We start from the raw sequence: 71463 nt of genomic DNA, 5'->3' as shown, positions 1-71463 counted from the left end.
AAATATGATATTAAGTCATAATAATGATATAATAATGAAAAATTCTGGTAAAGATTTGGAGACTTACAACTTGACTCTTTTATGTCCAATAAATAAATCAAAAATGAAACTGCCTGTCAAATCTGTCAAATGTAATCATTTGCAGTGTTTTGACTTGCAAGCTTTCATTTCTTTGAATGAGATAGAACCCACATGGCTGTGCCCTATATGTTCGAAGTCCTGTATCTTGGCTGATTTGAAAATAGACTCTTTCCTTTCGTTTATTATCAATAGTATAAACTTACCTAAAACTTGCGAGGAAGTAGAGCTTGATGCGAATGGTAAATGGAAACCATGTATATTGAACAGTGATAGTCGTGAAGGTATTTTGGGTACATCTTGTGGCCCTTTAGAAAAAACTATTCTTGAAATTGATTTGGGTAACTCAGATGATGAAGATCTCGGTGATATTGTAAAAACAGTATTACCGATAACAAGTGCAGGGAATTCCAATGGTTCAATAAGATACTAATAATTAAATTAGATAATACGATACGGCTTTTTAAATTTAGTACAAATGATTATATAACATTCAGATATTCAAGTGTTTTTTTTATCGATTGTTAATCATTTAATCAAATAATGTTTAAAATATTGTATGAAAAGCAAAGCAACGGACTTAAAGTTGCGTATTTCGTCGTCATTTGATTTTTCTATTTTTTTTCTACAAAAGCTTCAATTCTATCGAATGGTTAAAGACGTCTATATTGGATTATAGTTTTAACTAATGCATTTTTAATTTCTTGGAGTAACTATAATTTTTTTGATCAAAATCACGATTAAAGTTGCAATGGTTGCCCGACGGGCTATGGCACAAGTGATATAACATGGTAGTTGAAATTGCTCGCAGAACCAGCTGCTTAACTGAGTCTCTATCCGTGAAAATAATATAATTGCTAATGATTTAAAATTTCATATTCACAAACATTTAAGTATTGTGAATTGCGACAACGATATAATATAGTACATAAATATTCTACTACGGTCCACGAGCACTACAGAATTGTTTAATCATGAGAATTAATATTATGAAGACACCAATTCCGTAGCTCGTCGGACAATCATCATATCTTTAATCATGAATCTTATTTGTGAAGATAGATCCAGCCTAGTTCGCTCTTATACCAAAAATGAAAATTAGTTGTCATCAGTTATATTAAGTTGCATTGTATTTTTATTTAATTTTGTATTTACGTTTTTCAATATTATTAATTATCAATTGATGTGTTATTATTAATGACATTTTATAATTTAATTCTTGTGTATGGATTATATTGTATAACTGTAAAAGAAAAATAGTTTTTAATTTGACTCAATAGTATTTTATGTAGAATTAAATTCATTAGAATTTAAATAAAACTTGTATTTATCATTTGAATGCATAACTAATTGTATTTTATTTATTTGTATTCAATATTTATTTTGTAAGTAATTGAAGCAATTTTTTTTATAAGTTGGAGTTGGAAGTATTATGCCAATTTATTTTTTGGGTGGGGGTAGAATATTTCCCTCACCCAACCCTGTTTTAAATAAGATATTATAATTAAGTGGAGGTGCGGGCCCTGATTTTAAATGTCCGACCAGGCCATTTTTTTTAAATCCGCCACTGGTAGGTAACTAAATGTTTGAACACAATATAATATTATTATTATTTATAATAAAAATTATAATAGTAGGTACTTATAATTCTAGTATTATAGTATGTTATAGATATGTGGAATTTTTAGGTGTAATTTTTGTTCTATTTTCAAATAAATCTTCCGTACCAATTTCTTACCTTCTTTAACATTTTTATGTTATGTTTAAATGTAGGATAAATATTTTTTTTAAATATTTTTTCAACCTCATGTGCCATGTTCTGTGTCGGCATTCTAACGAAAGACGGTTTATGTGTGTTGTAGAAAAGTGTGAAAAAAATCCAAAAACATTTTTAAAATGTTCACATTATATGATACACATAAGGGCACATATAGGCTGTAAATATAAATGTAACATGTGTAATGATAAGTATTCGACTAACGGGAACGTTAATCGGCATAAAACACGCAACAATAATGTTTTGCCAAAATAAAATTAATAACAATTTGTTTAATTTTACTGAATCTTTGCAATTCTTCTAATGTAGTTATAAACCAATTATACATTTACTTTAATTTTGAGCGGGGTCATGAGTCAGAATAAAGGTTGACGATCGTGCGATGACTCTGTTTTCTACTGTTCTTCAAGAATATCCAAAAAGTGTATTAAATCTGATCCAATCTGCTAAACATTTATATGAGTAGTAATTCTCTTTACTCTGGTCATTATCCGACATTATACCAGGTATAACATAATTTTTAAGGATATAAACCAATGCTTGTCTACTATCAAATGTATTATACGCCACTGTACTGTATTATATCGTATAGAACCTATTAAATTGAACACGGGTTATAAAACCATTGTTAATTATGAAACACGAATAATTAAAAAAATGGCCAAAAGTTTGGAAAAAATTTAAAAAAAACACACAATATTGTTATACTGCTAAATCATAATATAGTATTACTATTGTAAATGGATTTACTCCGTAAATAAATAAATAAAATAAATTATTTTAGATCATTTTTTCGAATCATGCTACCAATTATGATGTACCATAATATTATGTCCATATACCTAGTGACTAGAAATGATTTGATATAAAATATTTTAATTACAATTCATATTTCATCGTAAATTATGTTCTTAAAATATTACATAAATCTTCTTAATACATTTCGAAATAAATTTGGATTTGAGTAACCTTATTATTTGCCAACTAGTTAGTATATCTACTAACTTTTTGTTCTGTAAATGTTAATTAGCAACAAGCCAATAAATATGATATTAAATAATAATAATGTTCGCAGTATGCAGTTATTTTAAAAATAATTGTATATTGTAACGGCGCGTCCCTGCATGATGTATTTAAGTACTTCAAGTTGTATAAATAACTAAATAAATAAATTAATTAAGAAATAAAGGGCATTTATAAATACATAAGAATAGAATTGAACTTTCAGTCTGTGAGTAGGTAATTGAATAAATAAAACAAGAAGATGATTGTTGATAATGTAGTAAACCTGCGTTTCTACGAATATATTAAGTACTTTTCCGCGGTAGGACAACAACAACAAGGAGATTAACTTTCAACTATTCGATTCCAAGAATCGCGTACATGTACGTACCTAGAGTTTTACGACGTAATTAAAACTTCGACATCAAATATCTGCAAAACAAACCTATAATAATTTAAGTGCCAATAAAGAAGAGTGCCAATCGTACATTCGGGTTGTTTTGCAATAACAACGTCCAGCTCCGGTTCCCTTTCAGATATCCACCTCCTGGGCTCTACCGTGTACATTTTTTTATACATATAGATTTTATATAAATATAAGATAGAGTCTATAGCAAATTAGTATTTAGTACAGAGTCTGCACCACGCAGTCACTAACTTCTCGGGCAGATGCTTTTCGCTCTGTCCTCAAATTTATCTAATTTCTTTATAAATGTTTAATTATTATTATTTTGTCTTAACAATAAAGTACTATAAATAACTTATACAACTTGTCTCTCTCCAACCTTCTCTCCTACATTAACCATCAACGTCGACGAACTCAAAATATAAGCGAGCAGTGAGGGATCACTACACGTCTTTTGGTGTCAGGTGTGGGGTCACCTGAAGGAAGAATTCTAGTATCCAACCTAGAATCGAGTACATCAGCGGACCTCGAGTTCAACCACGTTGCTGACAATAGGAGGACCGAGCCAAGACATCAACTACATTCAACATTTGCAACTGCAATCAACAGTTCAACTACATTCAACATTTGCAACTGCAATCAACAGTTCAACTACATTCAACATTTGCAACTGCAATCAACAGTTCAACTACATTCAACATTTTCAACTACAATCAACAGTTCAACTACATTCAACATTTTTAACTACAATCAACAGTTCAACTGCATTCAACATTTCAACTTCACTCAACTAGCCAAGCAGAGCATCAGCGACGAGTCAGCAGAGCCGTCAGCACGCAACCATTTAGGACCGGACAAAAGAGCAATGAATTTCGCACTGTAAGTTGTTATTTAAGCAATTATATAGTATATGTCTGAGAGTCCAAATAGGTGTTGGTCAGTAGTTAGATATAACCCGCAAACTTTACACACGACAATTATGAGCGTAACATTAGGAATTGACTCCGCCTTGCGCGGCATACCTAACTTTAGCGGGGGCACTGAGGCAGATTTAGCCTCATACATAATCGAATGTGACTATGTAATGAACAATATTCACGAAAATCTTAAAACGGTAGTTTTTAACAATATAGTAGCTAAATTAAAGGGGACCGCTTTCCAGTCTGCCCGATACCGAAATTTTGCAGACTGGGCCGAACTTAAAGCCCACCTTCGAGCTGTTTTTGGAACACCGCATTCCATTAGTTATTTACAATCGCAAATGAGCAATATTAAACAACGTTCCGACGAAGACATACGTAGCTTCGCCGGGCGTACGGAAAAATGTTTTCATGAATTAGTAGGAGCACTAACTGTAGGACTAGAGCCAGCATCAGCCACAGCAGTAGCTGCATCTTATAAAACGGGAGCGCTTACCGCATTTGTTAACGGGACGCGACCCGAAATCAGAGCATTATTAAAAGCACGCGACGTATCCTCTTTCGAAAAAGCCGTTTCTATAGCAACCGAAGAAGAACAGGATTTACAACACATTAATCGCCGTTTTAACACTAACAAAAATTACGGGAAAAATAACGCGAATAAAAAGAATATTAAATGCAATAAATGCAGTAAGATGGGCCACTATGCAAACGAGTGCCGTAGTAATACAGGTACTTCATACAGCACGAATTTTAGAAATCCCATTAACAGTCGCGACGATAAAACCAGTATAGTAAAACACGAGTATCAAGGGCAGGTCAGGTTCTGCGCGTACTGTAAGAAAACAAATCATAATATAAAAGATTGTAGGAAACGTATTTACAACGAAAGTAAAAAAACCACTAGTAAGGAAACCGAAAGTCCTAGCACTAGCCGTACCGTAAACGAAATCAACCAAAATCATGTAAGAATTGTAGCCAATTTCGAAGAAGAACATATAATGTGTGGATCAGATAATTTCCAACCTCATAATATTAAATTATTAGTCGACTCCGGCGCGGAGATGAATCTCATTAAAATAACCGCACTAGAAGGACAAGTTGTCATAAACGAATCCGAGAAACGTACGATAAAAGGCATTAACGAAATTCCAATATTTACCGTAGGCACTATGGTAACCACTATGCAAATTAACAACGTCGATGTGCTCATCAAATTCGACGTCGTTTTTGGCGATTTTCCAATAAACGAGTCGGGCATCATCGGTCGTAACTTTTTAAAACAAAACAAGGTTATCATGGACTATAGCCAAAATCTATTAACAATACCAGAAGAAACTGGTTTTAAAGAAATTATATTACCGCCGCGTAGCAATTGCGTACTTCTCATAAAAAACGACGAAAACATAGGTCACGAGAATATAACTATAAAAAAACAAGACGTGAACGAAAACGTAATAATCGCGAACAGTATCAGTCCGGTTAACAAAAATAGCATTATTAGTAATATAATAAATATTTCAGAAGAACCTTTCGTGATAGACGAGCTTACCACACAACATATCGAGTGGGAGCCATATAATGAAACAGTATTTACAGCATCTTTTATAGATGACAAACAAACCGATCGTATAACACAAATCAAACGCGAAATTAAAACCGACGATTTGAATAAAGAAGAACGGGAAAATATTTTAGCACTCTGTTGTAATTACGCGGACCTGTTTTATTTACCGGGTGACTATCTTAGCGCCACGGAAATCGTGACTCACACAATAAACACACCGCGTTGCACAAAACCCATTAACATACGCCCGTATCGTTTACCTTGGGCATACCAAGAAGAAATCGAAAAACAAATTAAAGAAATGAAACATAACAATATTATACGTGATTCTAAATCACCTTTCAATTTTCCACTCGTGGTAGTGAAAAAGAAAAATTTAGATCCGACAGGGAAACCCAAACTGCGAGTGTGCGTAGATTTCAGAAAACTTAACGAAGTAACCGAGAATGAAGCTTATGGCCTCCCAAACTTACTAGAGATATTAGAATCCCTAGGATCATCCAAATACTTCAGTACTTTGGATTTGGCGGCAGGTTATCATCAGCTGCATATAGACCCGGCCGATACACATAAAACTGCTTTTTCTACAAAATCCGGTCACTACGAATTTTTACGCATGCCTTTCGGGCTGAGCTCAGCTCCAGCCACTTTAACGCGCGCAATGAAATCTGTACTCATGGGACTTGAAGAAATGTGCACTGCATACCTAGATGATATTGTAGTACACGGATCTAGTCTCATGGACCACCAGAAAAAATTAGAACAAGTATTCAATAGGCTGCGCGTACACAAACTTAAATTACAACCTAACAAATGTTCTTTCTTACGAAAAGAAGTATTGTATTTAGGGCACGTAATAAACGAAACCGGAGTTTCCCCGGACCCGAACAAATTGAAATGCATTCGGGAATATCCTAAACCGAAAAATGCAAAGGATATTAAGTCATTTTTAGGACTATTAAATTACTATAGACGTTTCGTCGATAATTTTGCAAAAATAGCAAAGTCATTAACTTATTTACTTAAAAAAGACGTACCATTCGTTTGGACCGATAATTGCGAACATAGTTTTGAAGAACTCAAAAAAGCTTTAATGAACCCACCGTTACTAGTCTATCCCGACTGGGAAGCGGGAAAGTTCAATTTAATGACAGACGCAAGTCAGTATGCAATAGGAGCCGTTTTATCTCAGGGGGAAGTCCCTAAAGACCAACCTATCGCGTACTCCAGTAGAACATTAAATAAAGCGGAGTGTAACTATAGCGTTATTCAGAAGGAATTATTAGCCATCGTCTGGGCCGTGAAATATTTCAGACCATATTTATACGGTCGTCATTTCAACATTATAACCGACCATCGACCTTTAACATATTTATTCGGCATTAAAGACGCGTCATCACAGTTAATGCGCTGGCGATTACAACTGGCCGATTACGATTATGACATTACGTACCGGGCCGGCCCCGAGCACTCGAACGCCGACTGTTTATCACGAATTCGAATGATACAAACCGGTCCGGCCAACGCAATTAACGGGTTCAATGAATTCGAAGCCGCGGAAAGCAAACCCATCTTCAATTCAAAAATTATCGAAATCGACAATGATATAATCAAGGCCGTAGAGACAGAGAACGTTATAATACTAGTTTCGGAAGACAAAGTCATAATTAACCCGGCAGTGCGTGAAGTAATAAAAAACATTGACGTAGGTCAAATACAGTTTTCCGATGAAAACAAGTTTTGTACTATCCAAAGAGACCCGAATTTATTAATAATTTATGGTTTTAAGCCTACGTATACAACACCACTCGAAGCCGAGGTCATTTACCAAGCCATAAACAATTTAAAAACGTTTTGCATAACAAATAAAATTAACTCGTTTTCTACGAATAAATTAGACGCGTCCACCTCACTCACCAGTTACTTACGTATTCGAACAATGTTTCGGCATATTTTTAAAGCAACCGACATTGTAGTAAAAATTTATACGGGTCAGCAATTAACCGAAGACGAAAAGAAATTAATAATTTACGAGCACCATAACTCACCGTTAGGGGGACATGCAGGTGTATCGCGCACAGTAAAAAGATTAAAACTTTATTATAATTGGCGCCACATGAAAAAAGACGTCAAACATTATATTAAACATTGCGAATTATGTCAAAAAAAAAATAAATTGTAGGATACATTAAGCCATACAATTATATTCATTTTATTTTGGAGACGGGTTATTATTATATTATTATTTTTTTTTATTAGTATTATTATTATTATTATAATATATTTAAGATTTTATTATCAAATTATTTTATGAGGATTACGGGATTTTATTAATTATAATACTATTTTATTATCATTCTATTTATTTTACACTCGTAATCATATTACTATTATTAGTAGTTTCCTGAACAGTAGAACGGGTATATTGAATACTATTAAGTTAAACTTTTATTATAAAACTATATTTAACTAATAAGCTGAAACGATTTTCAGACTTATGCTTCTGATAATACCATTCACGTCGGGGACTTTTCGATACACCGACGAACCACTAACACGACACTCTGGCCTATACTACGAGAACCGGGGACCTTTGAAACTTATTACGTCTCAATGGGATCTTACTGCATACATTAATCTTACTAAATATAACGAAGAATTCGAATACATAAACGAAGTAATAGATAAAACGAACGAATTGTGTGTTGCATACATGCACGACCCAGTTACCAATAACTTTAATTGTAACAACTTACTTAAAACAGCCACCGCTATAGTTGATAATTTACACAATAAAAAGACACAAGTCTTAGATTCTATTGGTCACATAATTACTAAACGTAATGCTTTAACTAAACTCGTTACAAAAGCAGCTAAATTAATATACGGAATATGCAATTTAGAATGCATACAAAAATTTAATTTTAATATAGCAAAAAGCCAAAGCACTTCGCAATCTAAACTAATAAAAGAACAAATTAAAGTAGTACAACTACAGAATAATATAGTGTCACACAACATTATATCTTCGGTACCTTTAACATTAATGGTGAACGAAACGACAAACAGTACAAGGGAACAACAAATAAAAAATTATTTGACAAAACATTTTATACACGTTAATTTATTAATTACAAAACAGATAGAAGAAACAAACACACTATTAGAGGTGATACAACAAGCTAAAATGGGAATTATTCATCCAAGTTTAATATCTCCAAAAGAGTTATTAGAACACGTTAAAGACGTTAAAGTATCATTACCTGGGGGCACCGATTTACCAACTGATTTAGACATACAAAATATTTACGAATTGATAAAGCTCTCAGACATTACTATATACTATGCAAATGACAACTTAGTGTTTATAATTTCTTTACCTTTAATTTATCAAAATGATTTTAGTTTGTATAATTTAATACCTGTGCCAGTGTGCACCGGAAACGATTGTTTTTATATAAAACCTAGTAATAAGTATCTAGCTATAAGTAAAACGAAAGAACACTATGCTCTTTATGACGAATTGTATTACACACATTGTAAACACGCTAGAGACTTCCTTTTGTGTCCTGAGGGTAATCCGTTACATCCACGTGCTAGTAGACCAGCATGCGAAGTACAATTACTCCAAGATCCTATAAAAGTTCCAACAAACTGCGAAATCATGCACGTACAAATGGGTACATCCATCTTTCACAAAAAACGATTCAAAAACGAGTGGATCTACGTCACTAACTACGATTTAGTATTCATCACCTGCGACGAAGATAAAGAATCCACCAGCCATACACTAAAAGGTGTAGGTATCTTAAAACTAAACGAAACTTGTAAAGGGTACGCCGCTAGAGACGTACTCTTACCAGGAAAAGTCGATTACAAATCAGAATATATGGATTTCAACCCAAAATCAGCTTTGGAACCCATAAGGGATATGCCGTTCACCGACAACGACAACTTAATGGAAAACTACCATGTTAAAACAAATAATATGGAGGACCTACATAAAGTGTCAGGTTCGAACAAACAATTAGAAAAACAACAAAAAGTCGACAATAAAATCAACGAGCTACAAGACACGCAGGAACGTAACGATTATATACTATATGTAATAACAAGTAGTATTTTTATGGCAGTAATCATATTAATAATAAATATGGTTAAAACAAAAACAGTAACAAATCACACGGAAGTAGCACAGTCACAGGAAGAAACAGAGGAACTTAATGCAAACCCAGTGATGTCATTAAGAGGAGTCGACATGGTCGAGTTTCCACTCGCGCCAAGAAACAGCCCTACCGGCTACCCAACACTGCGAACATTCTTGAATTAGTGGAAGTCGGGGACTTCCATCTTCGAGGGGAGGAATGTAGTAAACCTGCGTTTCTACGAATATATTAAGTACTTTTCCGCGGTAGGACAACAACAACAAGGAGATTAACTTTCAACTATTCGATTCCAAGAATCGCGTACATGTACGTACCTAGAGTTTTACGACGTAATTAAAACTTCGACATCAAATATCTGCAAAACAAACCTATAATAATTTAAGTGCCAATAAAGAAGAGTGCCAATCGTACATTCGGGTTGTTTTGCAATAACAACGTCCAGCTCCGGTTCCCTTTCAGATATCCACCTCCTGGGCTCTACCGTGTACATTTTTTTATACATATAGATTTTATATAAATATAAGATAGAGTCTATAGCAAATTAGGATTTAGTACAGAGTCTGCACCACGCAGTCACTAACTTCTCGGGCAGATGCTTTTCGCTCTGTCCTCAAATTTATCTAATTTCTTTATAAATGTTTAATTATTATTATTTTGTCTTAACAATAAAGTACTATAAATAACTTATACAACTTGTCTCTCTCCAACCTTCTCTCCTACATTAACCATCAACGTCGACGAACTCAAAATATAAGCGAGCAGTGAGGGATCACTACAATAATAATCTAAAATATTTAAATAAAGTGACAGTTGACTATAATTACGAGAGTTGTGTAAAAGTGCATGCTGTAGTAAACCATGTTTACTCGTATAGTTGACGTTTCCTGGTATTAGGTATTTTTACATATTATTTTGTCCTTTGGCCTTTTTGATTAGGAAACGCGTATTCATGGATACTGGGAAAAACGTAATATAAAATATTACATTAATTATAAATGTTTTTGTAACTAGTGCTTATTCATGAATATTCGGCGTAAACAACTCCTATGCATGTATTTTAGTGAGCCTATCCGGTGGCTTTGTCGGGGTCACGCCACGGATAAGAGGTCATGTGTATATAAGGGTACTAAATTAGTACATAGATTTAGAATTACTTTTTACTAGCTTACTGCACGTAGTTCTCAGGTACCGAGCGTAAACTCTGCCTACAAATTTTAAGTGCAAATGTATTTTACTTTGTGACTATTTTATTTTACTTTATTTTATTAAACTTACTGTTTAACTTATAATACAATCGTGAATTTATTTACTATTTCCAAACATACCTTTGTGACTCTACCAACTTATCAACAACAGGACATCGAAGCACGTCATTAAATAATTAAAGTGTACAAGTGTAGCACGAGAGTACTACAATGCCCACGGGTCTATTAAGTGTTTATAATAATTATTGTTCACCCAATGATAGAGGTCTAGGCCTAGGCGTCTAGCTAACTAAAGTAAAACAAGCTTACGATATACGCGCTCTGGTGGCGTACTCCTCAACTCGCCGATTATATAGTTTTATACTTAGAAATTTATTTTGAAAAAAGTAAGTTATATAAAACATCTTGGAGCTTATATTGACGATCAACTCAAATGGAATATGCATATTAATTATATAAACAATGTTTTATGTCTTTTGTATCCTGTGGAATATCTTATCACCTAATTTGAGAATCTTAACATACATTAGCTTGGTACAGTCTACTATTACTTATGGTCTACACTTTTTGGGAAGTTCTTACGTGTCACATCTAATTTCTACTATAATTAATTCTCTATTAAAATTTATATTTTTCAAGCCAACGCTACACCACTCTAGTCATAATATATACAAAGATTATAATCTTCATAGTTTAGATTCTTTATATTTTAAAAATGTTTGCCTTTTTATGTTTAATTACAGCAATATTATTGATTCACAACTTTATAATGCAGTATTGTATATCTTAGAGTCTGTATGTCTGTACATGTGCCATGTTCTGTGTCGGCATTCTAACGAAAAACGGTTTATGTGTGTTGTAGAAAAGTGTGAAAAAAATCCAAAAACATTTTTAAAATGTTCACATTATATGATACACATAAGGGCACATATAGGCTGTAAATATAAATGTAACATGTGTAATGATAAGTATTCGACTAACGGGAACGTTAATCGGCATAAAACACGCAACAATAATGTTTTGCCAAAATAAAATTAATAACAATTTGTTTAATTTTACTGAATCTTTGCAATTCTTCTAATGTAGTTATAAACCAATTATACATTTACTTTAATTTTGAGCGGGGTCATGAGTCAGAATAAAGGTTGACGATCGTGCGATGACTCTGTTTTCTACTGTTCTTCAAGAATATCCAAAAAGTGTATTAAATCTGATCCAATCTGCTAAACATTTATATGAGTAGTAATTCTCTTTACTCTGGTCATTATCCGACATTATACCAGGTATAACATAATTTTTAAGGATATAAACCAATGCTTGTCTACTATCAAATGTATTTTACGCCACTGTACTGTATTATACCGTATAGAACCTATTAAATTGAACACGGGTTATAAAACCATTGTTAATTATGAAACACGAATAATTAAAAAAATGGCCAAAAGTTTGGAAAAAATTTAAAAAAAACACACAATATTGTTATACTGCTAAATCATAATATAGTATTACTATTGTAAATGGATTTACTCCGTAAATAAATAAATAAAATAAATTATTTTAGATCATTTTTTCGAATCATGCTACCAATTATGATGTACCATAATATTATGTCCATATACCTAGTGACTAGAAATGATTTGATATAAAATATTTTAATTACAATTCATATTTCATCGTAAATTATGTTCTTAAAATATTACATAAATCTTCTTAATACATTTCGAAATAAATTTGGATTTGAGTAACCTTATTATTTGCCAACTAGTTAGTATATCTACTAACTTTTTGTTCTGTAAATGTTAATTAGCAACAAGCCAATAAATATGATATTAAATCATAATAATGATATAATAATGAAAAATTCTGGTAAAGATTTGGAGACTTACAACTTGACTCTTTTATGTCCAATAAATAAATCAAAAATGAAACTGCCTGTCAAATCTGTCAAATGTAATCATTTGCAGTGTTTTGACTTGCAAGCTTTCATTTCTTTGAATGAGATAGAACCCACATGGCTGTGCCCTATATGTTCGAAGTCCTGTATCTTGGCTGATTTGAAAATAGACTCTTTCCTTTCGTTTATTATCAATAGTATAAACTTACCTAAAACTTGCGAGGAAGTAGAGCTTGATGCGAATGGTAAATGGAAACCATGTATATTGAACAGTGATAGTCGTGAAGGTATTTTGGGTACATCTTGTGGCCCTTTAGAAAAAACTATTCTTGAAATTGATTTGGGTAACTCAGATGATGAAGATCTCGGTGATATTGTAAAAACAGTATTACCGATAACAAGTGCAGGGAATTCCAATGGTTCAATAAGATACTAATAATTAAATTAGATAATACGATACGGCTTTTTAAATTTAGTACAAATGATTATATAACATTCAGATATTCAAGTGTTTTTTTTATCGATTGTTAATCATTTAATCAAATAATGTTTAAAATATTGTATGAAAAGCAAAGCAACGGACTTAAAGTTGCGTATTTCGTCGTCATTTGATTTTTCTATTTTTTTTCTACAAAAGCTTCAATTCTATCGAATGGTTAAAGACGTCTATATTGGATTATAGTTTTAACTAATGCATTTTTAATTTCTTGGAGTAACTATAATTTTTTTGATCAAAATCACGATTAAAGTTGCAATGGTTGCCCGACGGGCTATGGCACAAGTGATATAACATGGTAGTTGAAATTGCTCGCAGAACCAGCTGCTTAACTGAGTCTCTATCCGTGAAAATAATATAATTGCTAATGATTTAAAATTTCATATTCACAAACATTTAAGTATTGTGAATTGCGACAACGATATAATATAGTACATAAATATTCTACTACGGTCCACGAGCACTACAGAATTGTTTAATCATGAGAATTAATATTATGAAGACACCAATTCCGTAGCTCGTCGGACAATCATCATATCTTTAATCATGAATCTTATTTGTGAAGATAGATCCAGCCTAGTTCGCTCTTATACCAAAAATGAAAATTAGTTGTCATCAGTTATATTAAGTTGCATTGTATTTTTATTTAATTTTGTATTTACGTTTTTCAATATTATTAATTATCAATTGATGTGTTATTATTAATGACATTTTATAATTTAATTCTTGTGTATGGATTATATTGTATAACTGTAAAAGAAAAATAGTTTTTAATTTGACTCAATAGTATTTTATGTAGAATTAAATTCATTAGAATTTAAATAAAACTTGTATTTATCATTTGAATGCATAACTAATTGTATTTTATTTATTTTTATTCAATATTTATTTTGTAAGTAATTGAAGCAATTTTTTTTATAAGTTGGAGTTGGAAGTATTATGCCAATTTATTTTTTGGGTGGGGGTAGAATATTTCCCTCACCCAACCCTGTTTTAAATAAGATATTATAATTAAGTGGAGGTGCGGGCCCTGATTTTAAATGTCCGACCAGGCCATTTTTTTTAAATCCGCCACTGGTAGGTAACTAAATGTTTGAACACAATATAATATTATTATTATTTATAATAAAAATTATAATAGTAGGTACTTATAATTCTAGTATTATAGTATGTTATAGATATGTGGAATTTTTAGGTGTAATTTTTGTTCTATTTTCAAATAAATCTTCCGTACCAATTTCTTACCTTCTTTAACATTTTTATGTTATGTTTAAATGTAGGATAAATATTTTTTTTAAATATTTTTTCAACCTCATGTGCCATGTTCTGTGTCGGCATTCTAACGAAAGACGGTTTATGTGTGTTGTAGAAAAGTGTGAAAAAAATCCAAAAACATTTTTAAAATGTTCACATTATATGATACACATAAGGGCACATATAGGCTGTAAATATAAATGTAACATGTGTAATGATAAGTATTCGACTAACGGGAACGTTAATCGGCATTAAACACGCAACAATAATGTTTTGCCAAAATAAAATTAATAACAATTTGTTTAATTTTACTGAATCTTTGCAATTCTTCTAATGTAGTTATAAACCAATTATACATTTACTTTAATTTTGAGCGGGGTCATGAGTCAGAATAAAGGTTGACGATCGTGCGATGACTCTGTTTTCTACTGTTCTTCAAGAATATCCAAAAAGTGTATTAAATCTGATCCAATCTGCTAAACATTTATATGAGTAGTAATTCTCTTTACTCTGGTCATTATCCGACATTATACCAGGTATAACATAATTTTTAAGGATATAAACCAATGCTTGTCTACTATCAAATGTATTTTACGCCACTGTACTGTATTATACCGTATAGAACCTATTAAATTGAACACGGGTTATAAAACCATTGTTAATTATGAAACACGAATAATTAAAAAAATGGCCAAAAGTTTGGAAAAAATTTAAAAAAAACACACAATATTGTTATACTGCTAAATCATAATATAGTATTACTATTGTAAATGGATTTACTCCGTAAATAAATAAATAAAATAAATTATTTTAGATCATTTTTTCGAATCATGCTACCAATTATGATGTACCATAATATTATGTCCATATACCTAGTGACTAGAAATGATTTGATATAAAATATTTTAATTACAATTCATATTTCATCGTAAATTATGTTCTTAAAATATTACATAAATCTTCTTAATACATTTCGAAATAAATTTGGATTTGAGTAACCTTATTATTTGCCAACTAGTTAGTATATCTACTAACTTTTTGTTCTGTAAATGTTAATTAGCAACAAGCCAATAAATATGATATTAAATCATAATAATGATATAATAATGAAAAATTCTGGTAAAGATTTGGAGACTTACAACTTGACTCTTTTATGTCCAATAAATAAATCAAAAATGAAACTGCCTGTCAAATCTGTCAAATGTAATCATTTGCAGTGTTTTGACTTGCAAGCTTTCATTTCTTTGAATGAGATAGAACCCACATGGCTGTGCCCTATATGTTCGAAGTCCTGTATCTTGGCTGATTTGAAAATAGACTCTTTCCTTTCGTTTATTATCAATAGTATAAACTTACCTAAAACTTGCGAGGAAGTAGAGCTTGATGCGAATGGCAAATGGAAACCATGTATATTGAACAGTGATAGTCGTGAAGGTATTTTGGGTACATCTTGTGGCCCTTTAGAAAAAACTATTCTTGAAATTGATTTGGGTAACTCAGATGATGAAGATCTCGGTGATATTGTAAAAACAGTATTACCGATAACAAGTGCAGGGAATTCCAATGGTTCAATAAGATACTAATAATTAAATTAGATAATACGATACGGCTTTTTAAATTTAGTACAAATGATTATATAACATTCAGATATTCAAGTGTTTTTTTTATCGATTGTTAATCATTTAATCAAATAATGTTTAAAATATTGTATGAAAAGCAAAGCAACGGACTTAAAGTTGCGTATTTCGTCGTCATTTGATTTTTCTATTTTTTTTCTACAAAAGCTTCAATTCTATCGAATGGTTAAAGACGGTTATATTGGATTATAGTTTTAACTAATGCATTTTTAATTTCTTGGAGTAACTATAATTTTTTTGATCAAAATCACGATTAAAGTTGCAATGGTTGCCCGACGGGCTATGGCATAAGTGATATAACATGGTAGTTGAAATTGCTCGCAGAACCAGCTGCTTAACTGAGTCTCTATCCGTGAAAATAATATAATTGCTAATGATTTAAAATTTCATATTCACAAACATTTAAGTATTGTGAATTGCGACAACGATATAATATAGTACATAAATATTCTACTACGGTCCACGAGCACTACAGAATTGTTTAATCATGAGAATTAATATTATGAAGACACCAATTCCGTAGCTCGTCGGACAATCATCATATCTTTAATCATGAATCTTATTTGTGAAGATAGATCCAGCCTAGTTCGCTCTCATACCAAAAATGAAAATTAGTTGTCATCAGTTATATTAAGTTGCATTGTATTTTTTGTTTTAATTATTTGTTTTGGAATATTTTAAAAAATTTTATTTTAAAAACTATTAATTTTGGTCTCCATAGAAATAAGAAAAGCATGTGCTAATTGTCACAACCTACAACGAAGTATAATAGATATAATTGTGTAATTTTAAATTCAATATTGGGGAATATATTTATTTCCAGATATTATAATAACAATTTTATTATTTTTGAAGAAGAGCTTAATTATTTAGAATCAGAAAAGGTTGAAAAATTAGAAAATACGATACAAAAACTAAATACAAAATTAAAAAATTGTCAAAAACTTGTTTCAAAAAGCAAAAAGACAGAAGTACCATAAGCACATTATGTGACCTCTCTAATGTAATAATTTAAGTTTTTATGTCTATTGATGGTCTTCGATCAGCAATCCATACGGATATGTGTAATATTCTCATTAGTCCTTCAAATAATGCCAACAGCGAAAAAGATGCTTCTGAATTTGTGGCTCTATCAAAATACATAAAAACTTCAATTATTACACTAGATAGGTAGGTCATTTAATGAATCAGAAGAAATAGATAATATTGATGATTATTCTAGTTCAATGAATATTGTGTATATTTTAATGAACGATGAAACTGCAAATAGTGTGGCTTATGTAACAGGTTGGGTTTGCAGTCAATTGGATCATAAACCATGTATTGAAAAATTGGCCACAAAAAATAATAAAATACTAATAAATAATTTTATCTTGACAATGCACACATTGGTATAAAATAATATGAAAGCTGTAGTTTATTTTATTCTCTTGCCAAAACATTGGAGTTTACTAAACATGTTTCGGCACTATTTCATGCAAACATTGAAAACCTGATTCTAAAAAAAAAAATGTACCTAATTTAAAAAATGATCTTGAACTTGTATATAATCCATGTTAGTAAAAGGTACTTGCTAAGTTATGCAAAGACTGCAATACACAACTTTTAGATAAATTTTTAAAATTTAGTATTTATTGCTATGTGAAGAAATACAATGATTCATTTAAACTATATAAATGTTCAAAAAATAAAAAGTTTAAAAGGTTGGTAGTTCATGTTTGAGTAGAATGTTTTTTTTTAAATATTAATTATTAATTATTATTATTAGATATTATTATTTGTTATAAGCACTTATGTTATAATTTCACATTTTAATTTGTGTTGTATAATTATTATGAAAAAGTAAAATATATAAGTAATATAATGTTTTGAATTACAATTAATTGATAGATTTGATAGACAATAGTATTAATCGATGTTACAAATTAAATTGTTTTCATGAAAATTTAAAGGAGTAAAATAGGCAACTACTATAACAATCTCGTGGGGCAATGATAAGAAATAATTCGCTAGTTTTTAATAGTTTTTATTTGCCAGTGTCCTGTATTATCGACTATGTCGTACATAGCATGACAATTTATTGACATATGTTCCAATTTGTCATGGTATATAGTATTTGATTGTGATTATTATGTTGTGTTTTCTCATCACATTTTGTAGGAGAAAAATACTTAAAATGTCAACGTTGAAGGTGGTTTATTCCTCTTTCTGGTTAGCAAAATGTCTTAATTCAGCATTGCAAGGTAGCCGGTAGATACTTGATAGGTAGTTCTGAAAGTTTTCCATTCCGAGCACTGCAGCCTTGGCCCCAAAATTGGGTCTGCGCTCTGCTAATAACTAATAAGTAATAAGTATTAACAACAATTACTCATTTAAGACTGTATTTTGGGACGCATAACCGCATTATTAATTATTATTATTGGGTTTGCTTCGTTTGAGAGAATTATGTGACTACTTCGCACATATGAGTGCGGGTTGGTGGTCGCTCTCTAAATTTTATTCATAATCTTTTTTTAGTCCAATCCAAATTTAGTTAGCAATTTTTACAATAATATTCAATGAAACTTGATTAAAATATGAAATGTATTATAAGCTCAATGCTCAAATCTCTATTCTTTTTGGTTTGTATGTATTGAGAGCTGTTCGGTGTTCACTACACCCGCATTTATTGTCTCCGTCTTACAAGTGTACAACAATTAACAATAAATGTATGCTGAATAGTTCCCGTTTAGCTTCGTTAGTTAAAAATTTAAAGTGAATCGACTTAGGTGATATTAAACTTAATAGTAAGAACATTATCTTTGTTCTTATATTGGTTTCTTACGATGATTCAATTTTCTAGAAACTTTTAGCACCCATATAAAAAAGGGTGATTTTAAAATTCTCATAGATAATTTGCTTAAAAACTGAATTATTGTAAAAAAAACCCAACCTTACGAACACACATAATATTCTTACCATTATGTTTCATAATAAGTTGATTCACTCTTATTTTTAAACTAACAAAGCTAAACGTGAATTGCTGAGTGTAAATTTTCGGTATTGTCAATGTTGCGCACTTGTAAGAAAAAACGCTAACGACAAAATACGTGAGTATGGTGTCCACTTAAGAGTATAAATTATAAACTGTTATAACTTATAGGTAAAAGCTTCAAGCATAGTATTGCATTTAATAAATTGTTAGTTGAACTTTTTTTTAAAAATTTTTTTAAGATAATACATATATATGTATTGGCGTATAGGCGTACCTATTTAGTCATTTGAAACTAAAAAGGTGGTATAGAGTCACACTAAAACGTCGATTCCGATAAATATAATTTTTTTGTGGTCCTCGTAGATAAATAAACAATTATAAAAAAAAATGTGGCTTGGGGGGCGGGGGGTTAACATATGATCAGCACCCTCACATCAACCCAACAAGTTACGACGTAGATATAGAACTGTCAAATGTGGACAGGGTAGTACATTTTTCCGGCCTGAATTTTTCTCCCAAGCCGTCCCTGGGTAGTTGTATAAAAAACATTGAATATATACAGAAATGAGACAAAGACCATGTATGGTAATTTATACAATATACATTTATGTCATAAAACTACAAATCTTTAAAATGTGCAGTTTTATTTGATATTTTAAACGCACCGATTAATCTAGATAAGTGAAAAGAATTCTGTAAAAGAATTTGAATAGGTTTTCAAGCCGATTTGAGCTTCTTTTCCACATATTTGATTTAATATCCCTCAATTATAAAAACAATTATATTAAAAAGTAGGAACTAAAAAGTTGTTGCACTTAAATTGGTTAACTCGCTTTGACGTAATTTTTTAGTTTTCTCAGTGGAATGCTTTGCCCGTCAAACGGTATATTATCAACATATTTCTGTATAGTGTAGTATAGAACTATAGAAGTCTGTAGTATAGACCAGACGCTAATCAATACTGTACTTGATAAATGGGGGAGAGGTAAACCGTGTTTTATTTTGTTTATTGTTTCTGCGCTACGATCGATAAAACACTGCTGCACGTTTCGGCCGCTGACACCGCCGCGCTGTTATCGATGAAGTCGTCCAATCCCGAACCAGCACACCGAGACAGCGACGCCGTTTAGAACGAAATCAATACGCCGCCCGTCGTTGTTTTTTGGTCCGTATTTCAACAAAGACTCGCTGTGTCGCCTCTTCGATTGGGTACTTCATCTTTGTTGTTCAGTCGCTTTCACGATTTGCCTCGTCTGCCCTACTTCATAGACGAATTCACAAGCAACTACGATTGACTACAACATATCACATCTCTCGCAGTAATTGTTTTTGAAGGTATGCAGTTATTATTAGTGTTATTATTTCTATCATTATACGTGCATGGAGCGTAGAATAATGATAGAAATATTCGATTAAGATTATGATCGTGCTGTCACACGATTACGCAGTGCGGTAGCGTCTTGTTTTCTACCTAGTCTCGGCCGACCCATCTGGGTGCGTCACCGTCAAAATGGCGGTCGCTCCGCCGCAGTTTGCCGATCGCGCAGGCTATCACCTCCTATGATACTCCCGTTACCTGAGATAATAAAACAATGGACTTCAGCTTAACCGTATAAAGAATAATGTGACTTAGGTAGGTTTATAAATTGATAATTCACCTCAGTTTGCTGCTGTTCCTGTCATAGAATTTTATTAAACCCGACCACTTGCATTTAGTATCGGTATGTCATCCATTCATTTATAATGTATACAAGTTAGTATTACTTGCGCATGCTTTTGTCGATTACGCTGTGTACTCACTAGTATTTACCTATACTACTACTACGACAACATTCCTAATTCCTATCAAAGCTCCTGCATTACAACGTCAATTAAATACTACTGCTTAGGAAATCCAAAAATGCAGCCATGTGAAACTTGTCTTGGTGAGATCAATTATGTCGGCGCTCGTATGTTATGTTTTTTGTGTATATTTTGTACATGTAGCCATTTTTCTTTGATAACAGATAATAGACAATTTGATAACGCAGTAGGTTACGCACTTACTAATCATAGATCATAGAGAAATTAATAGGACATTATCGGTTGAACTCAAATTTCTTCCTTGAAAATCTTGATTATCTGATTATCTTCATATATATTATATTCATACTAAACAAAAATGTAAGCAAACGGTCTTAATGTCTTATATGGTTGGACCGCAAAACTAGTACGAGACAATTGCGGCAGCTACTATTATACGTTCGTATCGTAAAATGTTTAAATGTTGGTGAAATCAGAATTTGGCGTTTCAAAGTTATAGCCAGTGTTGTAAAAAATACTTTTTAAAAGTATTGAAGTACTCAATACTCTTAAAATAAAGTATTTAAAATACCACCCAAATACGAAAGTAAGAAAAAATACAATTACAAAGTTTTTGAAATGATCTTCAAATACAAAAGAAAAATTCTTTTTACTTTTTAGTTCTGAAATAATTTTTTTAAATCAAAAATTTGTTTATTGCATTTTAAAACATGACTCGTTTAATAATCTAAATTCTGATCAGTCATGTTATTATTTGCACCACAACAGTGAACTTATTATTCAAAGCTATTTGTATTTAGATATTTCATCATACAGTCATCGATCGTCTTCGACGATAAATGATAATGATAATTATTGATAACAATTTTCTTGGTAAATAGGTAGTAGGTACTAATAATTAGTAATAATATTTTTGTATAGTTAAATAATTATAAAGTATAAACTATAAAGTATAATAGCCGTTAAGTAGAAGCTTTTTTACATAATATATATTTTGTTATTGACCTAAGCTAATAGTGATATCGAATACAGATCTGAAAAGTATCTTTTCGATCTGAAATAAACATTTAATCGACAAAAACTGATACCAAATTGTCCGTAAGGCATAAATGATAGATATATAATATTATATTGTTGTAATATTAAAGCAAAATCATGACGGCATGGTATTCTAATTTATCAAGAATAATTTTAAGTAGAAACAAATTAAGAAAAAAAAAGTATTTAAAATACCATTCAAATGTTTTAAAATAAAAAGTATTCAATAAGGAAAAATTATTTAAATACTTAACATCACTGGTTATAGCTAATCAAAGTTTTCAGTTTATATTAGGTAGGTATTATACCTCATAAATACTCGATATGCTACATTTTTCATCAGGTGAACTGTTGAGAAAAAAGTAATATCTGTGTTATCCTTGCCACTCGCTCAATGCGCTGTACTTGGACAAAAAATCGAAAATATCGCTCGATTTGTTAAGTAAAACAACCTTGGGTAGGCCTCGGAATTGTACAATGTTATGAAAAAGTAATTATCTTCAAGTAGATGACAGGCTAATGAATGATTATATAAAAAAATTAAAATCAAGTGGCGTTGCACGCAAGCACATAAACGTAAAATCAAAAACTTTGAAAAGCTATAACTTCTAAAATAGTTTCCGATAAAAAAAATGTACACTATCGTTTTGAGTATAATAAACAAGTCGTTTGAAAAAAATTTGTGAGGCAGTTGGTAAAGTGCATTTTAGCCCGATATACAAATATTGTATTGTGGAAAATAAACTTATACACTTTTTATTGTATACTTCAGTAGATCAACATCATTAACTAACACAATATAATGAATTTAAGGCGTCCTATCCATTTCTTTATCATCTATGCCCGTAATACAATAGTCTATTAGTTAGTCTATCAATTAGTTTATTTGTCATTGTTACAACACTTATGATATCAATCTATATTCTACATACATTTTATTCCATTTTACAAAATACAAATATAACTATTCTATTCATACTTAATAATATTATAATCAATTTAATAATCCTTATGATATGAACAAAACATATTTTATTAATATTATGTTATATTAAATAGATACATTTATCATGCAATTTTCAACATTATTCATATTAGTTATACTAGGCACAACAAAAAGACCTGACGTATGAAATAACTACTGTTCTAATCAATATTTAAACATTTTTTTTTTGTATTTATAGATGCTTGCGCTACAAGTACTATATACATTTATTATTTTAGATTCTGAGCGGACTCTGAACGCTTTGTTTATCATCATAGAAACGAATGAAAAATAATAATATTATAATATTAATTCAACTTACAGGATATAATAAATAATAACAGTATAAAATATGCAGACTGACAATCGTCTCCGCTCAGAATCGTTTTTTGATATTTTATCATTGAATTCAAGTTTAATACACTCCATTATACATTACATTACATTATACATATACATTAACCCACTTTTAACCTACTGTACATCAGAGCAACAGCAACTTTTTTATATTTTAATTCTAAAAATAAAAAAATGTCAAAATTGCCAATTTGTAAATCTATATTTTATACAGATGTTGATGGTAAAAATGTAGATTTAAGTCAACTATTTTACTTTTTACAACTTTAAAATATAAATTTTTCGGTTTTAGAGTAAATTAATTTGAAGTTTGAACTGTATTAACTTTTTTTGAATATACTCTTTTTAGGGAACTCTCAAACACAAGATATTTTTATCTATAATTATTCAATTTTCATAATTGTTGTCGTGCTTTTTATAGTATCAATTTTTTATTTTTTTAAAAAACATAACTAAATTAATATAAAATGATGTGATTAGAGTCATATTTAAAATGTTATTTTCACAATTTAACATTATTTTATTGGCTAGGTATATTTTTAGATTCTGAGTGAAACGATGAATGTATTGATTTTACAATGATGTGTGTTTTTTTTTTTATTTTTTTTTTTAATTTTTTATTTTTGTGTCTGTGTACACGATAAGTAGTCGAAATAATGCTTCGATTTTCGACTTCAGTATCTTGTTCGATGGGAAAGTGAATATCGTTGGTGCATTGGGGAGGTCAAAATTTCCCAGTAGTTTTCAAAAGCGATGTGAAAAACAAAAGAAAAATTAAGGAAAAACGGGAATTTTTACGCAAATTCGATTTTTAACAAAATCGATTTTGGTTATTGGTGTAACTCTAAAACAAATGACCGTAGATGCATGAAATTTTCACTGGTTGTTTATATTTGCATTTTCTATACACAATACAATTTTGAAAATATTTTGACTCTTTTTGAGCTGTTTACGGCCATTGTCAGTTTTCAATTTTTTTAGTTTTTTTTTCTATAAATATCAATAAAATTTTATCTGTTGAGTAAAAAAGCTTGAAAATTTAATAGAAGGCTCCTAGGTTATTGTTTCAAATGCAGATGAAAAAAATTAAAAATCCTTAGTCACAGTTTTTAATTATAAGCATTTAAAGTTCAAATTTTGACAAAATACGGAAAAATCACGAAAAATAGCAAATTATTTTGATGAGAATTCATAAAAATTTTTCTTTTTAAATCTAAGATTTTAAAATCTAATACAAGATTCCTCATAAGTTTGTCTAACTTTATCAAAAAAAAAATTTCTACAAGAAAGTCAAATTAAATTTTTATGAGCGTTTTAAATTCATATTTTTACAACATTAGATATTCACTCGATTTCTCATGTACCGATTTCCTTATTTTCTTGTAATTCAAAAACGAATAACTGTAGATACATGAAAATTTCACTGAATGTTTATATTAGCATTTCCTATACACCATACAATTTTGAAAATATTTTGACACTTTTTGAGCTGTTTACGGGCATTTTCAGTTTTCAATTTTTTTAGTTTTTTTTTCTATAAATATCAATAAAGTTTTATCTGTTGGGCCAAAAAGTGTAAAAATTTAATACAAGACTCCTGATATATTTTTACAATAGCAGTTGAAAAATATTGAAAATACATAGGCACAGTTTTTTTTTATAAGCATTTAAAGTTCAAATTTTGACAACATTTATCGAATTTATAATTTATTAATTATTTTGTAGTTAAAAATTAATAAATTTTTAACTTTTATGGCTAAGGATTGAAAATTTAAAACAAGGCTCCACGTAAATAGGTTATATATAAATTACTTTATTCACAATAATATCATTAAATATACTTGGTAAAATCATAGGCTGACTGACCGTTTTCGCTCAGAATCGTTTTTCTTATACAATGATATTATATCATTGAATTCAAATTTAACACCATCCATTACAGTGACCCACTTGTAACCTCCCGTACAGCAGAGCGACATCCACTTATCCACCTTTTTAAATATACATTTTACTTTAACTTGTATAATACACATATAACTGATATAAGTCTTGTTTTCATAAATTATCTATTAATAGACTTTTTTTTAAATTGCACTAAAATATTTCACATTAGTAGTTTGAGTTAACTGTAGCAAGTTAATAATCATAATTGTATACATATATAATGTAGGGCCTAACCTATGTGTATATATATAGTATATTGTATTTTTTAAATGTTTACTAATTGTACAACTTTTATTTCACTTATATAATTTAATTAAAAACAACTTGATTCAAAATTGAAAATCCCACATATGACCCCATTTTATATTTATAATATTATATAAACCACTTAATTTCAAATTATTCAATAGTGAAAGACTGGATAGTTAAATATTTTTAGTTTAAATTTTTATATTATGTTGTATTTTAAGATAATTTTCACAATATAATTATAACTATTGTTAAAAAAAATAAGGTAATGTGTAAGCAAACCACTTCCCTATTTCATTATACCATGACTAAAATCACCTCATTTTATATTACTATTATTATGAACCACTATAAAAGGCAATTATCTAACAGGTGATCTACTAATTTAATAGAAATGATCCACCACATGATTTAGATACCTATAATATGTACATAGTATGTATTATGTATAAATATTTCATTATTAATTATTAAGATATATTTTTTTAGGATTATAAAATCAAATTCTTAAAAAAATATACAAAATAAGCAAGTAAGTGGATGTTACTATGCAGTTGAGTAGGTTACAAGTGGGTCAATATATAATGGATTATATTAAACTTTAATTCTATGATATAATATGAAAATTGTATAAAAAAAACTATTCTGAGAGGAGACAGTTTGTAAGTCTGGAAGTCTTTGTCGAAGCAATCCTGGTAGAAATGTTGTATACAGGATAAAAAAAAATAATAATAAATAAACACCATTTTTTAAACCACTAGCTTCCTCGCTCCGCTCAGAATCTAATACACAGTTAATCGCCATTGACCAGTGTAACTATATTACAATTCTATTTCTATTATTATCGAAATTAAGCATACCCTTATAACCAACAATTAAATTGTTAATCAGGTATGTTTAAAATTCTTGGTAGTTTAATATAACATCTTAATTTTATTACCAGTTATATTATATATTAAATACAATTCTTTATTATTAATGCTAATAATCAAAAACTCTTTTTATTAATTTTATAAAATTAATCTTCTTTGGTTAGGAGTCATAACTTTGAACTTTTCGATTACATTATTTATGTCCACTGAGTTAGGAAATTCCTACACAACAAATACAAATAAGAGGGATTCTAAGCTATCTTCAGACATAGTGGACCTTAAATTAGACTAGTTACGGGTATCACTACAAACATTGATAATACTTGATTGAAACTGTTAAATACATTTTGTTGGTTTGAAACAGTCAACCAATATAACCATTTATAGACAGTATGTTAACATGTTCCGGTTGGAATATTTTCAGCTCCTGTTAATAATTTTACTTCTGTTAGTTCAGTTACATTTATTTTGAAATATCTGCTAACTTAGTATAATCATATTTAATCAGTTTTAACTTGATTAGATTACCTGTAATTACAGCACCTATAATGTCTAATGTTTTTGTTAAAAATCTTTTATTAATTTCTCCAACTAAATCATCTAGCAATAAGAAAAATACATTGGTCTTCATTTCATCATAAATTGTTTCTATAAAATACTAATTGGTTTTTTCTATTATTAAACATGATGACCGCGGCAGCTCTGGCTATTGGTCTGACAGTAACATGTTATAACATAATATTAGGGTATTTTAAATACATACATAAATAATTACATTTACTGAAAATGAATAAGGTTTAAATTTCATTGTACAAATTAAATTTTTTTTTAAATATAAATAAGTTTACAATTGGAGTAAGATTTGGCCTGAGAATTTTGTGAAGATGTGTAGAGCAGAGGGTTTCCTCTTAATATTTTTGATGATTTCTACATTCGGTTAGGATGTGCTTAATAAAGTTAGTTAGACACCACAGGTAGAGAAGTTGGGTGGATAGTCTCTAGTCATTAGAAGACAATGGATTATTGAGGTTTATAGTTTTAGAAAAGCATAAATCTAAAAGTTAAAAAAAAAACAGATTAATTGACCCACTTATATTTGAATCCCCCTGTATATATTAATTATATTATATATATCCCTAACTTAGATGGCTTCGTCACTTAGAAAATTTTACGCAGAATAGAAAAAAAATATTTCTTAAATTTGTAATAATTATCCATAAATAAATTATTATCGCTGTAACTTAATATCTTGAGCTATAGCTTTTAAAAAAATTTCTATTTTGTCTTACCTTACCTAACCTGGTAATTTTGAAGATATTTTCCCATGTTATTTCATGTTTGATTTCATTTTTTCAGCGTTCATCACATTTTCATTTAGCAAATTACTATAATTGTCGCAAATTAATTTCGACCATAAATTTGGATCAATTAAATCCTAACTGGTTGTAAAATTTTCAAAATGTTTTTATGACAATGCCTTCTGTTGTATATGGCTCTTGCATGTTTTTTTCTTGTATAAAAAACTTTTATATGCAACTTTAATGTTGCCTTCATTGAATTTTAAAATTTTCATTTTTTGAAAAATTTGATCTGTTTAAAACCTATAACTATTTAAAATCACTTTCTTGACGTACTCTGTCAGACCTACTGCTCTATACTATATACTAAACCAGATGTCACCATATGGTGTTATACACAGTGTAGTAAAAATAATAATGCGGTTTATAAGATAATATTTTATTTTATTGTATCACCCTCTATCATCTATAATCTGTATGTTTATCTATATATTATATGTATTATCTACTGACAATACCGTAGGTAAAAACAAAAATTATTGATTTTTTGTCTAGCCCTGTGCCTATACTATACAATTGAAATATATAGTAAACTTTATCATAATTTTATTTACAATTGTCCACACCAAACTAACCTATATTAGATATAATATGTGAATAGTTGATTTTATTTAAAATGTTCCAGACTGTACAATGTATATTTCAACAGTTTTATAAACTTTTTTTGCCTCGAGACTTGGAGACTTTTTTTTGTGTTTCCCCAGGTATTTAAATATTTGTTATCGACATTCATCAACATCCGTAGATACATAACAAATTGTTCGTTTCATATTTTCGTGCTATTTGTTATATTCACAACTAAGATATAATGGACTTAAATATCATTTCACTCTGATAAACACAAATTGTCAAGTTTTTTTAGCTAAATATGTAAAAACAAGTGTATTACACACTATCTTGTAAACAATTTTGAAAAAGTATTAAGATACTAATAATAGTATTCGGTTAAACAATTTAAAAAATACTATTATAAAAATGTATTTTGTGAATATTCAGTGTTTTTTTTTTAATTATAGGTAGGTATACTATATAATATATATCAATATCAGTATACCTATCATGCAGTGTTGGGTAAATTACTTTTAAAAAGTAATGGAATTACGTTACTCGTTACTTCACATATTTTTATTTAAATTACATTTGCGTTACCTAAAATTATTTTTATCACGTTACGTTACTTTTTCATAAATAAAGTAGTGCGTGGTAGTGCGTTACAAATAACGTTACTTTTTTTTTATCTCTGATAACAGTTATCATTTTTTTTGAACCATATTCAATTCATAATATGATATATTTTACAATATATTTTAGACCTACTACCTATATAGTGATACACTGATACCTAGTATACAACATTCAAAATAATATGTAAATGTACAATCATCATTCATCTCACCTATTAATTATTATTTATTGTATGGTTATAGTAAAGTAGTTACCTACTACCTAGTTAAATTTAATTGTATACATTTAAACTCAATACTAAATACAACAATAAGGCAAGTTATTTTCTAATAAACAAGTGAAACTAAATGATACAGTGTAATAATGCTATAAATCATAATACCCAATTTTATTAATACAAAAATACAATTTCATTTATTTTTAATTTTAAAAGTTTTTCGAAGTTTTGGTCACTTATTTTACCACGTTTTTTTGTACTAATATCACCAGCAACACTAAATAGGCGCTCTATCGAAGCACTTGATGGCAATGCGGTATTATATTTTAAGAATATATTTTTTATGGTTGGCATGGTATTTAAAATTAGCAAGTATCCAATGAATGGTGTTGTCAAATATCGATCAATTTCTGTGTTGGGCTGTTCTACTTCTACATCATCACCATCGAAAAGAAAATCATCTTCGGTTGCAGGTTGCACATTGTCATTGACAATACCTTTTATTAAAGTTAATAGTTTAATAACATTTATCTTAAATATCAAATTTTAATTAATCACCTGTAATTGACTGTAGCTGCTCTACTTCAGCCTTAAAGAATATACTATTAAATTTAAATTTTGGATGGGAGACCGATGATAATATAATTGGTATTTCTTTAGTCATACTTGTGAATCGTTAATTGATACTGTCTAAACAAGCTTTTGCTAAGCTTTTGCATTTACCTGCCAATGATAATTCTGTTAGTTTCCTTTTCAGCCAACTGATAGTTGGTATTAGATAGCCCATAGCCATATATTTATCTCCTTGGAGAATATCCAATGCCCTCGATAAAGGCTCCATAATCTAAATATAAAAAATAAATAATAATTAATATAAAATGTTAAAAAAAAATGTATTTTTATTTAAGACTTCAATATTTATTTTGCAATAATCCATCATGAAAGCTAGATCATTTTTATCAAATCCTGGTATACCAGATTCATCACATACACGTTGAACCTTAGCTTCAGATTTTTGTAACTCATCACTCAAACATTTGACGGCATTGTATGTTGAATTCCATCGAGTTGTATTTGGTACATTTATATACATATTTAATGCGTCATCAATAGTATCTGCAACTACAGATGTCCTGCTTTGCTTGTTTCACAAGCCTTGCATTTTTGCAAACGATGATCTCATTTGCTTTTTATAAATGACATCAGATAATGCTTTTTCACTGTCTCTTGTTGCAACTAAGTTCAAAGTATGACTTGCAAAGTGATGATGTGGTGGAAACGAATATTCAGGATATTGTTCAAGACCATTAGCTAAAATTTCGTCTATTTCTATCATATCTATTTCATCGTCATTGTCATCTTCACCATCTTCATCATCGTTAGAGTTATTAACTCTTGATCCAGTATTTCTTGTTTCTGACGTCTGTGTGTGAACACTTATTTATAAAAAAAAAATTAGAATTAATAACAAGGTAAACATAGATGTTTATTTACATTCTTTAAATAAAAAAAAAATTAATATAAGTTGATTAAGTTGATATTATAATTATTATTTTTAATTTTGTTATTCCATTTTCAATTTATATATATATTATTATATTCAATTTACAAATCCCTTACCTAAAAGCTTTTATAAAGTTGGAACCATTATCTGTGACAACTCTAGATATTTTATTAATTATTCCATATTCACAAAATATAGAATGTAATACTTTTGCCAAAACATCAAAAGTATGTCGACCCTTTAGCCTCCGACAAGCAAGAGCTGCAGACTTTCGTTCACTAGTTATTGGGTCAAACCAATGAACTCCTATGTAGCTCCTAATAAAAAAGACTGTCAGTTAGCAATTATAAACAAACCATTTCAAAAAAATGACTATATATTTGTACATTTAATATATTTTATATTATTCTTATTTTGTACCACCGACCCTGTATATGAGCATAATTCATATTAATAAGTGTTTGGTAAGTATAATAAAATAAATAAATAATAATTGACATTTTATCTCATAAATAAAATCTTACTTTTTGTAGACAGACCAACAATCAGCAGTGGCACAAACATATTTAAGTTCAATAGACATCAGTTGCTCTTTAAGTTCTATTTTTAACTCCTGTGAAATATTAGATATTCTACTCATCAACGTTTTTCTTGTTAGACATTTCCTTTTAGGAAAACCCATGTTCATTAAGTATTTAAATTTTTCTTCTTCGACAATCGAAAATGTGTGATTACCCAGGACTACAAACTCAGTGATCATAGAATCTAACTTTTCTGAAAATAAAATAAACTATAGATGTATCTTTTTTTCTACATATTATATAATATATTAATAATTTATTTCTCATACAAAATTAGCCATCTATTTTGAAAATAGTAACTGCTATCAAATTATGTAAGTTATATAATTTGATAGTAGTTTAATATAATATAATATGTACATTTTTTATTTAATTTAATGCCTTTTAGTAAATATTAATACTTACAATAGTGGATTATAAAACTTTAATAATAAGTATAAATGTATAATATGAATTCAAATTCAAAAAAATAAATACATTTATACAGCTAATATGCTGTTGTACCTACCTATAAAATAAAAAAAAAATTCAGTTTGAGATTTTAATTTACCTTGGCTAACATATTGTGGTCGAGAAAATGATTCAGATAATGTTAGTTGCTTTTTAGTTTTGCAACTGTCATCAGTCTCATCTTGTTTGCGCTTATCAAAAGTTTTTTCATTTTTTAGTTGCTCTTCAAGTTCTTTAAGTTTTGAACCATGCTTTATCTATATAATTTAGAAGAGAAAATATTAATTATATTATTAGAAAATTATAATCTAGGTTAGGTCGGTATGCATTAAAAAACTGTGTACACTTTTTAGTAATCTTTTTGTCAAATGGTCTAACATAGCCAAAAAACAAGTACCTACTTAAAATTCAAAAATATCGGTCCATTTTTTTTTTAGATTAATTAAATAAAAACGTATAAATTAACTTAGCAACTGATTTTTTATGAAGAAACCAAAATATTTAAACAAATTTGAGGAAATTAGTATCAAAAAAATTAAAACCTGTAGGTAACAAAACATTGGCTGTCAGCATAAAAATAATAAAATAATAATATACTTATGTAATAATTATATTTTATTTCATGTAATTGAGTAATTTGCATTGCTTGAATAGGTATCTCAATAACAATTTTTTTAAATGAACTCATGCTATATTAAAATAAGTAGGTAGGTACTACTGTACTAGCCACTAGGTAGTAGTTAGATAAAACAATATTCAGTATTTTACGACCCCTTGGTATACCTCTTTATTCTTTAATAATTATGAATTCTACTTACTGTTATGTGTTTTTTCAAATTTGAACTACTTCTTATGGCAGTGGAATATGTTTTGGATTTGATACATAATTTGCATTTCACGAAAAAGTTTTTACTATCCGTAGATGTAATTTCAAAATATTTATTATATGTTGGCCACGGTAGTTCAGTGGTATTTGCCACACTTGCTGATACTTCAGTCTTAATCATTTCACTCATTGTTTTAATTTAGAGTTTATATAATTAAACTCAAACTAATATTTTATTATAACTATTACACTAGACACTAAAAAATTATTTTATAAACTATGTCGTAAGTAATAAGGTATCTAGTCAACTGTTGAACTGTTACTATTATCTATGAACTTTTGGGTTGTGCGAGGTCCGACGACAATAATTCGGCGTATACTGTGAGATGCGAGTAGTTAATTGTTAAATAACAAAATCAGTCCTTAACGACTAGAACTAATAAGTAATGGTAATACCCAGTGGCGGCTCGAAGGAGGTATATTTGAATCATGTGATTCATAGAAATATTAATGGGTGGGTGGGTGAGTGTCCTGTGGGTAGTTTGAAGAATTTTTAAAAGTTGGTAATTCAATTAGAAATATAATGTTCAGCTCTATATGGACTACATGTGTATCAGCGTAAGTCGTACAGTAACAGCCAACATTAGGTTAAGCCCGGTACCCGCATGTGTAAAGAATGGAATATAAATATTATATTTAATAATTCGAAGAAATTATCGAGGAAAGATAACTATTAACGTTAGTTAATAGTATGTGTAGAGTTTTGGAAAGATTTGTAGCAATTAGTTATAGAACGAAAGAACACTACGAGATTTGTCTGTCATACTGACGAATTTTATACTTTATTAACAAAAATAAAAGTGAAAGACGAGACTACGCTCAACAATGGGTGAAGAACAACTTGAAAGTCTTATTCTTTTAAGTTGTGAAAAGGATATAGATATTAATATTGAAGACGCTATAAATAGATTTGGTTGTTCTTCAGATTTACTAAAATCACACCTTATATTCAAATAAAATTAATAAATAGTAATATCACAATATAAGTTATTTACTTTTATTTTAAAAGAATTCCAATTTAATGTAATTATTTCAATAAAAAAATATTCAAATTTACTAAGTTGGAGCAGGTTAACTTTTTTTCTCATGAGGATAATGATTCATGGTTATATTAATAATGTATCCACATTAATTAGTTTTTTTATATTCACTCAATTTTCACAATTGACTTTAAACCGTTAAAATAAGTAAGAAATAAGAAATTATCTTGAAATTTTCAATAACTACAGGTTAGTGCATACAAAGTACAAACTGGTATCACATGAATTTTTTTTAAAATTAATATCATTAAATTAAATTTTTAGTTTAGATTATTGTTGAAAATATTACATTTAATACTTAATATTTAGAATATAATGTATTATTATATAATATTTTCTAAATGTAATGCATATATTGATATGTAATATAAGTAAAATTATTAATTGGTTCAGGGGTGATACAGGGTTATATAATATTTACTGTGTATACCAATTAAATATCTATCACTGACATAACTTATCCACTAAAAAACTATGAATTCACCTTTTGGAGAGCAGTGAAAAATTTTTTAGGGTGGTTGTTGTAAAAATATTAAATGTGAGTCAAGAAAAAAAAAGTTCAAGCCGCCACTGGTAATAACTATGGTATTCGTAAATGGTATTAATATAATATGTATAATATTTAAACTATATTATGTCTATATAGTATATAGTATTAATTGGAAATGGTGACTGCAATCTGGTAAGGTATTAACATCGAGGTATATCAGTTTTAAATTCGTACCTATAGCCATATAGGTTGATAGCCGATAGGTGGTTTATTCATAAGTCGTAAATCATAATTCGTTTTAATTAAATTTTATTTTTAAGCCGAACTCTTTTCTTTCTGATAATGAAAGTAATAGCATTAATTCCTGGAATGTTTAATAATATTGTTAACTATTATCAGAATCCAAAGTAAATAAAATTGATTTTTAATTTTTCTGGAATATCTTATTAGCTTATTTTTGTACTAGGTACATTCAAAACTATTATTTTAATAAGTAACGTGAAAAATAACGCATTAGTGCGTTACTTCATAGAAATTACTTTAAAAAAGTAATAGCGTTACAATTGCGTTACTGTAAGTAAAATGTAATAAAATTACTGCTGCGTTACTGAAAAAGTAATTGCGCTACAGTAATTTGTAATTTGCGTTACGTTACTACCCAACACTGCTATCATGTTACTTTAATAATTTCACAAATACTATAACATATCTGATGATTTAGCACATGTTAACATATTTAAATATTTAATTGACATATTTTTTTAACTAATATTGAAATAATTAAATAAAACATGGTGATAACTATTAATATGGAATTACTTACAAATTATTATTTTGTGACTGCTCGATCATGTTTGTCATGTTCTCGAGAGTCATGTGGCCGCCTCGAACATTTTCACGGTCGCCAACCACGGACCGAGACCCGAAAGTCGGAGTGCCGTGGATTTTTTTTTTATTATTTAAGAAACGTGAATACATTTGACACAGTAATAGGACAGGTGACCGACGGTGAAATAATAACACCTCAATTTGGGGAAAGATATATATATATGAGTTTATTTGAGTAAATTTGTATTAAGTTGGTGCCGAGAAAGCCGAAGGCATAAAACTCGGTCAGAGTAAAGCTATAAAGATAATAATAACACAAGTACAATAATAATAATATAATAATAATAATAATAATATAATAATAATACCCTAAATAAGTACCGGCCACGGTGAGAATAGTAATAATAATGTACCCAAAACGTTACCAGTAGATTAGTGTGGGTCCCGTGCCGCCCCTCGGCGCATCAGCGAAACGCGTGCTACTCGCTCATGGTACCGGGAGCTCAGACGGGAAAAAAGGTAGTGATGGCTTTTGCTGGTGTCGATCAGTTCTTTGCGACCTTTGGTGGCACGGGACACGACAGGTGAGGGAGGGGGGCACATATGTACAGATAACGTGAGTGGCCGGTACTCTGGGCCGTGGGTACTAGGAGGGGAGCGTGTGTGCGACTGCCGGAACGGTGGTGTAGTACGGCGGAGACTGAGGCGCGGGGGATAGTATTCCTTATCTATCTCGTCGCATTTCGCGCTCTCCGGTACCTGCTAGTACAATTATAAACGATGGTAGTATCGTTTGCGTTGGACGTCACAATTTTTTTTTTTAAATTTTAAACACTGTTATTTACTATAGGTTAGGTTAACCTAATTTTGATTTTAGTAGTTCCTTTAATAGATACTATTTTATACATTTTTGATATGATTTTTAGAATTATCTGATTTTCAATTTGTGAAAATATTTAGACTCACTAAACTGATAGTTAACAAGTAATATTAACACCATACACGATTGAACCCAGTAGGAAATCTTCAATCACGATGGACATTAAAGTTATGTCATAAATTCCACATAACACTATATTCGTTTTTATCATGTATTCTTGTTAGGTTTTGACAACATTACGGTTTTTCAATAGTGGGTCATATCAATTAAACATTTGCAATAATAGATCTTCTTCTGTTAATATATGCATTGCAAAATTTCAAATGCAATAAATTATCTTAATATTGTGAAACAAATACATAAGCTTCCCAGATGGCTTTAAAAAATTTAATATACCACAAAGAGGGTAGGTACTTACTTATCTATCTACATAGTAATATATTATACTACTATTATTTAAAAATTGTTTATCTATTTTATGCTTGATTAGATTTGTAGGGAAAAAAAGGGGGATACTAGGTTTATAGGTACAATTGTTTGTACCCATGTGGAAATAGTTCTTCCTCGCTCAGAAAGGATGTACCCTGAACATATTAATGTTAACTATGAGGGCTATCCACTATCATACTATTCACACCCAATTAGTAAGTGATCATATATGAAAACCTATTAATATTTTATAGCATTGAATTTTAACATTAAGTTGGGCACATTAAGGTGTAAGTTCTATCCTTGTTTTCTATATAAACATTAAAACTATGTTTGTGATTCTAATGCAATTTACGTGGCGCCCGCATGTGTTGTCTCCTGGTCTCCGTTTTACAAGTGCAGAATATAGCAAATTATACGTTTAGCTCCGTTAGTATAAAAATTAGAGTGAATTGACTCTTATAACATTTAAAGGTAAGATTATTATCTATGCAATCCCATGGGCTAAACATTTTCTATGTTACACATTTGGAAGATGGAGATAACACATGCAGATACCATGTCATCTTAATGTCAACTATAAATATCCTTGTAGCACTAACGTTTCTTTTATATGGTGCCAAAGTAGTTTCAACATAAATGTAAAATGGACTTACAACTTACTATTTATTAGGCAAAATAACTATTATATATATAATAAATATATAATTTCTAACCCTTATCACAGATAACATGGTTTGGTTTTATTACATTCAATTATTAATAATATGCAAATTAAAATTGTATAACTGATTTTAAATAATTGAATCATCTTATTATAAGTAATTCTGGGTAACTACTTAAACCTTCAATTTTAACACAACTTAGTAACCTGTTCCTGAAACTCCTGCTGCGTTCTTCAACAATAGTACTCGTTCAATAACCGAGAGAAATAATGGGATATCAAAAATTAAATTTAAGCATTTTACTACTGTAGACATTACAACATGTTATACATGCAACAATTTTTTTTTCATTATTTAAGATTAAGACACTTAAATTTATTTTATACTTAGCTGCAATACTTTCAGCTATCAAAGCCAAGGCATTAGTCTATTTTTCTTTGGCCACTGTCTGTCTTTCCAAAAGCAATATTTTATTGGTTTTTAATAATTAGCTTTCAATTTTGTTATTTCTGAACTAATTGAAGATAAGGAACGCAATGCTTTAACAGTATGATAGAGTAAAGAGTATTTTTTTTCCAAAGATCTTTTAAGAATTACTCCTAATAAAAGTTATATTTTAGATAATTTATATTTAATAAGTAAATTATGAATAGAACACTAAATAATATAGGTTAGGTTCCAGTTGGCATATTGAGATAACTTTGATTAAAATCTGAAGTAGGAGATTTGATATACTGACATTTTTCGTTATTTTTTAAGCATTTTACTGGTGTAACAACAGAATTCACTAAGCAAGAAAAATGGAATAATGTATACATTTGAATCAAAGAAATAGAAAATATGTATGTTTTTAATTATATACTACAATATCTTTTTTAGCTCTGTGGGACCAGTACTCCTTTATCTTCAATATAATAAAATTGTGTATACAATTTAGCCTAGAATTTTTACTTGAATTATTCAATTATATACGTACCTTGTCTCTAGAGAATGTGTAGTAAGACTAAAACTATCATAAGATAATTAACTTAATTTTAATATATTATATATTTAATATAATCTTTTGCAGTTTTATAAAAAATAGTTAGTAAAATAGTAGGTTAAACAATTATTGTAAACTAACTGGTATTTTTATGATCTTTTCTAAAGTTTTGGAGCTAGAGGTGGTGCTCTAGGAATAGTATATTTATACTACTAGTAAGGTATAGTAATTTGTTGTTCCATATGAAAATCCTTTCTTTGATATGTTTTGATTTAATTTTTATTACTTTTATGTGATAAAAAAATAAATAATTGCCTACTTGAAACAATTTAGTAAAATTATCTCTTTATCATTTTTAGATTAGAAGAGTATCCCAAAATGGATCATTCTCCAGAGGAGCCCTATAGATGTCCAGCTCCAAGACATAAGTGCGCAATGAATGGAAATTATGAATTCTATATTTATGATTCAGTACTTTTAGATCCAACCAGCATACAATTTAAAACTCTACCATTTCAGCGTATTATAAATCAAGTTGTTCCACCGATGTGTATTGATTTCATACCAATTATAATGATTGCGGGACCAGATAACGGTAAACACCTATTATAAACAAGGTTAATAGTAAATATTTTAAATATCATTAATACATTTATTTTCTATTTATAGTACGCAATCATGTTGGTGTGGAATTTTATTTGTCATTATCAGATATTCAACACATTTGGCCGCCAAACAGAAAACAGGTTAGCCTATTGCAGATCCGTATTGGAGAAAAACTATCAGGGATGAACGAGTTGTCAGAAGAATTACCACAACCAATATTAATGTATATCAATTCTAAACAAATACCTATGAACGATATAAAAAGCCCTTTAAATGTTAATGCTATTGATTATTTACACTTAAATACTGTTAAAGCTAATAAGATCACAATTTCTTGGCCACCGTGTAAAAGATCATTTTATATGGTAGTAAACTTGGTGGATATAATTAGTGTTGTTGAAATGGTGGAAAACATAAAAATGGACGAAGATCGATTTTTATCAGCATTAGAAACAAAAAAAAAAGTCCAGGAATTTTTGAAAAATTCTGGTAAAGATTTGGAGACTTTCAACTTTTCTCTTTTATGTCCAATAAATAAATCAAAAATGAAACTGCCTGTCAGATCTGTCAAATGTAATCATTTCCAGTGTTTTGACTTGCAAGCTTTCATTTCTTTGAATGAGATAGAACCCACATGGCTGTGCCCTATATGTTCGAAGTCCTGTATCTTGGCTGATTTGAAAATAGACTCATTCCTTTTGTTTATTATCAATAGTATAAACTTACCTAAAACTTGCGAGGAAATAGAACTTGATGCGAATGGTAAATGGAAACCATGTATATTGAACAGTGATAGTCGTGAAGGTATTTTGGGTACATCTTGTGGCTCTTTAGAAAAAAGTATTCTCGAAATTGATTTGGGTAACTCAGATGATGAAGATCTCGGTGATATTGTAAAAACAGTATTACCGATAACAAGTGCAGGGAATTCCAATGGTTCAATAAGATACTAATGATTAAATTAGATAATACGATACGGCTTTTTAAATTTAGTACAAATGATTATATAACATTCAGATATTCAAGTGTTTTTTTTATCTTATAATATTAAATAGATGTTCTAATAAATTAAGAACTATTTTATGATTGTTAATTAATTAATCAAATAATGTTTAAAATATTGTATGAAAAGCAAAGCAACGGACTTAAAGTTGCGTATTTCGTCGTCATTTGATTTTTCTATTTTTTTTCTACTAAAGCTTCAATTCTATCGAATGGTTAAAGACGTCTATATTGGATTATAGTTTTAACTAATGCATTTTTAATTTCTTGGAGTAACTATAATTTTTTTGATCAAAATCACGATTAAAGTTGCAATGGTTGCCTGACGGGCTATGGCATAAGTGATATAACATGGTAGTTGAAATTGCTCGCAGAACCAGCTGCTTAACTGAGTCTCTTTCCATGAAAATAATATAATTGCTAGTGATTTAAAATTTCATATTCACAAACATTTAAGTATTGTGAATTGCGACAGCGATATAATATAGTACATAAATATTCTACTACGGTCTACGAGCACTACAGAGTTGTTAAATCATGAGAATTAATATTATGAAGACACCAATTCCGTAGCTCGTCGGACAATCATCATATCTTTAATCATGAATCTTATTTGTTAAGATAGATCCAGTCTAGTTAGCTCTTATACCAAAAATAAAAATTAGTTGTTATCAGTTATATTAAGTTACATTGTATTTTTATTTAATTTTGTATTTACGTTTTTCAATATTATTAATTTTCAATTGATGTGTTATTATTAATGACATTTTATAATTTAATTCTTGTGTATGGATGATATTGTATAACTGTATAAGAAAAATAGTTTTTAATTTGACTCAATAGTAATTTTATGTAGAATCAAATTCATTAGAATTTAAATAAAACTTGTATTTATCATTTGAATGCATAACTAATTGTATTTTATTTATTTGTATTCAATATTTATTTTGTTTTTAAGTAATTGAAGCAATTTTTTTATAAGTTGGAAGTATTATGCCAATTTATTTTTTGGGTGGGGGTAGAATATTTCCCTCGCCCAACCCTGTTTTAAAACATTTTAAATAAGATATTATAATTAAGTGGAGGTGCGAGCCCTGATTTTAAATGTCCGACCAGGCCATTTTTTTTAAATCTGCCACTGGTAGGTAACTAAATATTTTTCACTGCTACAACTACAAGCCTGATAACTACAGGAAGGCTCTTCATCTTCATTGTTAATGGTAGAAGATTCTTGGTTTCTTTGTGCGCTTTTCACTGATTTTGACACTTCCATGTCTTGATTATTTATATGTTCATAAATAAATAGTAACTTTTTCGCTATTGAATTTGTTATGTGATTTCTCCATTTAGTATGGATGAGTGAATAAGAGCTAAAAGAACGCTCTGTAGCTGCTGAGGATGCAGGCAAGACAAGAATAGCAGATGCTACTTTTGAAAGACTTGTGTTTGAACAAACACCATTTCCTCAGATACGTGCTTCTATATTATCAATATTGTACCATAAAATATCATTGGCCTATAATCCTTCATGTGAACAAGTTCAATTATTATCTGTGAAATAAAATGAAAAATAACTATACAAAAAAACAATACAAAAGTATTAAATTTATAAACAAAGTTAATTATTAAGAAGATAATCAAAACTGTTTTAAATAATTTAGGTTACAAATCATTAATATTTTAATAGGAACGCATTGATAGTTTAAGGCTCGGGCACGGATTGTTGCGGTGGTCAGCGATCGTCGCGTCACCATGTGTTTGTTTCATAAGCGGTCTAGTCCAAAAACATGATATTTGCCAGTCACGATAGCCACCTGTGGTTGTAGTCATATAGTTACAAAACAACGATATTTTTCAGTGTTTTTTTCATTATATTATTATTTATTCAATATGTCAAGTTCTGACGAAGAGCAACTTCTTCTTCTACTTGCCCGTCAAAATAAAAAAAAGACGATGTTGGGTGCATGAAATAAATACGAATAGAAAAGCATTTGGCGAATACCATCGTCTTTGTATTGAACTTCAATCACATGAAGATCGTTTTTTTCAATATATTCGCATGTCACGAGAGTGTTTCGAGGAATTACATGACCTAGTAAAAGTAAATATTTCAAAATTACCAATAAACTGGAGAGAACCAATCGATTCAAGAGAAAGATTAGCTATTTGTTTGATGTAAATTTCCCAAAATAACATATAATAAAAATTAAACTAATAATAAATATAAATACATTTATTATAAGATAGATAAAAATAAAAAAAACTGATTATACCTTATACATTTATTAAAATTGAAAAATATTGTTTAATATCTTAGTTATTTTTAGTTTATTAATGTTTTTAAAGTAAAAAAAAGTTTAAATAAAACATATTAGTTTTAACATTAGAAACTAAAATTTCTTAATTAATACAGTAGATTCTCGTTATGTCGGGTTGTGTTTTAAAAAAAAAATCGACCAAATACAATTTTTTTAGAAATTTCATGGTTTTTACGGGATAAGCGATAAAAAGTCAATCGATTTTTTTATAATTATTCAAAGTAGCAGACCACGGAGAGGAGAAAATTTCCCGTCAATTGAAACAATTTTCAGCTCAATCTGGCGAATATCGAACATTTTATAAGCAACGGCGTACGCGTATATACGATTCTACGATGTATTCGCCTAGTTGAGAATAACCACGAGTTATTTCGAAATTCGATTTTCCTAACTCTTTCAAAAATGATTTAATCGGTCTAATTTTTTTTTATCGTTTTCACCGGGACTCTCTTAGGCTGTTGCACTATCTGGATTGTGTTTTAAAAAAAAAATCGACCAAACACAATTTTTTTAGAAATGTATGGTTTTTACGGGATAAGCGATAAAAAGTCAATTGATTTTTTTATAATTATTCAAAGTAGCAGACCACGGAGAGGAGAAAATTTCCCGTCAACTGAAACAATTTTCAGCTCAATCTGGCGAATATCGAACATTTTATAAGCAACGGCGTACGCGTATATACGATTCTACGATGTATTCGCCTAATTGAGAATTAATTAAGAAAGAACTAATTATCCCGTAAAAACCATAAATTTCTAAAAAAATTTTGTTTGGTCGATTTTTTTTTTAAAACACAATCCAGATAGTGCAACAGCCTAAGGGAGTCCCGGTGAAAACGATAAAAAAAAAATTAGACCGATTAAACCATTTTTGAAAGAGCTTAACTTTATCATGAACAGTTTGTATGTGTCTCTTAAGGGTATCTTTCCTGTTGAATACCCTGTCGCATTTTTCACATACGTGAATGGGGAGCATATGGGAAGCAATGTGCCTCGACAACCAACATTTGAACAAAAAAATGCTTCCGCACATATGGCAAGTAAAAACATCGTCTCTGGGCGTCTCTTGTTCGGGGCAGTGTTCTTCACTGAAGTCTGAATTTGTCATCAGGCAACCGGCAGCTTGTTCATTCACTTGATTTACTTGAAAATGTCCAATCCCTTTATATTCACATGAATGACACATAGGTACAGTCTTTGTTATTTTTTCCGAAATAATGTGGGCCGTAATATACCGTTATTTCTTCTCCTACTTTGATTTTTTTATTGGCGTTTACTATTGCACTGGTACTTCCTAATGAAAGTATATCTGTATTTGCTTCGCAGTCGTGATTTATGAATGCAGCAGGCCCAAGCAACAGTTTTGTTTCGCCTGTACGTAAGGATTTCACGACTGAATATTGTCTTATGCCATCAGAAAAAAAATCTTCAGTGACGGGTGCCATGGAACCGTATAACTCCGTTATAAGGTTGTTCGTGTAAATGGTTTCTTAGCCACCATTTTGATTCCAAAATCTTCGTCGGTTGGGTATCTATAAGATTTCTGATATTCAAACCGCGAACAAGCTCCAAGAGATTCTATATATTTCTGTCTTTGGAATTTTAATAGATTCCTGTCACTCATGGAGCAAATGCCCACTGGCATAACGCCTGATTTATGTGTTCCAAAGCCGAGAATTGGATCCAAAGTTTCTCGTAAGCAAATGTCATCTACAGTGCAGAGAATTTTCGCTATTTGGTTAACTGGTGCCATTTTAATAAAATGAAATTATATTATACTTATTGTAAATTATTAAAAAAATTAAATTAATTAACTATTTAAAAAAAAAACCTGTGTTATGAATTATAATAATGATAAAGTATTTTTGTCAACAATGACTTGTTACTATGGTTCAAAATTAATGGTTACTAAAATTCAAAATAAACAATAATAATTATTATGTAACAGGGACGTCATTTCAGTTTTTTTTTTGGGTGTGCCATTTTGAAATTTCACCAGGCTATATAAAAATAGAGCGGATCTATAAGGGGGGGGGGGGGTTAGGTTCGATATTCGCCAGATTGAGCTGAAAATTGTTTCAGTTGACGGGGAATTTTCTCCTCTCCGTGGTCTGCTACTTTGAATAATTATGAAAAAATCGATTGACTTTTTATCGCTTATCCCGTAAGAACTAATTATCCCGTAAAAACCATGAAATTTCTAAAAAAATTGTATTTAGTCAATTTTTTTAGTTCAAAGACAATCCAGATGTTGTAACAGCCTAAGAGAGTCCCGGTGAAATTTTTTATTTCCTAAAACGTACTTAAAAAATTAAAATTCACAATAGTTGTTACCTTAACCACTGTAAGTGAACATTAGCAGTATTTTGTAACACTTTAAGATCGATTCGACCGTTTATTAGGCTTGGAACACCAAAAAACTAATTTCTGCCACCGCATTTAATAATATGAATATTCTATCTTCTATAAATATTTTTTCAGAATATTCAGGTCATATACCCAAATATTCATATAATAATCATTGGATGATTATTGCAAATTGCTTAATTCATATTTGAAGAATATTCTTACTAACAATTTTATAGTTATTCTTTGAGTATTCATTGACTAACTAAGATGCTCATAAAATATTATTAGAATATTCATAGCAAACATATGTATTAATCGTAGATTATTCATAATATGTGCTCTTTATACATCCTTACATTCAGCATTATTATAACCAAAACTTGCAAAATAAGCTGACCATATATTTACATCTAGTGATATTCTATGGATATTCTATCTTCTATTAATCTTTTTCAAGAATTCCATATCTCTAAATGTGTTATACCATTATTATAATTATGAGTACTATATTCATAAATCATAATCAATGTTTATATGTTAATGTTAATGTTAATACCTACATAATATAATATAGGTACTATAAATACATCCATCTATATATAGATATGATATTATTATGGTATCTATCTTTAAGATCAAATAAATTTTTTCAACTTTGGTATTTATAATTAATAATATATAAAACATCATAAATTAATAACAAAACTTTTTATTTATAAATCTGAAGTGTTAAAATTATAATGGAATTTCTGCTGCTTGTTTGCACCTTTCGTATGCTTTGATAAGCCAAATACTTGCCACCAGCTCAATTTGTTTAACAGAAGTATTAGCATTGTTGGCGGATGAATGGATAGCCTCTAATAAACATAATAATTTATAATTTTATCAACTAGTTAACCTTTTAAGCCTATTTTATTACCATTGCAAATTTATCATATTATATACAAAGCATGTTAATATTCAAGTATCTATAATAAGAGATGAGTATAAGTAGGTAGTACTTAATAATTATAAGTATAGTCGCAATCAGTTGGCGCCAATCACCTAATTTATCTATGACATATGTCATAGTAGAATTTTTAGATGAGGGAGGGGGAGGCTACTGCAGAGTACTGCAGGATTTACATTAAAACATATAAAAATAAATTTTTAAGTTTTATTAATTAATTTAATTAATGCTTTAATTGCACCTGGTTGATAAATTAAAAAAGGGGGTTATGGGGGCCCTTTGATGTACGATGGAATAATATATTTTTAACACTTTGGTGCTACTGATTGCAACCAACTTACGAACAATATTCTTTTGCATAATTTGCATAATATTTTAACTCACAAATAATAGGTAACAGGAAATAGCCTGTTTTGGATAAAATACTTATTAAATATATTCTAAATAAAATTTGAATAATTTGTTTTCTTTTGACATAATAAGCGGTGTTATTTTTTTTTACAATTTTAACAATAACAATAATTTTACTGTAATTATTTATTGTTTTGTGAAATACTTAAGTCTGGGAATAGGGTTGTATATTGAAAAACAAATTATGAATAAAAAATAATTTAAAATGCTCACTAGTAAGTAATGATGCCAGAATAGTATTGTTCAAAGCAGTTTTGTTATTCTTGTGCCCCGTGTAACTGAAAGATTTAGCATAATCATTGGTTATTATTTATTAACTTTCTTAATATCCGTCTGACTGACTCTTTAAAATTAGATCCACCAAGCAAGGCCAACATTTTCACCTAAATTTCAAACAAATTTTTATACACAATTATTTAGATTAATGTTATAATTGCCTATAATAACTTACCATTTTATAATATAATGTTTTATTGTTTATCAAAGTTTCTTTAAAGTTTGTTAGTGATAACTCATTTGATATCGGAAGCATTACACATACATTTTCAAATTCATCATTAGTAGCTGATGATACTGCAATAGATGAAGTTTGTTTATCTTGCTTCTCTTGAATGTTGTTTACTACCATCATTATTGTATGAAGGTAGTCGCCTTGTTCTTTACATCTGGCGTTTAAAGTAATAAGTTGTCTTAAGATCTGTGTTTCAACTTCTATAATAATAATCATAATAATATATTTAGGTATGTGGGAGTGTAAATTACCTAATAAGAACATTTAAAACTGAACCAATGCAACCAGCAGGCTGACACCAATGTTTCATGTTTAAAAAATTATACATTTGCTTATTATTTAACATACAATTATTTTAGTATTTTTAAAAGTGGGTACAGCATTTTTTTACTACGTAAATACCTAATAGGTAGGTTAGCTGGAATATTTAATAGAAATATCTGATTAGAATTATAACTAAGCTAATTATAATGTAAATTATTAACATTTAAAAAAATATTGTACAACAATTTTTCAAATTCTTTGAACTACCTGAAGAAATGTGAGTTTTCTGTTTGTTTTGTGGAACTGACACTAAACTCCCAAAATCTATATCATTCAGATTAATTTCTTGCATGGTCACTGCAGTTTGATTATTAACTGTGTCTTCTAAATCAAGAATAATTTAAAATTACATTTTACTTATAATGTATGAAGTAGAGAAATTCATTAAAAACCATATAATTGTCTAATGTTGATAAACATGTACAGTAAAATTTAAAATATATATATCTAGATAAATATTTAAGATTAAAGCAAAGAACACAAGATCTTGTGAAATAATAAATTAAACAAATACTATTATTTAATTCAATGTAAATGTAGTGTTTAGGATTTGAACAATTTGTAAAAATTCAAAATAAAATCATTGGTTAGTGGGGAACACTAAAGGGGACTATAGTCAACAAAAATTTAGGAGCATTCAGGAGTTTTCACCAAAGTCTAACCAAACTGTTTTAAGGCCCCCACAAGGACTAATATCTAAACATATATTATATTTTTCTTTCACACACCTACTTGTTTATTAACAGTTAATGGGATGTAAAAACAAATTCCTCCTAAGAAAAAAAATACTACCTACACATATTATGCTTGCTTAGTAAAAAGAAATTTCAATTCATATCCTGAAATGTTAAAAAAAAATGTATTTAAATTTTAAAGTTATTTTATTTTTATATATTTCATTTAAAAGACAAATAAAAACGAATTTATATTGAATATTGCGATAAAAAATGTCTTGTTAAGCGTCCTCCCCCCTAGACTTCGGAGACTTAAATTAGAGACACCTCATAATCTTGCCTTAAATAAGAAGGACGGCTCTGTCTAACCACTGAATGAAATTAAGTCAAATTACATTAATTAGTATTTTAAATAACAAATATTAATATTCTTTGGGACTAGATCCACACTTTGCATTACACTTTGTATATTTAAGGGGTACCTAATATAATTTAAAAGTATGTTGTATACAAAATAAGTTTTATGTTCAAAAATGTTTAAATAACCGTACCTGGAAAATTGTAGTTTTGGTTTTTGTTACCACTAACAGATGGCAAATTGTCTGATCCATTACTAACCCCAATGTCATTGTTATCAATAACTGTAAATGATTCATCTAAGGATTATAATTTATATTAATACACTGATTAGATGATTATTTATCATTTTAGTTATATTGCTTCACTCAAGTCAAATATGAACTGTCTTTAACAATTAAAATCACTAATGATATATTATGTGAAATTAAAAATTAAACCATTGCAGAGAAATTTATATAATTAATATATAGGTACATTTTTTAATTATTGAAGCTAATGTAAACCTTACTTGGTATTATTACCAATAAAAATATTCTTATTATACCTGAAGAGACATTGTTTTGATTATTAGATATTATACATCTAAAACCATCACTGAGATCAATATTTTGGTTATCTTCGTCATTGATAACTGCAAACAACAAAAACAATTATTTAAGATAGATAGAAGAACTTAATTTAAAAGCTAAACAATTGATTGCCTAACATGTATCATATTCAAATCATGCATGATATAATTAAAAAAAAAACAACATACCAAAAATGTTTTGATTTTCATTAGATACCATGTTTAAATCATCATTTAGACTACATTCTATATTATGTGAAACATCTACACTGGATTCTGTTTCTTTAAAATCATTTTCTAAAAAAAAAAAAAAAATTGTATTTTAATATAGTATAAAGGTATCTTAGGAAAAATAAATGAATTAATAAAGTATATCTTACTTTTGAATTTTGGGAATGGTGGCAGATCTGATAGTTTTTCATCACTACTTGGTCCACTGCTACAATCAATTTGTTTATTCTTTTTTTTGCGTTTAGTTGATGTTTTTTTAGCAGTTAGTTGTTCACTTTCTGATGAACTTTGGGCTAGGGTCTCATTAGCAAATTTAGAAGCATCCTTATACACAGTAAACATTTTGTTGCATATGACTTTTATGGGATATAATTTCCAATCTTTTTCTGGATTTGCACGGTTTTTTATGGCCGATTGCAATTTAATTGAACCAAATTTTAAAGGCCAGAAACATGCTTCAAAGTTCTTAATCCAATTACTTGGAATTACTTCAATTATATTTTTTTCATTTTTAAATTTAACAACATACCAGCCGGCAGACATCTTTTAATGATTAGTAACTGTAACTTAATAATATAAATTGTATTTACTGAATATATATATATGGTTAATTAATTATGTACAGAAATGTTAGCTCAATCTATATATAATATATTATTCTTCACTCTTCAGTATGAAGTAGTGGCATTACTACAAACCCTTTAGCATGAGGTAAACGAATTAATTTATGAAGAATGTTTGGCAATGGCCAATATGAAAAACATTCACTTAAACCATCAACAAGATGAATGCCAATTAATGAAGAATTCAAAGGTTTTGTGTACAAGTTATTTACATTGTTATATTTTCGACCTATAACAACAACTTGATCCAGTTTCTTACAGTAAGCAAAATTTGAAATTTCGATTATCGAATTACAATCTAATTTACAACAAGAATTCTGTAAATTGATACTTAATTTAAAATTGGAAAACATAACTTCTTTAAATTGAGGATCAGTAGTACCATCTATTAAAATTCCATCACTGTGTTATTTTTTGAATTCAAAACTACCTTTTTTTATTTTATGTTCTAGTAATGTGTGTAAAGTACTTTCTTCTGATAAACGTCGAACTATTTGAGATAAAACATTATTATGTGTTCTTAAAAGTTTTTTAATTTTTTGAAGGTAATTTTCAGAAGAAAAGTTACTAAATAAATTTAAGTTTCCATATTTTCTAGCATCGTCAGTAAGATGTAAAAGGTTGTGAAAATTATGGGATAATATTTGAGGACCATAAATTAATTTAGATGATAGAACAAAATGATTTAATAGCTCTTCAGCGTAATCGGTCATTGTTTTCATTAATAAATCTGACAATAAAATACGTATAGCTACATGAAGAGTTAAAAAATGTTCATACTTATTTTTATCTAAATTATTTTCTAAAACAATAACTCCAGTATATAAAAGAAATTGTCTTAATTCTGTAGATAAGGCAAATGCCGAATAATAATAACATCGTAGACCACCTGGTTCACATAACAAATTAACACTCAGTTTCCTCCATCTTTCAAATTACCGTGATAAAATATGATCACACACCACCCACCCACCTGCCATATCGTGTCCAGTCCATACTATCTTAGTTCATGATAACACCTAATGTATAATAAAACCATAGATATTTAAGAATGGATAGGTCATTTGTGCTTATCATACGGGAATGAACATGGAAATATTTTGAGGTTATGTGTTAAGATATATATATAATTTATGATAAGACCTCTGCCAGAATAAGATTCAATGATAAAAACAGTCTTTCTCTCTTCCCCATTCCGGCATACTTCTCTCTATTTTATTAATGTAGCCATGGCCTAAGCATCATTTAATATATATGAATAAAACACGCTTCACACGGTTATCAAATAGGGATAAATTTGATAATAAAGCCGATAAAAAAAATATACAAATTACATACATGAATATTTTATTAATTTTTAATAGTAATCATATCGGAGCACAGGATCATTTATGAAGGGCCAATTGTTTATTCTATTGTGTTAGGGCCACCGCACACTAGAAAAGCAAAACTGCTTGAAGCCATTTGTGTAATCTTATTCCAAGTTGACTTGGTCATAATAAAACAGCATATGTAGCACACCAAAAAAGCAAAAAAGTAAAATCATATTTAGTCACCAACATGTCTTCCGACGAAGAGGACGTTGTTGTGTCTATTTTGTGGTCTTTGTTGTTGGAAACTGAACACCGTGAAAAACCAAAAAAAATGTGGATTCATCTTTTAAATGAAAAACGTACAAAAAGTAACTTAATTCAATCTTTTTTATGTGAACTTCGTAATGACGAGCTGAAATTTAAAAAAATTACGCGTGTAAGTTCCGAAACCTTTGATTATATTTTGAAAATAATAACCGAAGAAATTCAAAAACCTGATACCAACTTCAGAATGAGTATTAAACCAGATGAAAAATTATTAGTCACTCTATGGTAAGTAAAATTAAATTAAATAAAGTTTAATTAATTATAAAATAAATTTGATTAAATATAAACAAGTTGCCGCTTTTGATTTATTAGGTATGCATTTATAATACGTACTCATCAAATATTATAGGTAGATACCAACCTATAACAAAAATTAATTTTCAAGTGTTCTATGCATAATAGTTTCTTATTTTAAAATATGTGTGTAGGAAATAAAGAAATACACTTTTAAAATTGATCTTGAGGACATTTTTACTATAAAACATAACTTATTTATTATATTAACATTAGTTTTTAATCACGTACTTAATTAAATACTTTAATTGTGTTCGTTATTTGAAAAAAATAACAAAGATACTAGATAATATGATGGTCATGAAGTTAGCCCCCCCACTTTGGCGGATTCACTTCAAACCAGTGGCAATATTTAGCAAATTAATTGCAAATAATTGGAAATTGGTTTTTAGGATTTGCAAATTTAGTGCACGCTCGCAAACTAAAAAAATGATTTGGGGGGGCTAACTTCATGCAGCCCCCTCACTTTGTCCGATCCGTTCCAAACCAACGCCAATATTTAGCAAATTAATTGCAAATAATTGCAAATTGGTTTTTAGAATTTGCAAATCAAAATTGGAATTTTGGCGAATTTTTTTACAAATTTGGTCAGCCTCCCCACTTCGTCCGATCCGTTCCAAACCAACGCCAATATTTAGCAAATTAATTGCAAATTGGTTTTTAGAATTTGCAAATCAAAATTGGAATTTTGGTGAATTTTTTAAAAAATCGATAAAAGTCGCATTTTTTTTATAAGTACGAATATCGAACAGATTTTTTTTTAAATTTAATGCAATTTAGATTTTTTGTAAAAAATATAAATAGAATACATATCTGTTTGATGGAAAATTTATAATTTAAAAAATCTAGTCTAAAAAAATGTATCTGTTGGATAAAAATCAATAAAAATCTGTATTTCAAGGAAAATTAATAAAAAAAAAATCGATTTTTGATAAAAAAATTCGTACTTATAAAAAAAATGCGACTTTTATCGATTTTTTAAAAAATTCACCAAAATTCCAATTTTGATTTGCAAATTCTAAAAACCAATTTGCAATTAATTTGCTAAATATTGGCGTTGGTTTGGAACGGATCGGACGAAGTGGGGAGGCTGACCAAATTTGTAAAAAAATTCGCCAAAATTCCAATTTTGATTTGCAAATTCTAAAAACCAATTTGCAATTATTTGCAATTAATTTGCTAAATATTGGCGTTGGTTTGGAACGGATCGGACAAAGTGAGGGGGCTGCATGAAGTAAGCCCCCCCCAAATCATTTTTTTAGTTTGCGAGCGTGCACTAAATTTGCAAATCCTAAAAACCAATTTCCAATTATTTGCAATTAATTTGCTAAATATTGCCACTGGTTTGAAGTGAATCCGCCAAAGTGGGGGGGCTAACTTCATGACCATGATAATATGTAGTTTAATACGTGGTTGAAGTGTTGAAGTAGGTAGGAGATTTTATTTTTAAAAGTAACTTAGATGTGTTATTGGTATGATGTTGAACTTTCTGAAGAAGAAAACTCTGGACTTTCAGAATAGTGAAACTGTGTAGTATGGCGGTCGGTTTCGGTTTCATTATTCAAAGATGGTTGAGACTGATAAAGTGTATGTTGTTGGATCGGTACTTGGTTTGAATACGATGGCATAAAGTTATTTGAGTAAATAATTGATGACGCAGACGAGGTTTCTTGTTCATCGAGTAATTTGTCTAGTGAACTCAAAATCGTATTTTTAAATCTCCGCTGATTTTTATCGTTCAGTTTTTTAAAATCTGGTATGACACTTTTTAAAAATAAAAGTTCTGGAGAATCTTCAACTTTTTGAATGGTTTTTGATTTTAAATAATTAATCATTGGTTCTGCTACCATTTCACTTGCCATAACTTTTTTTATTTTTTTCGGTTTTTTAAATATCTGCGAAGAGTTTGAGCTCTGTATTGTTTCTTCACACATAATAGAAGTTGGAGTTAATTCGCTTGACACGTCATAAGGCTCTTCCACAGTATTTAGAATTTCAGATTCTTCTAAGTTTAAATCTGATGTTTCGTTTAAATCATCTTCAATGAGATTACTAACCATGCTTTTATGTTGCATCATATAGTCTGTCAGAAACGCCATATTGTCGTATAAGTACCATTTCCTTTTTTTTGATGCACCCGATCCTGATGGAATTTTTTTCTGTTCACGTAACTGTCTGGAAAATGAATTACGTAAAGTAGTCCATTTTGTTTTACATTCTGAAACTAAAATATAAATACATTTTGAAGGCTTCAATATAATAATAATATATAATACTTTATGGTAACGGAGCATAATATAGGTATTATTCATTTTTTTTTGTTTTTTTTTTTTAAAAAATGTCGATACATTTTTTTTGGCTGCGTTAAAATATTTGAAAATTGAGCCCCTGCTCAAGTATCAACTTCATAATATTAAATTACAATGTTTAAAAATTAATTTAAGGTGTAAGCCTGCGAATCATTAAATGTATTTTTAATGTATTAAATCAACTGTCTAATATACAATATATATATTGTATATTAGAATATATAATATTCTTATATTATAATATATTTAACTCTACTTCATACTTAATTTTTTTTTTAAACTGTTATTACAGCTATCTGGCGACTGGTGAACGTTTTCAACGTCTTCACTACCATTTCCGTTTGGGAGCTACAACTATTGGAATAATTGTCGATTCTGTATGTTCAGCGATATGGAAATTACTATCACCTATCTACTTACCATCGCCAAAGAAAGATGATTGGATTAAAATAGCAAACGATTTTTATGAAATATGGAACTTTCCAAACTGCATTGGTGCAATTGATGGTAAACATATTTCTATTATATGCCCTCCGGGGGCTGGATCGGAGTATTACAATTACAAGGGGTTTCATTCAATTGTACTGCAAGCAGTAGTTGATGCTCACGCTAAGTTTATTGTGATAGATGTTGGAGATTATGGTCGGTCTAGTGATAGTGGGATTTTCAAAGAATCTCAATTTGGTAAACAATTATTTCAAAATAAATTAGATTTGCCAGCACCCAAAAAAATTAATCAAAATATTAATGAAGATTTCCCCTTTGTATTTGTTGGCGATGAGGCTTACCCACTATTACCTAATTTGATGAGACCTTTCCCTCGTAGAAATTTAACAAACGAAAAACGTATATACAATTATCGACAATCCTGTGCGAGAAGAATAGTTGAATGTGCATTTGGAATTATGGTAAAAAGGTTTAATGTATTAGAAAATAAAATGCTAGTCGGCCCTGAAAAAGCTACAAAAATAACTCAGGCAGTTTGTGTACTTCACAATTTAATTATGACTAGAGAAGCTAACTTTGCTGAAGTTCATAATCAAATTGAAAATAGTAATGATCAAATGGGGATTAGAAACACTACAAACATTGTTAATCATAATAGATGTTCTACAGCAGCTATTGAACTACGAAAAAAATTTATGGACTACTTCAATTCAGAAAATGGCTCAGTCCCTTGGCAAGACTAATATTTAGTATAAAAATATAGATATAAAGTGTATTAATAATTAATTATATTATAATAATTGTATAATATAATAAAATAAAATATATTATAATATTTTAATATTATTATTAATTTTTATTTTTTTAAGTATTTTATTTTATGTGTTGTAATAATGAAAAAATACAAGATTGTAATACATTTTATAGTATAATATTTATACCTAGTTAAAAAAAATTATTTTACATACCTGGAGCTTTTAATAAACTAGATATTTCTGTCCATAATTTGTCCTGAATATCTCTATTACTATGTTGTTTATCTTTATAGTTATAAATGGACGATCTTTGTTGGACTAGTGTTATTAATGTTTCCAGATCAAAAGTTTCAGCTGCCATATTGTAGCCTTTCAGATGTCTTTTCTGGTGTCTAAAGTTAAAATAAAATAAGAATTATATAAATTTTTATTTTTTCACAAATATGCGTTATGTATACGAGTGCTACAAAATATGGTTAGAGGTGTAGTTTTTAAATTTTGTACAGAGTACAGAAATAATCTTTATAAATAAATGTTGACTTTTTAGTTTGTTAAAAAAAAAAATATTTAATAAATACATTCTAAAATTAAAATAATGTTTTTTATTTACATCAGTCAAATATTATTTTAAGTTATTTTAATGTACAGTGAAACCTCTATATAGTGGACAGCCACGGGAATTTAAAATTGTCCATTATAGAGAGTTGTCCACTATTGAGAAAACCTCTACTTAGTGGACATTTGCAAAAAATTACTAAATGTCCACTATAGGGAGACACTATAGGAAATTGCAGGTTATATGTACACTGTATATGAACATATACATTGGAATATTAATTTATTATTTATTATGTATAATATTATATTATAAATATGTATATGTATATTGTATGTAGTATAAAAATGCTTATAAAAATGTTTAATGATTATGTAAAATTAAAAAAATCTGTAATTTTTTTTTGTGTAAATTTTTTCTGCTCTTCACAATGAATTTGTAAATTGGCTACCATTGATAATGCGATTTCATCTTCTTTATTTTTAAAATATGTTTTTAAATTATTTATTGTTTTCCAAACTTCTTCAAACGTTGGATTGTATATCGAATCGTCTTCATCTTCTTCTTCTTGTTCTTCGAGTTGTTCGGTTTCTTTTTCACTAAAATTGTCTAGATTACAATTGATTATATCTGTCTGATATGATTAATGTATTGTCTTCTGTAAGGATATTATTATCTATAGAAACATAGTCCTCAATTTCGATAATACTCGGTACAAGTTCTGAGAATAAGTCCAAATTCGCAACATTGTCATTTTCCATTACATATTCTGCTGTATCGATCGAAAAAAATCCCGACTTTTTAAAACAATTTTTGACTGTCTCTGGTTTTATATTTTTTAATGCGGATTTTATCCAAAAAATTGCATCTAAAACGTTTATAGATTTGTTTTCTACATTCTGATCAACTCTAGATAAAATATGACGAAATAATCGTTGGCGATAATGAACTTTAAAATTTTTAATAATTCCTTGATCTAGTGGTTGGCAAATCGAAGTCGTATTTGGAGGTAGGAATATTAGTTTTATATTTTTTAAGTTTAATGTATCAGGATGTGAGCTAGCATTATCTAGAAATAAAATAATTTTTCTATTTCCCATCTCCATTTTTCTGTTAAAACACATTAGCCAATCTGTCATTAAATTTCGATTCATCCATGCCTTACGGTTAGCTTTCCAATTAACACCTAACGTTGATACATTTACACTTTTGAAACAACGTGGTTTTAGTGATTTTCCTATTATTAACGGAGTTTCAAATTCCCAGATCATATTTACACATAGTAAAACCGTTAATCGATCTTTAGCTATTTTACCTCCACGACAAATTTTGTTTTTTAAACACAATGTTTTATCAGGAAGTGCTCGAAAAAATAAACCTGTTTCATCACAATTGAATATATTTTTTGGTTCATAATCTGAAATTAATGTTTTCAATTTTTCTAACCACTTTTCTACGACACTTGTATCAACAGAGTTACCTTCACCACATATATTTTTAAAAGAAATGTTATGACGTTCTCGGAATTTTTGAAGCCAACCATTTGAAGCTTTAAAATTTTCTAGACCTACCTCATTTGCAACTTCTCGTGCTTTCTCTTGGAGCAATGGTCCAGAAACAGGTAAATTATATGAACGGGCTCTACAGAACCATTCAAATGTAACTTTATCTACAAGTGCTCCATCCGATGTCTTCGAAAATTTTCTCCTCATATCTTCATTGCCGTTCTCAGCGTAATATTTTTTCAAATTACACCCATCTTGTAAAATGTTATTCACCTGTATTTTTCATTAAATGATTTTTAGATAAATTAAAACAAAATATGTATGTGCTTAAATTAAATATTTAAATTTACCTGTGACTTGCTTATGCAAAATCGTTCGGCTAAAACACGTACACTTAGATTTTCTGTTTCCTTGGTTTTAATAATATTTAATTTTTCTTTTATTATTATTCATTTTAACGCAGGTACGTGTTCACACAATGTGCTGCACACAACTAACGACCGAACACATAACCGAACCATTAGTAATTTTTGGAATAGGAAAACCATTAAGATAAGATAAAATATGAACGAATATAACAGATAAATATAGTATTTTTATTAAACGTTTTCGAAATGTACATGTATTGTGTCCATTTATGAGAGGTAATTTTTAATTTGGTACCAGTTTATTATGTCCACGTCCACTATTAGGAGTGTCCACTACTAAGAGGTTATAACTCCTATTATACGCATACATTTTTGCCGGGGAATTTAGAAGTGTCCACTATTGGGAAGGGTCCACTATTGAGAGGTGTCCATTAATAGAGGTTTCACTGTATAACTAAATATGTAGATATTTAGATACTACTAAATCTCTAATTATTTTGATAGTTGAAATTAATTTGAATACTATTCAAATCATCGTCAATTGTAATTGAAAATATTATAATATTATATATATTTTATTTTAAAATTATTTTCTGTATATATAAATAAATAATAATATAAATAATAAAAACAAATAATAATATATTCATAATTACCTCGATAAAATAGTACGTATTATTATATATTTTATCGTAACCGGTACAGGATATGATCATGCAACGACGCGACGGGCAGTAGCTCTTCACTAATAAAATAATTAAAATAATAATCGAAAACACATAAAACTTTTTGTTTTGACTAGCCAAAATAGCGCATGTTCTATCTGGTCGAAACATGACTATAAATGACTAAATAGGCAAAAATGCTTTATTTTGACTATGACCAGTGGTTAAAGTGAGGGGGGACGGAGGGGGACGGAGTCCCCCTTCTTATTTACGGTAAGATTATGCGTCCCCTTTAATTTAAGTCTCCAAAGTCCGGGGGGACGCTACCAAATTTTAGTAATGTATAAAATAGCTCACTCATCCACACACACACATCGATTATTCACCGAATTTAAACGTATTTTATTTCGCGTCAATAATCTCCATGTTTCTAATGATAGGGGCGCGTGCAATATGTGATTATTAAATAATAAATTATAGTGACTAATATAGTGTATAGTGGTGTCTAATTATAGATACACGGTCGCTCGTGTAGATAGCCTGATAACACGTACTCGGGCTATACGTAGAAACATACGAACGCCAGAACGTGGGAATACCGTTTAGCGAGACACACAATAGTCAATAATATAACATAAATGATAAATCATAATATTCATAATACTATTGATATTTATTATTTAATGCTCTATTATTGATATGATATTGAGAATGGTTGTCATAGTGTGATTAACGATTTTAATGAGTAATGACCAATAAATAATTTTATTAGTTAATACTTACCATCAGTTGACAGTTGGTAAGTTTTCATTTTTTTGATTTTGGTGTTACCTATAGTGTACTTTTTACAAGTTATTACGATATAATATAGTAGGTAAGTTAATAAGTTTTAATAATTTATATTTTTATTGAAGATCTTTATAATTAAAATAAATATATTCCAAACCACATTTATATTCTAAATTAATTTCATTGGTAAGTTTGTTAATTGTTATTGAGTTACCTAGTTTTTAATTTATACAGAATTGTATCATGGCTGGCCTACTAAAATACAAATTTACCAAGATCAAAAAGACTGATGGTAGTGAGAATGTTGCACAAATTATTCAAAGTCCATGTACAGAAAATACGGTCTCTTCTGTCAAAAAATATGTCGCTGAAATACCAATAATACCAGACTCTAAATCAGAGTTTCCTGAATGCTGGGATTTTAAGCAGGTAGATATAAGTTATTTGATATGAATAGGGTAGAGGACTTATAGTAGTTTTAGCTCTAAAAAGTCACCAATTTATTTATTTATTTTGTATATTTAAGTGTAATACATTTAAGTATACAAAATAAATTAATAAATCTAATTAATTATGAATAAAACTTACTAATTGAATGTATGAACAATGAACTACTTACTTTATACAATATTGTTTAGGTTTTATAAATTTCAAAATTGTTGTTACTTTTACAAGTTATATATAATTATTTTATATTTAGTATTTAGCACCTAACACTAAATTAAAATTAATATATTTTTTAAAATTGTTAAGTAGGTATATAAAATATTTATTTTACAAATTCCTTTTATTATGTACAATTTAATATAGCAAATGATGAGTATTTGATAAAATATGGTATCAAGATATAAACATAATATAAAAATATCTAAACCTCTATCAGGATATTTAACATACCTTTTTTTTGCAATTAAAATTTTAAAATTTTAAGATATTAACTAAGTTTTGATATTAATTATTAGTATAGGTAATGTACCTATAGCCATTGATAAAATATAGGTACTATATATACTATAGCATATGAATACATTTAAATAAATATTATTATCAAACTGTTAGAATGTCTGTTCTATTTTTTTAGATTACTTATTTTACTTAAGAATATCCTTGGATTTATTTTAAAAATAAACATATTGGATGTAAGATCTGTAGAGATGTAAATCAAAATTTATTAAATCAAAAAGGATCACATGTGGCATCTGAATGGTCTAATGGAGAAGTTTATTCATCAGGTTCAATAAATTCAATCCCAACATCTATATTAAAACTTGGATATTATCAGGGAAAAGAACTGCAGATGAACAATGTTGTCCAAAAAGAAAAAAGAAAGATGAAGAAGAATCTTATACATCTTTATGGTTATGTTTAGATAAATAGTTACACATACTGGCTATACTTGTACTTATAACATTTACATAGCTTATGTCACTTATAATACCTATGCGATATGATAATATTATAATTTAAATAAATTATTTATTATTTGTTTTTTTAATTAAATGTTTAAAAATAAAATGTAAACCCATATTTTTTTTTTTTAACATTTCAGGCAATGAATTGCAATTTATATTTTACATTACTTAGCAGGCATTATATATTTTAAATCATTTCTTTAGGAGAAAATTTGATTTTATATACTATTAACATAAACTTTTTGTGAAAAAATTACAAGGGTGTGTGAAAGAAACAAATTATACCTAGTGAGTAGTGGGTTTCTTAAAAAAGTTTGGTTAGATATAGACTTTGGAAGAACTCGGGAACGCTCCTCAATTTTTAGTGACTTTAGTCCCCCCTCAACATTTTTTCCACTTTAACCACTGACTATGACTATTGTGTATGCGCGCTCCTATTACATTACACATGTTCTATTATTCATTAGTCATAATAAAGTTGTTTTAGTCTGCTTTAAGCAGTTTTGCTTTATTAGTGTGCGGTGGCCCTTAGTGGTGCCGTCACACATCCTGCCCCCTAGCACATGGCGCCCCTGATTTCCACTCAAAGCCGTCGCCCCATCATAATCTTGAGCACATAATAATTCTAAATTTATTTTAATGCCATTTAACAAATAATCACGAAAATAAAATTAATACAATACTCATTATTAGGTAGTATAATATGGTAAAAAGTTTTCCTGTTTCTATGGTTTTTTTTCCTATCAATTGTGGTCTATAAAAAATTAATAAATAAAATTCTCAACTGCATTATTTAAACGGTGTCACGTGTTGAAAAATATTTTTGGTTTCTTGACCCTGGTTAATTTAATTACACGGCTTTTGCGTGACCTGTTTGTTAACACCACTAAGGATTAAAGTTAAAAAAATTTAGAAGTTCCCATAATTAATGGAGTCAATTGAAATATACAATATCAAGAAGTACATCGAATTTGAAAAATTAAAGTTTATAACGAAGTAAGTTTTTTAATTTGAGTTGCAACATGTATTTGATTTTAAAATGGTTTATACAAATCGAGTATAAAACGGTAAAGGATTGAACGGATTGTTACAAGTTACAACACAAGAGTGTATGTTGTTATTTTAACGTTAATAAAAAAAAAAACTACTGGATCCAAATAATGGTAAAAATCAATTTCATACCTTGAGGTATAAAAAGTTAATAAACGATATGATTCACTGTTAAAATCGATTCACTGTTAAAATACTTGTCGCGCCTTGGCAGGTATGGTGACCCAAACGTGGACGTCATTCCTGTGTCCGATCTGGCGTTTACCCAAAAGCTGTGGACGGGCAGTTTCGGCCACGTAGTGTTGGCCCGGCATTGTGCTACCGGCGAGTTGAAAACTGTGAAGGCGGTAAGTGCCAGAGTGGTGTCTACTTGGCCGAGGAACGTGAACGCCGACCGGAATGCTATGGCGGCGATGGGAACGTTCCCGTTCACGGTCCGGTTAGAGTGCTGGGCAGCAGATACCGAATGGTTATACCTGATTATGCCTATGGTGTCCGTCGGCACCCTGTTCGAGCTAGTGTCTGAACACGGCAGGCTCAACGAGAACGTAGTGCGATTTTTCTCCGCTCAGGTTGGGTTAGGTTTACATATTATAATCAATAAATCATAACATTATTACCGATGTTACGTTGGTCCCAGGCGCTGTAATCCGTTCCTTATGAGGTACAAATTAACATTTTTTTTTTTTTAATCCATTTATTTAATTACTTTTGAAAGTCAAGGATCAACACAAAATCATATAAATTCATAACGTTACTAACCTAATATATTGTGTATCACTATTGATTGAAAGTATAATAGTTTATACCTCGTTAGAAAAAAATCGTAACATGAAAAACGCCACTGAATTTTAAACGATCGTTGAAATAAAAAATTCACGTACGGGTAGATCGTGCTCGGCGTCGAGTTCCTACACGCTACTGGGCTAGTGCATCGAAATCTCAAGCCTGAAAACGTGCTGGTCAATGTCAATGGTTACGTACGACTGTCAGGGTTTGGTGATAGCAAGCTGATCGGGCGGGCCAGTCGCACCTACTCGCTGTGTGGCACTCCCGACTACATGCCACCCGAGATGGTTGGGTTCCGTGGCTACGGTCTGGCAGTGGACTACTGGAGCCTGGGCATAATGCTTTACGAGATGGCAGCCGCGCATCCACCGTTTATAGGACCAGACGTTGGAGTGTTGTTCGGGCGAATCTTGCGTGGCGAGTACCGGATGGACAATACGTTCAGCCCATCCCTTAGGAACCTGATCCAGAACTTGGTCCAAGTAAGCGAAATATCAATAATGATTATTATGTACCTATTGATGTCACCGCAATAATATCCACGCTTTATATAATATCTTATTATGACGACTTGTTCATCTTTTGGTAGGCACCATTAGGATAATATTGAGTAGGAGGATGTCTCACCAGCGATTATCGGTAGGTACAAAAACGATAGATCCACTATAATTGCTTTTACAGTTTAATAAATATCAAACACTTACCTGGCTTTAAATTACGACAATTTAAGTTGCCATTATTTTGAAAGGAAGCTCATGTCTATTATTTTCTTAATATTAGTTAAACATTAAAATGTTAAACTAAATGAAAAAAATAAAATACAAGCATTAAACAAAATACAAGATGATTTACATAACGGAAGACCAATATGAATCACCCTAAAAAATGTCGGCTAAGACGTAATACCCCGTAAGTCAAAAACATTCATTTTTCAGGAGACACATTTTTGTGTTTATAAAATCAATGTTTGTAGTTAGTTTAGCCTATGTTTGAAATAATTTGTTTAGACAATGTTTTCCATTAGTCTATAATAAAGTTTTAATCATAATTCGTTTTTAAAATGTTTTTTTTAGACTTACGAGATATTGCATTAAGTATATTGAAAATGGATATTGACATACGAGCTATTATTACTTTATTGTTTTCTAGCTGACTGATGTAATTACATTGTTAAATAAAAATTGTTGGATCAGGGGTTTTTATTTATTGAATCTTTTAATACTTCAGCCTTTTGAATTTATTATTAAACCATAATTAATAATTATAGGTAACAATCAAGGTATTAAAAAGTAAACGTTATTTTAAAACAGAACTAAATTTGTATTTGTAGTTACATTCAGACTTTGAATTATAATTATAATATAACACCATACATTATTTTAAAACAGAACTAAAAATGTATAGTAACAATCAAAATATTAAAAAGTAAACATTATTTTAAAACAGAACTAAAATTTTATAGTTACAATTAAACTACTAAAAAGTAAACATTATTTTAAAACAGAACTTATTTAGTATAGTAACATTCAGACCTTGAATTATAATAAATTACTATCAATAAAAATACAAAAAAATAAAAATAAATAAGTAGAAAAAAAAGCTTTAAAGCCTTGGTTTTATATTTCATAACATTAAAAAATAGACATTATAATATTATTAATTTATTACAATAGTGTAGTTAAGTTAGTTTTAATATTTAATCATATTTAATATGATTATAAAACTCATGACAATCATTAGGTATTACTTTTTTCAGTTGCTGTAAATGTTCCCACTTACTTTTGGGAATTTTCAATTCTTCTGCATGAAGCTGACCATAAATAATAGGAGATGTTATTTTACACATTTTTTTTCTTTTCTTTTGAGCCAGTCTGAGATCAGAGTACTCATCATCAAAATTAATTTTAAAATCAATAGTGCCATTTGAATTGCATCGAAGTGACTTTATATTTGTAACAGTTGGATCTCCAGCTGATTTTCCAGGTCTTAATGAGTCATATCTATTTAAATCAATTTGATATTGTTTAAAAAATGATGTATCACACCATTTTACATTATAAGGAAAAGGTTTTTTCCTAGCACTCTGTGTAATTTTTAAATAAACCGAAGGTAAATAAATATCTGCATTCTTCAACTTGCGTTCAATATTGGAATGAACTGAGTCACACTCCATTTGGGTGTGCCCTTTGGTCAAATATTTTTGTTCAATAACAACTTTATTGTTTATGGCAAACTCTAACAGTGAATTTGACAGTACATTATTCCTATTTTGGTAGCAGCAGCCATCACTCCAGAGTATTATATTTAGATTTGGATTTTTGTTATGGCATTCTGTTAATTGATCTATAATACAACTCACAAATGATGAAGCTGAAAAGTCACTTTGGGTCTCATCCCACCAATAGCAAGTGGACTCATGTGTTGCCAAATTATATGTAGTAAAATTATGCACACATAGTTTACTTTTATAATATAGAGCACTTGCTTTAAGATATGGGCAGACTTTAACCGCTTGCAGGTCCATTGTAAACACCAGTATTTCATTAAGTAAAGCTTTTTCTTTGTCCAGACATTTTTCTTCTCTACTTTGATTTTTATCTTCAATGTGGTCTTTCCATTCTTTTTCACTAATATTATTGGTTTGATAAGCACAACAAGTGTCACACTGGTCTTTTTTGGGGCTGAATAGAGATATATTATTTTTTTCAACAATGTCATAAAAGGTGTTTATTGAAACAATATTATTCTCTTTTCCTTCATTATTACACATCTCAATATACATGTTATATAACTGGGATTTTGATTGTATGTATGGCTCAAGGTAAAGTTTAGAAGTTGATGTTCTACAATAATGAGAGGGCATTTTTGGAATTTGTTCAAGAAATTTATTTACAAATTTTCTATTTTTTTTATGTGGACTATCCCTTAAACATCTAACTTTTGGTGTATTTGGACTTAGCTCACATTGTTCTCTTGTTATGCACCAATTATGAACTTGTGACTCACCTAATGCTAGGGTGTTTAAAAACATTGTTTTACAAACATTCAAGAGTTCTCCATTAACTTTTAAAAAATAGGAAAAAGAACTATTTCTTCGTGACACTGTTGAATCAACTTTTCGCTGTTTAACACTAGTCTTTTTTACTAAGGAAGTAACATAAATCTTTTTTTCTGACCAGCTAAGATTGGACCAAAAATCAGTGAATACCCTCAACCTGTCATCCTCCAGTATTTCATTACACTTTCGTTTAATAGACCTTTGACAAGATATTTTGGTACATGTAGGGAGCATAGTTTTAGCTTGTCTATTTGTGTTGTGAGAGATTACCTTTTCTTTAGACCGTGTATAGCCTAAATATGATTGTCCTTTCATACGTAGTATTTGATTTGAATTTCTTTTCCATTTGCTTAGATTTTTTTTCTTATTTCTAATTCTTTTTTCATTTATATCACCATTGAGTATGTCTATTGAACCATTATTGTCACTCTCAGAATGTAAAAAATCATTGTGTTGATCCATAACATCAGTAGTACTCTGTATAATATTACTTGAACAATTATACAAATTTTCCGTTTCTTCAGTATAAAGTAAGTTAATATTATTAGGGTCAACTGTAAAAATTACAAAATAATTATATTAATTGAATAATGCAATTTAAATGTTTTACAATTGCAAACTAACTTTCATTAGGCAAATTATCATCTATATTGTTACAGTTTATAGTATTCATACTAATAGCTTGGACTGTTTCTGTTTATTTATTATCCAGTTGGTTTATATTAGGGTCAACTGTGAAATTACAAAATAAATTACATTAATTATTGAATAATGTAATTTAAATATTATAAAGTATTATAGGTATTACTGCAAAACTTACTTTCATTAGGCAAATTATCATCAATATTGATAGAATTCGTACTAATATTATTATTATCTTGGACTATTTCATCCCACTCTGTAAAAAGAAGAAATATATTAAAAAGGTTACTACTGTAACTAATTATGATACTATTAATGTATGTTAGGGCATAGGCACAATGTACATTAAAATTAAACTATAATGTTTTTGAAACTTACGTAGATTTTCATTATCCAATTCTTTTAACAGAAAATCAATCTCGTTTTCATCCATTCTTATGAATTATTTTATACAGCTTAATAGTTACAAACAAGATAAAGTTAATATGTAATAAACAAATTTAACTTAATTAAAATGAGGAATTCGCACTTCAAACTTCAAACATACTGTGTGATACCTATATTTCTATCAAAATATTATTGATAACATAGATTTAATAAATAATCAGTATTACCATTGATTATGAATACTATATTTTATTATTACAAATATTTATTATTTCTATTTATAAATTGATGGTATTGTGGCAACAGAACCGTTTGTTTGCAGTTGCCGCTGTATCAGTGTGCCAGCCGACGTAATTTATTAATATTTTGTCCAAGGAGATACGATGTATTTCTGATAAAATACTGATAATTGATTTACGCGATATTGCGTCCAAGTTTATATTCTCTTTGGAAATTATGAGCTATACGTGATATTACCATTAAAATATTCCATATTTTTTTCTGTAAATTTTGATGCATATATCTCAAAATACCTTTTTTTTTACTTACGAGGTATTACGTCTTAGCCGACGATAACGGAAGACCAATATGAATCACCCTAAAAAATGTTGTTAGATTAGAACCATTTTTAAATAATACTAATTATAGCCAAATTATATAGAAAATGCTCGTAGAATTTATTTTAACAAAATAATATTGTTCTATCTGGAGAGGAGTTTTTATATGTATATTTAAATAAGATACTCATTAAATTATAATATATCTATCTTTCTTTTATTTAATGTTAATAACAAGGACCGAGGGCGTACGTCCTATTAAGAAACCCAAACGTTGACATAAGCAATAATAATTGTTTACACATATTTTGTAGGTTATGTTTACATTATCACGTGTATGCCAAACATACATATTTTTTTTGAACGATTTTTTGTTAATCCATTTTCATGTTATGGGAGGTATTTATGTGTTATTGTCAGAATTGCAATTAGGATTTATATGCTCCAGGGTAAAATATATTACACTTTTTAAATAAATTCAGTACCTAAGTACAGTAAGCTTAAGTTGTGGCATTGGTCAATGACTCGATGGTTCTAATAATAATTATCGTTTACAAAGATCTAAAGTTATTAGCAGGGCTTGGAACTTTATGCATTCATAAGAAGCTGTATATTAAAAATCTGATTTGATACAAATTCGTTTCATAGTACATACAATCTAAATATAAAAAAAGCGGATAAGTGGATGTCGCTCTGATGTACTGTAGGTTACAAGTAGGTCACTGTATAATAGATTGTAATAATTTTGAATTCAATAACATCATATCATTGTATACGAAAAACGATTCTGAGCGGAGACGGTTTGTCAGTCTGGATATTTTATATTGTTATTATTGTTACTAAAAGGGTCGCGTAACCGCCAAATTTAAACACATATTTATGAATGGTACGTAGTACGCGACACACTGCAGTTTTTCCGCCGGGTTTTGCCGAAATCTGCCGCTACAAAGTTCGACATGTCGCGTTTTGGCAGCCCGTGCTGTATGATATTTTTCACCGCGTAGAAGTCAAACCAATGGTTTTCAATTATGTGCATCACATTACAACGGCTACAAAGCGCGTTTTTGCTGATAGAATTTTTTAATTTTTAAAATGAGTGTTTTGACGCGGAGCTTTTTATCCTGCAAGTTGAAAAAGAAGAGTGTTTATGGAAAACAAATTCCAAAGAGTTCATGGTTGATCGCAATGTAAAAGCCAAGGCCTGGATAAAAGTAGCATCGATTACCGATGTTTGATGAGGGGGTAACCTTTAACAAGGAAGAGTAAGAACTAAAAGGTAAGTTTAACTTTGAACAATGTTTATTACAGTTTATGAACATATTTTGTTCCAACATAATTTGTAGCTACTATAGCTTCTTAGGTACATAATATAAAAAATATATTATTAAATACTGACTTGATTTTATTTCGAAATTAAACGAAAATTTTTTTAGTAACTAGATTACGTACCTATACTGATGTATACCTATGTAAAATTATAATATAAGTACGTCTTTATTATTGAATTAAATGTGAATATGTGTATTAGCAATAATATAGTATATTATATAATTACATAGATACGTAATAGGAGCACCTATAACAATATATAAAGTAGTACCTATTTTATGTTTAAATACACACAAAATGTTGGTAGTTTTATATTAAATATATAATTGTTTACAAGAAATGATAATATAAAGGTATAAATTAAAAAAAAAAAAATTATTCTACCTGTGATTAGGTATTAATTTGCTGTAACTTGCAAGTGTAGATTAATACTTAAATAACTTTAAATAGGTACTTATAATACAATTATAGGTATAATACCTATATACAAAAGTAATCAAGTAAAACAATAATAAAATGGAACTGAACCAACGTTTACAAAATAATCTGCAAAATATTCTCGTACATAAATCCCTTTATGACGAACTCCGGAATTTCCAGAGTTTTGAACATCGTCCAAATTATTAAAAAACTGTATCCTCAAATTGATATCCGTCTCTACTTCGTACATAGTCATCTAAAATGCAGCATACTTTTACTATACAATCAGTAAAATTGGATTATCGGACTAATATTGGGGTGTGTAGAACTCTCCATTTATTCACTAGAATGCCAAAAGCCCATTCCACATATCGCCTGACCCTCGACAACCTAGTTGAACATTTTTCTTTTATCATTGAGTCCTGGGTACGGTCTTAATAAATTTTTATGAAGGCCAAATGCTTCGTGCTATAACGAAGGGTTGTGGAGAATCTTTGGGATTAGGTAAGCCAGGGTTGCCACAGACCTGGAAAACCGGGAAAACCGGAAAAGTCAGGGAATTAATTTTTAAGTCAGGGAAACCGGGAAAAGTCAGGGAATTATTTTTCAAACAAGAAAAACCGGGAAAAATCTGTGAATTTAACAAACACCGTTATACATTTCTTATTCTGTTTAATAATTGTATTTTATGACAAAATTTAAGAAAATAACTTACTGAAAATAACTTGGTATTTTAGATTCGTGTGTATTTACATTAGAAATATACGTATACTATTTTGCGTGAATAGTGAATACGTATTATTCACTAGGCCGCGAGAGTGCGAGACGACAGTGTAGCCCCACCATAGTTACTGGCGCTCGCGTCGCCTCGCGAAAGATAAGAAATAGCTAAAAATAAGTTCAGTTGAATTATTTATTATCGAATATTTACGAATATTGTTATTTTCACGTATATAAAAATAATGATAGTTATTGCTTGACAGTTTTGAGCTGGTAGTTTTTGAACAGTTCGCTTAAATTTATTGTTATTTAATATTATTTTACCTACATGTTATGTTTGTCTATCGTCTACGACTCAGACTCTACATAGTTATCACTTATCATCAAATCTCAATCATCGTACCAGACCTAAACTCGTAAGTATATTTTTGATTTAAACATTGAGGATATAAGATATAAAATACATAGTTAATAAATGTCATTATTTCTGTTCATCCTATGTAAAGTAAGGATTGTCTTAGGGGTATATTATCATATTTTCATACGAACAATGTTTATTTAACAAAGTTAAATTAAATAGTTCTAAATAATACATTGGACATTGTACATGAGCATAACCACTTGCGTATCTTGTTAATAGTTATTACTTATGACAAGATAGTTTGCCTTTCGTGTATTTTGTAAATAACAATTTCGGACTTTTACCACGATTTACCTATATTATTATTTTTTATAATATAAAACATTAAAAAATATGGACTTATTTATTCTTTATCTCTGATGTACAGATTTAGCACTGTTTATCGACTATCGTTTATACGTTTTGCAAATAAAATTAGTGTATTACAAATCAAAATTAAATGTTTCAAGTAGCATTTTTAATAATGTTGATAAAAAAATAAAACAAGTATAATTTCGGACAGTTGAGCAAAAACTAAAAATTAAAACAAAAAATTTTAAGCATTTAAAGTTTCAATTTGTTTTTAAATTAATTTTTATGGTCAACAACATTTTTAATTATTTAATATGTTGGCATTTTGGCCATTTGTATACAATTATTATTGTTATTATTATCAAAACATAAAGAACATAATACCACATTTTAATAATTTGTAGCAACCATACTATAGGTTTTTTTTTTATTAATTGAGCTTATAGCACTATTAAAAAATTTTAATTTTTTTAATATGTATTTGTAGTTTCAAATAATGGCACCAGGAAAAAAACAGTTTTTAATGTGGATTGGTTAAAGGACGAAAAACTATCTCCTTGGCTACGAGAAAATGCTAATGACAAATTTTCAGCATATTGCTCATTTTGCAAGAAAAAATTTTCACTAAGTAATATGGGAAAACAATCATTGGCTAGTCATGCACGTAGTTCCAAACATATTGCGATCATTTCAACTGAAAAAAAGATTTATGGCATGCCCATGTTTTTAAATGCTAAACCACAAACACCACTTGTTCAACATTTAGTGACGGGTCCATCCAATCTAAATAATACACAAACGTCATTATCTGGTTACAATTCTATAGTGTTAACATCAGATGTAGGTACCTAAAGCACCAATACTAGGAGAAAAGAATATAACACCATTTTTTGAAAGAGATGCCACTACAAAAGCCGAAATACTTTGGGCTCTACAATGTGTATTTAGCCATCTATCAATGTCTGCAGGTGGTGCATGCGTAGAGACAATGAAACTGATGTTTCCAGATAGTAACATTGCTTCAAATATTAAATTGCAACGTACCAAATTAACTTACACTATTGTGCATGGATTAGCAAAACATTTTCTGTATGAGCTTCAGGATAACATAAAAAAGGTTGATTGCTTTACAATTGCATTTGACGAGTCGCTGAATAAAATATCCGAAAAAGAGCAAATGGATATATTCATTCGATATTGGGATGATGAAAGAAATAAAGTGGTATGTCAGTATTATAATTCCGCATTTTTAGGCCATACAACAGTGGAAGATATGCTGGATGCACTAGTTTTAGGTTTACAACCATTGAATTTAAAACATATTATGCAAGTATCAATGGATGGTCCGAATGTTAACATCAAACTTCTTCGTCTTTTAAAAGAAAAGTTAAAAACATCAGATTTAATGGATCCAAAAATTATTGACATTGGGACATGTGGCCTTCATACATTGCATAATGCTTTCAAAGCTGGTATAAAGGCACCTAAATGGGAAATAATAGATTTCCTAAGAGCAATTTATAATTTATTTAAAAACGTTCCAGCTCGCAGAGCAGACTTAATTCACTATTCTGGTTCATCTGAATTTCCATTGAAGTTTTGTGCTGTACGATGGTTGCAAAATATTATTGTGGCAGAAAGAGCTGAAAAAATATTACCCAATTTAAGAGCTTACGTTGAAGGTGTAAAAAATACAAACAGAGAGCCAACATCATACAGTTACAGAAAAATGGTAAAAGGATTAAATGATCCATTTATAAAACCCAAATTCGCATATTTTAAGACTATAGCCGGTCAACTTGAACCTTTTTTGAAACAATTCCAAAGCGATGAACCTCTTGGTCCCTATCTTTACACCGATTTACAAAACATTTTGCAGTTTATGATGAGCAGCTTTGTAAAACCAGAAATAATAGAAAAAGAAAAACTTACAGAAATTGATGTTTTGGATAAAAGTAAATTAATTGGTGCAAAAAAAATAAACCTTGGTTTCAGTACAAGAGAAGCTATTCGCT

General features: G+C 29.3%; 9 protein-coding genes, 1 long non-coding RNA gene and 1 pseudogene across 11 annotated transcripts; 7 read left to right on the top strand and 4 right to left on the bottom strand.

Annotated features, from left to right (window-relative positions):
* Positions 1-34: 34 nt before the first annotated feature.
* On the top strand, positions 35-511 carry LOC132948561 (uncharacterized). The gene has a single exon (XM_061019079.1). The coding sequence runs from the start codon at positions 35-37 to the stop codon at positions 509-511; it is 477 nt and encodes a 158-aa protein (XP_060875062.1).
* A 12463-nt stretch (positions 512-12974) lies between these two features.
* LOC132948551 (uncharacterized) lies at positions 12975-13451 on the top strand. Its single transcript, XM_061019067.1, has one exon. It carries the CDS (start codon positions 12975-12977, stop codon positions 13449-13451), a length of 477 nt encoding a protein of 158 aa, XP_060875050.1.
* A 2420-nt stretch (positions 13452-15871) lies between these two features.
* On the top strand, positions 15872-16348 carry LOC132948542 (uncharacterized). Its single transcript, XM_061019058.1, has one exon. The coding sequence runs from the start codon at positions 15872-15874 to the stop codon at positions 16346-16348; it is 477 nt and encodes a 158-aa protein (XP_060875041.1).
* Positions 16349-20507: 4159 nt separating this feature from the next.
* Positions 20508-40577, top strand: LOC132935390 (uncharacterized). Of its 2 annotated transcripts, none has more exons than XM_061001936.1 (3): positions 20508-20711; positions 38479-38714; positions 38789-40577. In XM_061001936.1, the coding sequence occupies exons 2-3, from the start codon at positions 38498-38500 to the stop codon at positions 39676-39678; spliced, it is 1107 nt and encodes a 368-aa protein (XP_060857919.1). In that variant the 5' UTR covers positions 20508-20711; positions 38479-38497; the 3' UTR covers positions 39679-40577. The 2 variants fall into 2 exon arrangements, with proteins under 2 accessions (XP_060857919.1, XP_060857920.1); XM_061001937.1 differs by lacking the exon at positions 20508-20711 and having other exon boundaries at positions 38500-38547; positions 38639-38714.
* LOC132934058 (uncharacterized) lies at positions 31001-31648 on the bottom strand. Its single transcript, XM_061000336.1, has 2 exons — positions 31413-31648; positions 31001-31205 (listed from the first exon to the last, which is right to left on the bottom strand). Exons 1-2 carry the CDS (start codon positions 31646-31648, stop codon positions 31001-31003), a joined length of 441 nt encoding a protein of 146 aa, XP_060856319.1.
* Positions 40578-45128: 4551 nt separating the features above from the next.
* Positions 45129-48964, bottom strand: LOC132933831 (tyrosine-protein phosphatase 3-like). The gene is given in 9 exon segments (XM_061000103.1): positions 45129-45250; positions 45967-46066; positions 46068-46136; positions 46205-46464; positions 46796-46912; positions 47814-47918; positions 48167-48253; positions 48380-48487; positions 48571-48964. Coding segments are annotated over 9 exon segments (1362 nt in total).
* A 4196-nt stretch (positions 48965-53160) lies between these two features.
* LOC132948534 (putative nuclease HARBI1) lies at positions 53161-54477 on the top strand. Its single transcript, XM_061019045.1, has 2 exons — positions 53161-53174; positions 53580-54477. The coding sequence occupies exons 1-2, from the start codon at positions 53161-53163 to the stop codon at positions 54475-54477; spliced, it is 912 nt and encodes a 303-aa protein (XP_060875028.1).
* A 217-nt stretch (positions 54478-54694) lies between these two features.
* LOC132948525 (tigger transposable element-derived protein 6-like) lies at positions 54695-56199 on the bottom strand (annotated as a pseudogene).
* A 47-nt stretch (positions 56200-56246) lies between these two features.
* LOC132948516 (tigger transposable element-derived protein 6-like) lies at positions 56247-56757 on the bottom strand. The gene is made up of 2 exons (XM_061019024.1): positions 56361-56757; positions 56247-56251 (listed from the first exon to the last, which is right to left on the bottom strand). The coding sequence occupies exons 1-2, from the start codon at positions 56755-56757 to the stop codon at positions 56247-56249; spliced, it is 402 nt and encodes a 133-aa protein (XP_060875007.1).
* A 1387-nt stretch (positions 56758-58144) lies between these two features.
* On the top strand, positions 58145-59569 carry LOC132933526 (uncharacterized). Its single transcript, XR_009662894.1, has 3 exons — positions 58145-58457; positions 58607-58801; positions 59454-59569. It is a non-coding gene; the product is annotated as an uncharacterized LOC132933526 (long non-coding RNA).
* A 1143-nt stretch (positions 59570-60712) lies between these two features.
* Positions 60713-62717, top strand: LOC132948501 (cAMP-dependent protein kinase catalytic subunit beta-like). The gene is made up of 4 exons (XM_061018999.1): positions 60713-60744; positions 61049-61382; positions 61725-62105; positions 62697-62717. Exons 1-4 carry the CDS (start codon positions 60713-60715, stop codon positions 62715-62717), a joined length of 768 nt encoding a protein of 255 aa, XP_060874982.1.
* The last annotated feature ends 8746 nt before the right edge of the window (positions 62718-71463 follow it).

This window comes from Metopolophium dirhodum, chromosome 1 (assembly GCF_019925205.1).
Source record: "Metopolophium dirhodum isolate CAU chromosome 1, ASM1992520v1, whole genome shotgun sequence".
Taxonomy (NCBI): Eukaryota; Metazoa; Arthropoda; class Insecta; order Hemiptera; family Aphididae; genus Metopolophium; species Metopolophium dirhodum.
The sequence above is the reverse complement of the archived record's forward strand: the minus strand, read 5'-3'. Positions and strand labels throughout refer to the sequence as shown.

What these genes read in the sequence shown, in the direction of transcription:
- LOC132948561 (XM_061019079.1), top strand. Translation starts at nt 35, where the DNA reads ATGAAAAATTCTGGTAAAGATTTGGAGACTTACAACTTGACTCTTTTA.
- LOC132948551 (XM_061019067.1), top strand. Translation starts at nt 12,975, where the DNA reads ATGAAAAATTCTGGTAAAGATTTGGAGACTTACAACTTGACTCTTTTA.
- LOC132948542 (XM_061019058.1), top strand. Translation starts at nt 15,872, where the DNA reads ATGAAAAATTCTGGTAAAGATTTGGAGACTTACAACTTGACTCTTTTA.
- LOC132934058 (XM_061000336.1), bottom strand. Translation starts at nt 31,648, where the DNA reads ATGATCACTGAGTTTGTAGTCCTGGGTAATCACACATTTTCGATTGTC. An exon ending in TGTTGGTCTGTCTACAAAAA is followed by an intron (nt 31,206 to 31,412) that starts GTAAGATTTTAT and finishes CTTTTTTATTAG; the next exon opens with GAGCTACATAGGAGTTCATT.
- LOC132935390 (XM_061001936.1), top strand. Translation starts at nt 38,498, where the DNA reads ATGGATCATTCTCCAGAGGAGCCCTATAGATGTCCAGCTCCAAGACAT. An exon ending in GATTGCGGGACCAGATAACG is followed by an intron (nt 38,715 to 38,788) that starts GTAAACACCTAT and finishes TTCTATTTATAG; the next exon opens with TACGCAATCATGTTGGTGTG.
- LOC132948516 (XM_061019024.1), bottom strand. Translation starts at nt 56,757, where the DNA reads ATGAGGAGAAAATTTTCGAAGACATCGGATGGAGCACTTGTAGATAAA.
- LOC132948501 (XM_061018999.1), top strand. Translation starts at nt 60,713, where the DNA reads ATGGAGTCAATTGAAATATACAATATCAAGAA. An exon ending in ACGGCAGGCTCAACGAGAAC is followed by an intron (nt 61,383 to 61,724) that starts GTAGTGCGATTT and finishes ACGTACGGGTAG; the next exon opens with ATCGTGCTCGGCGTCGAGTT. An exon ending in TGATCCAGAACTTGGTCCAA is followed by an intron (nt 62,106 to 62,696) that starts GTAAGCGAAATA and finishes TGTTTTTTTTAG; the next exon opens with ACTTACGAGATATTGCATTA.